General features: G+C 39.2%; 1 long non-coding RNA gene across 1 annotated transcript; it reads right to left on the bottom strand.

The window, feature by feature from the left end:
- Positions 1–23818: 23818 nt before the first annotated feature.
- Positions 23819–46023, bottom strand: LOC124794970. The gene is made up of 3 exons (XR_007016633.1): positions 45830–46023; positions 45591–45700; positions 23819–23922 (listed from the first exon to the last, which is right to left on the bottom strand). It is a non-coding gene; the product is annotated as an uncharacterized LOC124794970 (long non-coding RNA).
- Between the last annotated feature and the right edge of the window lie 26066 nt (positions 46024–72089).

Here is a 72089-nt window from a genome sequence, read left to right as displayed (position 1 = left end):
AAGCATTTTGAAATTTAAAAAATGCATTAATTTCTTTGTAATTTTTTTAATAACCCTAAGCAGGTTCAAAAACATTCAAAATACTTCTGATCTGTTTAGAAAATGTGCTGCATTACCTGATATCAACAAAAAATCTGTAAAACATTTACATTATAAACAGTGCCTGAAAGAAACAGGTGTTGATTTTTACATGATATTGAGCAGAAAAGTACCCTGTATCCTTAAAAGGGTATCAGACATTCTTAGTCATGTAAGATCACATAGCAAGTGACCCTTGGTGCCATATCAGAGGTCCATGTGTGCACCAGGTCAAGGAGATAACCCTGTGGTGTATCTCCATCCATGAGGTAGGTGGGGGAAAGCTACCTGTGCATGTTTTCTACTCTACAACTGTTCTGTTTCCAAGTGGTTCATAAGGAGTCATTTTTGAGTTCAGAAAGAATAGTGAGGATTTTTCCATTTACAGTGAATCTTGACCACGTAATTAAAAGCTGGTCATAGGGTATCTCCAAAAGTGAAGTAGCTGCTTCTGCAAATACATAGGGTGTGTGTGAAAAGCTCCAGTCACAAGGCGAACACTGTTATGCATAGGCTCTTGTAGGCCTAAAACGGATTAGTCTGCTGACTTGAAAACAATATATCCTAGTTTAATCATGTTAAAATCAGTTACTTAAAATTTTACTAGGATCTGCCTGCTCTTCAAGAGTTGTTTTTGTGGAAACTTTCAAATGTGTGTGAATTCCTATGGGACCAGACTGCTAAGGTCATCGGTCCCTAAACTTACACACTACTTAAACTAACTTATAGTAGCAACAACACACCTGCCCCATGCCCGAAAGAGGACTCAAACCTCTGGCGGGAGAGGCCACACAATCCGTGACATGGCGTCTCAAACCGTGCGGCCACACCCCGCGGCTGTGGAAACTTTAGGGACATTAATTTCCACACACAGTTCATTGAGTTGTTTTATGTGCAGTAACCATGTGAGTTTGTGGTCAAATGGCAGTTCCAAAGGTGAACATTATCTACCATTTAACGATATTATCCAAATATAATTCAAGATCTGGACAACTGCATGAGCCCAGATTTTTAGGCAAGGAACAGTACCCCTGGTTTTATGATGTTATAGTAAAATAGAACTATGGCGTAGATACAAATCACGACCATACAGGGCCGATGATTTGATTCTGTGGCAGTACTGTTTCATGGGAATCATGAAGAGGGCAGAGCTTAAGGCTAAACCCTATGGAACCCCCAATCTCCTGCATATTTTCAAAGGGTTATGCCAATTCTAAACTGGAAATGCCTTAATCAAAGTTGGTAAATTGTCTCAGAAGTGACACTCATGTAAAATAGCCAACAAATGTTGAAACTGTTATCAGCTGTCAACAGTATGCAAAAGGCCTCCCTAACAGCAGACTCCAATCATAAAAGATGGTCAGTTGTAGATCTGGATCATTGAAATTTGCACTGGAATAATTAAAGCACATTTCTTGTTTCCAGACACCAATAAAGCTTCTGATTGGGGTTATGTTAAAGCTTACCCAACCGATCAGTCAGTAGCTGTCAATATCATGGGCGTTCTTACCCGATGTCAGTACTGGTACGACAATCCTATGTTTCCTGGGAAGGTGAAACCTCCCTCCTGTCAAATTTTGTTAAGTATCATCAGGAAATTTTATTTGCTGTTGTCATTTGATTGTGTGTGGTATGTCGTCCTGGGATCTTTGTATTGCTCATTGTGCTTGTGAATTCATTGTGCAAGAGGGCTTTGACATATTTGAATGTTTTACAGCCTTGTATTTTATTTTCCTTTTTGTAAAATTGCACTGACAGACGGTGATGGTTCAGGCACTTTTTGCAAGTGCAACCCTCTGCTGAGTTCTGCCACAGTTTCCACACTTGGGTTCTGAAGTACAGCAAGGTGATATATGACTACAACAGACTTATTTATGGATGCAAGATGTAAGCCTTAATGACCTGTCTATATTTATTTATTTTTATTTATTTATTTATTGTTCCGTGGGACCACATTTAGGAGAAGTCTCCATGGTCGTGGAACGAGTCAATACATGAAATTATAACACGATTGTAGAAACACATAAAATGAAACAAGTCGTTAGTTTAAATAAAGAAAATCAAGAATGTAACACTGGAATTTGCTTAATTTTTTATCTCTTCCAGGAGCTCCTCGACAGAATAGAAGGAGTGAGCCATGAGGAAACTCTTCAGTTTAGACTTAAAAGTGTTTGGGCTACTGCTAAGATTTTTGAGTTCTTGTGGTAGCTTATTGAAAATGGATGCAGCAGAATACTGCACTCCTTTCTGCACAAGAGTCAAGGAAGTGCATTCCACATGCAGATTTGATTTCTGCCTAGTATTAACTGAGTGAAAGCTGCTAACTCTTGGGAATAAGCTAATATTGCTAACAACAAACGACATTAAAGAAAATACATACTGTGAGGGCAATGTCAAAATTCCCAGACTATTGAATAGGGGTCGACAAGAGGTTTTCGAACTTACACCATACATAGCTCGAACAGCCCGTTTTTGAGCCAAAAATACCCTTTTTGAATCAGAAGAATTACCCCAAAAAATAATACCATATGACATAAGCGTATGAAAATATGCGAAGTATACTACTTTTCGTGTTGAAATGTCACTTATTTCAGATACTGTTCTAATGGTAAATAAAGCGGCATTTAGTTTCTGAACAAGATCCTGAACATGGGCTTTCCACAACAGCTTACTATCTATCCGTACGCCTAGGAACTTGAACTGTTCCGTCTCGCTTATAACATGCCCATTCTGTCTGATTAAAATGTCAGTTCTTGTTGAATTGTGGGTTAGAAACTGTAAAAACTGAGTCTTACTGTGATTTAGCATCAAATTATTTTCCACAAGCCACGAACTTACTTCATGAACTACATTATTTGATAATGTTTCAATATTACACACAAGATCCTTCACTACCAAGGTGGTGTCATCAGCAAACAGAAATATTTTTGAATCACCTGTAATACTAGAAGGCATATCATTTACATAAATAAGGAACAGCAGTGGCCCCAGCACCGACCCTTGGGGAACGCCCCATTTAACAGTGCCCCATTGGGACTGAACATCATTACCACTCTCAATATTGCGGAGGATTACCTTCTGCTTTCTGTTCTTAAAGTAGGAGGCGAACCAATTGTAAGCTACTCCCCTTACTCCATAATGTTCCAACTTCTGCAGTAATATTTTGTGGTCAACACAGTCAAAAGCCTTCGTTAAATCAAAGAAAACACCTAACGTTCTCAACCTTTTATTTAATCCGTCCAAAACCTCACAGAGAAAAGAGAATATAGCATTTTCAGTTGTTAAGCCATTTCTAAAACCAAACTGTACATTTGACAGCAAATTATGTGAATTTAAATGCTGCAGTAACCTTGTATATACAAGCCTCTCGATAACTTTAGCAAACACCGATGGCATAGAAATAGGTCTATAATTGTCAACATTATCCCTGTCTCCCTTTTTATAAAGTGGCTTCACTACCGAGTACTTTAATCGGTCAGGAAACCGACCACTGCTAAAGGAAAAGTTACAGATATGGCTAAGTACTGAGCTAATATACGTGGAACAATACTTCAGTATTCTGCTAGATACCCCGTCATATCCATGAGAGTTCTTGGTCTTTAGTGATTTAATTATTAACTCAATCTCCCTCTTGTCAGTATCATGGAGGAGCATTTCAGGTAACAGTCTCGGAACACTTTTTTCTAAGAGCGCTATATGATTCCCTGTTGGGACTAGGTTTCTATTTAGTTCACCTGCTATATTCAGAAAGTGATTATTAAGTACTGTACATATATGCGACTTATCAGCAACACGGACATCCCCACTACGCACTGATTCTATATCCTCGACCTGTCTCTGCAGACCAGCCACTTCCTTTACGACTGACCATATGGTTTTAATTTTATCCTGAGACTTAGCTATTCTATCTGCATACCACATACTTTTTGCCTTCCTAATAACTTTTTTAAGCACCTTACAATACTGTTTGTAATGGGCTGCTGCATTTAGATTTTGACTGTTTCTAACGTTTTGATATAATTGCCACTTTGTTCTACAAGATATTCTTATCCCTTTAGTCAGCCACCCAGGCTGCCTGTTTGTGCTAGTACCCTGTTTTAAACGTTCTAACGGAAAGCAACTTTCAAAGAGCACGAGAAAAGTCTTGAGGAAAGCATTATATTTATCGTCTACTGTATCAGCACTATAAACATCTTGCCAATCTTGTTCCTTGATAAGGTTTACAAAAGTCTGTACAGCAACTGGATCAGCTTTCCTAAAAAGTTGATAACTATATTTAACATGTGTTGAAGCACAAAAATCTTTTAGACTTAAAATTTGTGCATCATGATCTGAAAGGCCATTCACCTTTTTGCTAACAGAATGCCCTTCTAATAATGACGAATGAACAAAAATATTGTCTATGGTTGTTCTACTGTTCCCTTGCACTCTCGTTGGAAAGAATACGGTTTGCATAAGATTATATGAATTAAGGAGGTCTACCAGCATCCTTTTCCTTGCACAATCACTTATACAATTAATATTGAAGTCACCACATATAACTAACTTTTTGTATTTCCTATAAAGTGAACCAAGAACCTCCTCTAGCTTTAGCAAAAATGTTGTGAAATCGGAGTCTGGGGATCTATAAATAACAACAGTAAGAAGTTTAGCTCCACTAAATTTAACCACACCTGCACAACATTCAAACACCTTTTCAGTGCAGTACTTTGAAACATCAATTGACTCAAATGGGATACCGTTTCTCACATACATGGCTACTCCCCCACACCGCAAAGAGCTCCTAGAAAAGCTGCCAGCCAACCTGTATCCTGGTAAAGGAAGCCTCTGAATTATCTCCTTATTTAAGAAGTGTTCAGATATACCAATAATTTCAGAGTCAACATCTATAAGCAGTTCACTAACTTTATCTCGAATACCTTGTATATTTTGATGAAATATACTAATTCCCTCATTAATCGGATACCCAAGCTTTGTAGAAAGTGGTTTCTTTGTTAGAGAGACTTCCCTTAAGCAGGAATACCTATCAGCTGACTTCAATCTAAAAAAGGTACAGCTCTAACACCCACAACTACCGGAATTTTCCCATGAGTGACCCCACCACCCCCACCTATGCTGTCACCTATAAGTTTTGCCAACCTCCCCTTCCCATACCTGTTGAGGTGCAGGCCATGTCTAGTGAAACCCGTCCTACTGATAGACTCCACCGACACCACTGAAATGTGACTCATGCCTTCTGTCATCAGCGCACCCCCAAGTCTCATGTTATTACGCCTGACGGCTATATTAAGATGAGGCCGATCGTGACGCTGAAACAGTTCCACGAAATGCACATTCGTGTTGCCAGTCTGAGTGGCTATCTTTTCCAGGTCACCATCTATGTCATACTTCCCATCCCTATCAATACTATTACCAGCCCCACCCACAATCACTACCTGATCCTCTTTAGTAAAATCCCTACATAACCCCCCTATGTTAAAAGTCACCTGAGCCAATCCTGCATTAGGCTTCACAATGCAATTATGATGCATCCTTCAACTGTCAATCTAAAGACACCTGTGTCAACCCAGTTATCCTTTAGGCTCCCCTGTATGTGCCATGCAAAATAAACACCACAACATTCCAGGCTTTATTAGAATTCTTTGTCTGAGTTAGGTGTTATACCTCTGTGACATATGATGCCTTGGGTCATAAGCGCCACTACGCATGTACCTGGAAAAGAGTGTTGAGTCCCCAGTATGAGATTCTGGTTAAAACTGTGTACACTATATTTTTGTTCCTACTATTTGGCCAGTATTCATCCTGCACATGGCTTTCTCCTGGCATTTACTGTGTGCAAAGAACCTAACTTCAGAAAACCCTGTTATAGAAAAACTTTGAGTTATTCTCTTCCACCAATACTGACTTGTTCACAAAGCCACACTTGATCTTATTGCTTTTCCATATGTACTGCTGTTTACCATTACAATTTTAGTAGGTTACCCTTCCTCACATTTATAGCATACCAAACAAGCACTTGACTAACAGTGAATTAGAGTGTCTTAAACTAACACAAATGTCAGATGACATTACAAGCAACCCACTTACTTCCTTACACATTGACCAACTAAAATAAATACCAAAGAGACTAAAAAATAATTTCAAATTCTAGTTATCTAACAAAAGTGTGATTGCAACAGGTTTTCCTTTCTCCTCAGAAGTGAAATTACAATCGTGCAATGCTCATGGTGTTATGACTCTTGTTACACAATGGGTTGGTCACACAATTCCGATAAATTACATGCCAGTGGTTTGTTATCGCAGAGGTGACACCAGCATCAACTCAGGTGTGTTCTATTGGGTTCAGATCATGTGAATTTTGTGACCAAGAGATCAGTGAGAGTTAACTGTATGCTCCTCAAATCACAGTAGCACAATTCTGGTCTTGATAAACAGACTGTTTTCCTGCTGGAACATGCCATGGCTGTCCAGGATGACATCCGGCATGAAGGGATTCAGATAGTCTACAAATGTACAACTGTCTTGGTGCCTTCAATTAGTACCACAGGGAAGTCCCCATAGCATAATACTGCCCCCAAAGGCTCATGTCTGTGGTGTGGTGCACTTTCCAAGCAGCCGTTTGACAGGATGACGGCATGTCTAGCCTTGATCTTTGACCTGGTGTAACAAAAAATATGATTCATCTGACCAGGCATTGCATTTCCATTGATTCACAGTTCAATTCCATGTCCATTACAATTGTCGCTCAGAGCCCCATGTTCATCAATGTGCACTCTACTCTGCAGTGCAAACCAACATCTGTCCCACACATTCTGAGGTGTGTTAATGTCAACCATTTTGTCACTTACTCATGGTTTCGGAGTTCTTCAACCATTTTCCATACATATTCATGACAACAGCATCTGAATACATTCAGCTTCACCAATTTGGAGGTGCTTGATCCCAGGCACCCTTTGTTAAAGTTGCTTATACCTGCGTATTTTCCCATTTACACGCCATATTGTCACTACAGTTATTTCCCATCCTCTGTTCCGCACACATATTTTCCTTACCGTTTCATGTCTGCAACACCACCAGATGGCATACAAGCTAGCGGCAGGCATTTATCTGAATATTGGGGACTGTCTATCTACGTTAATAGACTTTCCAAGACCCCCGTCCCTCTTCTCAGTCTTGGATGAAGACTTTTCATTTCAGAATTCTCTTATTTCTAGAAATGACTATCATTCTGCAAACTGCAGATTTAGAGGAACTGTGTTACATAATTTGGATTTATTTAGTTGCCATACCATTCGTGGTGACAGTAAAGCCAACGAGAAGCAAACTTTCTACAGAACATTGCCTCTGTTGCTTCCTTGTACAGGCTTTATCATGGATTAGAAAAGGACTGAAGTAACTTACACATGGATACCCACCAATTACGAAGCACTCCTCTCCTTCCCCAACAGTACAGAATCATAACCACAGTTGTTTTATGACTAGTCAACCCATCTCCAATTCCTACAATGACACTCTCATCTCCTCATGGCAGAACCTGAACCACAATATTAATTTACCTGTTCAAGGCCAAGTAACATTTATGACGACTTCTTGAGGATATATTTACTTTATAACATAAGTGTGCCCATCTGTGCTTGTTCTATGAGCACTTTTTTCTGCACTAGAAGTCATGGAGAGAATGAAACTGTGAAATTTGATGATTAAAAAGATATTTTGCTTTAGGAAAAGTCACATCTTTGTGCTCTAAAGGGCACTACAAAGCAAAACTTGTAGTCATGTTATAATTTATTACAGCCCAGTTGGCATGACTGCAAAATGTGTCAAAAACTGTGGACAGGAAGACAGTCCTAACTCATGGATCCATAAGAGCCGGTTCTCGTGGTCAGTGTGAAGATAATTTTAAGAGGTTTCCCTACATTCATCTTGCCAAATGTTGGATCCAGATTATAGATATAATTAACCAAAAAATGTTTTCAAAACTCTTTGTTCAGTTTTATTCGAGTCCACATTAAAAAATACAAGACATGAAAACAATGCACCAATTAACTTCATCATCATATATGAAGTCTGTTTTAGATGGCACCAAAGTTGAATTACCATTTTCTTTTGAAGTTTATTTCCCGTTTCGTGGAGACTGTTTTGAGGGACTATTTTACTAACAGGATCCTTTTATTTTTTACCTAATATTATTGGTATACTAATCCTTTGAAACCTCTTCTGGATTTGTTTCTTAACTTATTGGATACATGCTGTGTTTACTAAGATCATTAACTGAAAAAAGATGGCATCCATACAATATTAGTAATGTGAGGTGTATTAATGCATTCATGCTTAAGGGGGGGGGGGGCTTACACAATATTTATTGCATAATAATATTGTCCATCCGAGGGTGATATTGATAGTTTGCACAGTATATTGAAGGAGACTTCAGATCTTTAAAAATATTGCAGCTCGCTCAATACATTGTATTGAGTCAGGGTGATACTGCGCAACAAAATGCAGCTCCTGCTGAAGCTTAGTGATTTGCAGACACGTGAACAACTGATACAAGGATGCCAAATAAATATGAATACATCAGAAAAGACAGTGGAAAGGGAGTAGTTTGATTACATATTTAATACTTACTCAGTAATTAGATGTAGAATTATTTGTCGATAGTTAACTGGAGGGAAATAACTGCAACTACTTAATTGTTCATTTCAGCAGCATTTTATTGCAGAAATATGCAACAGCACTAAAACCCACACAAGATATGGTGGTCGGTGCGCAGTGACCGATTTTCGTCTGAAGTGCTAGCAATTTGCTTGTTCCGAAGAGAGGTCAACGTTGTTTGTTGGCTTTCAGCCAGTTGGCGATGCACTGCTATGACAGGATTGAGGCATAGGCCCTGCAATCTTTTTAAACAATTTTATAGAAATTATTCAGTAAAAAAAAAATGCATACTTACAGCTGCATGTGTAAGCTTCCCTAATAGTTGTAGTTATTATGATATTTGTGTTTAAGTAAGACATAGTACGAAATTCGAAAAACTTTGCAATGCAAAATAGTGGTGACAATGATTTTACATTTTATGCATATTATGTAATATATCGCTGTGTTTGAAATTTAGCTTACATATTGAATTCTTCTTTAGACTTTGGTGGAGCTCTCTGTTACGAGAAAACTGATCTAATGAAGCGCATTCATTTGCGATCATGGGTACCAGCGATAAAGCCAGAATGAAATACCCATAAACTTCCTTGTACCCCATAGTTTGAGATACCTAAACAGGATTTGGGGAAATTATAGAACACAAAAAGGAGAATATTTTGCTGTTTAGTTATTATATGAACATTCTCTACCATCATGTTGAACAATCGAGTTTCTGCCAGTTACTCCCATCTTCCTCGCATAATATCTCAACTGTGTGACTCCCACTCTTCAAGTGCTGTCTGATATTGATTCCAGTGTGGAACAAGTCTATTGTTTATGCCTATGTTGTGATAGGAGCTCCATCTGTGGTACATGGCTGTTCCAAACACTGCACACAAACTTTATGTTTATTAACCATTCTCATTCTTGCTGTATGAAGTTTGGAATGACGTCCAAGTCATGCTAGACGTTTTACATTCTAACTGTCGTCATTTAAGGCCTCCTGTGATCTAGGATGTTCTGCTACCATGGCATGGCATGTCAGGTGTTTCATCCAAGGTCCATGACCACCAGGAGTGGCTGCAGTGTATTTTCATGCCCCTGGTGTTCAGAGTGCTGATCGAGACTCAGTGGAACATTTTCAGGTATTGGGTCTGTTGTCTGAGGGACCTTTCACATGCGTCCTTTGTTCTAGATACTGTACTGTTTTCTCTAATTCTGTCTTCATATATGTGGCAAATACCTGGTTTCTGTAGACCCAGGTCGTCCTTCACACTCCCTAGCACAGCCTTAATATAGGTCGGTGAATGGAACAGCCTCTTATGTTATGTTTGAGGAGAATCCTGCCGATTTTGGCAGACATCGGCCCAACATATGGCAAATAAGTAACCTTCTTCATTTCTTTTTGTACCGCTTCAGGAACTTCTGGCAGGGAAACAGGGCACAGTGCCCTTTGAACATTTCGAGACGAATATGCAGATTATAAATGTTCTATCTCTGTCACCAAATTATCAGAATATGACAGAATTTTTGCCCAGCGAATCACAGATTCGAGTACATTTTCTTGTGCCAGATAATGGCAACTGCTGGCTTACAGGTACAAGTCAATGTGAGTGGGTTTGCGGTACACACTGACTTTAGGTACCATCAACTCTCCTCTTAACTAGTACATCTAGGAAATGGAGTAGTCCATTCTCCTCCAGTTCCATGGTAAATTTCCCACCACCAGTGCAAGAAGGCTGCCCCTTGCCACCCCATCTGTTTGCTCGTAGAATTGTACCCCATACAGGAAGAAAGTCAAGATATATGTGCCTAAGTCCAGGAGAGCACTATCAAACTTTTCTCTAATCCGCTCAAGTGAGTCATTCAGTGGTATGTGAATGAGCGGAAGACCACGTTGAAACTGACCATGATGTCAGAGATTGTGATCTGTAGCTGTATGAGGCATTGTGGGAAATCCTCTGAGTTGCAAATGTGACGGACACACACTTTCCCACATATGGCGAGAGCATTTTCTTAAGATGTTGAGCAGTAAGCTAAGTGGCTGCACCAATGTTGCTGACTATTGGACATAGAGGAACCCTTTCTTGTGTAGCTTAGGCAGGCCGTAAGTCTGGGTGGCACTGATGGTTTTGCCCTCAGCTGCTTAGCGATCTTATATGGAAGGCCAGTTTCCTTTAGAAGAGCCCTGCTCTTCTTCTCCACTTTGTCTGTAGGGTCCCTTTCTTCTGGTCTGTACCCTGGGTCATACAGAAGTTGTCACTCCTTACTGTCATACGGGATGCTACCTAAAATTTTCGGGACTGGTGCTGCCATCTATTGAAAACCTTCCAATTGGACTAATGGTCACCATCACCCTCAAAGTAGTTCCCATCCGCTCATACACACCGGTCCCAGCCCTTCTGCCACTGGTCAAACGTTTTCTGGAAGTCCTGTTCTTTGAGGGTGTTTATCACCGCCAGCAATGCTTCTTGAATCCTCTCTAGAGTGTTGAACCGACGGCCTTTCAACTCGAGTTTCAGTTTTGGGAATAGCGCGAAGTCAAGGTGCCAAATCTGGCGAGTATGCTGAGTGGGGTGCAACCACCATGTTGTTTCTTGCCAAAAAGGTCCTGGTGAGCAAGGACGTGTGACAGGGCGCGTTGTCGTGATGCAGCAGCCCGTTCCCTTGACGCCACAGTTCGGGCCGTCGTTGGCGCACGTTTTCATGGATCCGTCGCAAACCGTCACAGCAGTACACGGAATTCACTGTTTGGTTGGGTGGGACGAATTCTTTGTGCACAATTCCCTTAGTATCTAAGAAAACGACGATCATGCTCTTCACTTTGCTCTTCACCTGCCTCGCTTTTTTTGGGCCTTGGAGAGCCTGGGCTGTTCCCCTGGGACGATTGTTGCTTTGTCTTTGGGTCATAACCGTAAATCCAGCTCTCATCGCCGGTGATAACCCATGACAAGAAGGTTGGATCATCAGATGCGGTCTGACGAAGGTCTGCGGATCCATTGTAAAATTGCCACACACCAAACACAGAGTATTACGGAAATCACTGTGGACACGCAACACGTCCTCCCAGCAGAATGCCAGTCCGCACACTGACTCATCAGATATGCAGCTCTCACCACCTAGTGGTGCAAAGATCTACTACTACTACTACTACTACTACTACTACTACTACTACTGCTTTCCAAATGGCAGCACCAGTCCCGAAAATTTTGGATTCCACCTCGTAATATCCCTTCTGTATGATGACAGTGACATTCCCCCTATCTGCTGGTAGCACCGCAATGCTGTCATCTTTCCGGAATTGTTTGTGGGCCAATCTTCCATCACCAGGTATGTTTGATTTGGAGAGTTTGGTTTCAGTGAGCACCCTAGACTTCTCTCGTCAGACTTCTTCAGTCTCACTGGCAGGAAGTTTCAGAGCTTGCTGCTCCACTGCACTGGCGAAGGCCGCAACAGAAACATTTCTGGGGGTCGAAATTAACTGCTGCTCAGTACTTTCAAGGTGGTTGTATCGAATTCCTCCTTGCTTAGGTGGATGACCATTTGAGCATCCTCGTTCTCCCGGGCACCGGGCTAGTTGACAGGACATCAATTTCTTCCTCAAGCACTTCGCTAGACACAGACCCATACCTGAGGACATTCTAGCAAATGCCAAATGGGGAATCTGAACACCAGGAGCCTGAAAATAATACTGCAGCCACTCCTGGCAGGCATGAACTTCTGACGAACACCTGACATGCCACGCCACTGTAGCAAATGTCCTACATCACAGGAGGCCCTAAATGACGACACACTGAAGATAAAATGTGTAGCACAACTTGGCCGTAGTTCAGAACTTCATACAGCAAGACTGAGAATGGATAATAACCACAATGTTCACACACAGCGTTCAGGACAGCCTTGGTTAGAAGAAAACACTACAGTCGCTGCTACTGATCAATGCATACCACGGACAGAGCACCTGACGCGGTGTGGACTGCAGACGGAGCACCTAGCACAACATAAGCATAAATACTGGACTCGTTCCACACTGGAATCAGTATCAGACAGCACTTGAAGAAGTTTGCAAGTCACACAGTTGAAATATCTTGCAAGAAAGATGTGAATAACTGGCAGAAACCCGATTATTTAACAAGACAATGCCTCACCAGGAAAGTCTGAAGAATTATGTTATCTACTGTTTTATGCCACTAACTACAGACATTGTCAATGAAAAAATGTATTTTTAAGGGCCATTAATAGCTAGTGAAATGAAAGATGATGTGGATTTTGAAGCAACATTAGCGAAGACATTACACATTTAGTCTCGTACTGGGGATGTGCTTTTTTTCGTAAGCTATTAGCCTTACTTGTCCTCAGTTCCTCACTTAATAAACCACTGTTTCAGAATTCTGTCATAAATGTATCTGCACAACATGTTAGTGAGATAGCATTTTGGCAAAACAAGCACATTCCAACATGACAACAAGAGAACTCTATGTTTTGTTCAAAATTTGCCACTTGCAATGCTTCTCTGAAAGCTATAAATGGTTAACAAGTTAGGTGAAAACAAACTGCTGCTTTTGTTGAATTTTCAATAGGATTCTTTTTAGATACTAACCAAACCAGAGGTTTTTGCGTGTTCACCATGCAAGTGTGGTCATGGAGGGGCACCTCTTAATATTTACAAAAAATATGAGCATAGGCTTCAGTTTAGAACATCAATTCCCCTACAGTACACTGATCGCCTGTCCGCAACCCCCACAACTACTGCTTCCCCACACTTGCCCCGCTGACTGCACATCTACTGGCCACATTGTTCGGCATGCACTTTACCTAACAATCCCCTGCAATAATGTATTATTCTTTTCAGGTTTATAGATCGCTTCCACCATTGTGGCAAGTAAATACCAATAAGTATATGAATAGTATGTTCTCTGTGTACACAAGGTGTAACAGACTTCACCGATTAATTCAGGCCGTTCCAGCTCGTCGGCTCCGTTGTGAGCCGTGGAGCGCTCCCTGCTCCAGGGAGCCGTGGCGCTCGCTGTGACCATTCAAGTGGGCCGGCACGTGACACGGCTGGGCGAGGCAGGCGGCAAGGCAAGCGTTTTGATGTGCCAACTGCGTGTCAACGATTAGCTGCCCTTTGCCCTGAAATGACAGATTTAAATTATTCAGGTGCATAGTTATGTCAGCTAGGAACGCCAGGTCTGATATCCATTTTATATCTTTCAGACAATGCATTTCTTCCCCTTTCATTTCGAGAAAACGGGATATTTCCTCACGAATGGCAAAGAAAACATCAAGAACTTTTCCCCGACTCAGCCAATGAACTGTACTGTGGTAAGGTATATCCCCATAGTCTGCTTCCACATCTTTCAGGAATCCTTTGAATTGGCGATGATTCATACCGTGACGCCGCACAAAATTCAAACACTTCATGACATCTTTCATTACGCCACCTAGCTCTACTGTTTCAGCACACAGTGCCTCTTGGTGAGTAAAACAATGAAGAGTCAAAATATCTTTCCTGAATTCGTCCCTGAGTTTATTTTTCAAATGAGAAGCAAAACCTTGGTGACGCCTGATCATTTGTAGTGCACCGTCTGTCGCTACAGAATGGAGCTTATCCCACGGCAAATTCATATTGTCCACTGATTCACAAACAGCTTCAAAAATGTCAAGTTCTGTTGCGGTGTAATCGAGTGGTACCACATCCAAGAGTTTTTCAGTTACTTGCAGCTCCATGTCGACACCACACACAAAGACTGCAAGCTGAGCACAGTCCGATATGTCGGTGCTTTCGTCAAGCGCTAGCGAAAATGCAACAAAGCTCTTCACCTTTTTCCTTAGCTGTGTCTCTAAATCCGCTGCCATGTCCAGGATTCGACGAGACATTGTTTGCTTCGACAGGCAAACCCCTTCAATTGCCTGCACCTCCCTTGGAAAGAAACATTCTGCAACTGCTACCGTGCACGATTATACAAGTGGTCCCACCGAAAACAGCTTGCCACTCGTCGCAATGATGTGAGCGACCCTGTAGCTTGCTCGAATTGCAGATTCAGTAGTGTTTCATCCGCTCTCATTCATCTGAAAATTATAAACGCATTACAGAACACGAACTATGTTGAATGTTTTGATACCCTCTGTATTACGAAACCGTTTTTAAACTTGCGTCTCCTCGTATGTCGTTCTTAAGCCAGGCTACCAGTTCTCTGCGTGCAACGCCTTCTACCTGATCGTAATGCGCTGCGTGAAGATGTATATAATGTCGTCGTATATTGTACCTCTTCGCAGAATTAAATACTTTATGACATAGAAAACACTGTGGACGACCATCCCTCTCAATGAATAGAAAGGTATCCTCCAATAGAGGTATTGAACACGGATTATTGCGTCAGTTGCTGGGCTGCATGCGGCCAGGGCAGTGAGTTCGCTTACCCCCTCCTCGCACATAAGTTCATAGTGTTTTTCCACAAGTTTAATAAATGAAACAATACACATAACAGAGACTTTAGTCATAATAAAATATTCTCCTTCACTATTTACAATAATATGCCAATGACGGGGTAACTTTCAGATTTCACAGCTGTAGAAATCACATGGTTTTGAGGCGAAGAACTCACTGAGTCATGTTCAAATCGCATTTTCATCTGAAAAGGAAGTTCCTTTTTTGTCAGCCTAGCAGAATGCGGATGTGCATTATTGTGGAGTAGCATCAGTTCATGCAGACTTCCTTATCACTGTCCTTGGATTCCACCTGCAAGACATCTCAGTTGTTGACAATAAATGTCAGCAAAAATGTTACACCTTGGGGAAGCAATTAATAGTAAACTGCACTGTCACTGTTCCACCAGATGCATAACATTATCTTTTATGGATGCATGCAGTCTTTGTACGGGGAGTTGCTGCCATGTTTGGGCTCAACTATTCCTTTCTTTTTCTTATGTTAGCATAAAGGCACCATTTCTTGTGACCAGCAGCAATACAGGTTGGGAAGGGTCAGTGGCGTTAATGATCCAATTGATGACAAGCAAGCAAAGATGCACATATGGCCACCCACTGATTTTTGTAACTTTGGCTTTCAGCATGCGGTACCCACCACACCCATTGTTTGAACCTTCCCCATTGAATGCAAATGTCGCATGATGGTGAAATGATCGCAGTTCATCATGTTTTCCAGTTCTCGAGTACACTGATGCGGATGATTGAGGATTAATACTTGAAAACAATCTTCATCAAACCCAAAAGTCTTCCTGAATGTAGGGAGTCACTCATGTCAAAACAATCCTCGTTGAAAAGAGAAAACCACTTTCTTGCCATGCTGCGTCCAATGACATTACCCCTACACACAGCGCAATGTCTTTGGCTGTTGTCACTCCTCTACTGAACTCAAACAGGAAATGTTTCTATTTCTCCATTTGACACTCCATTTTCCAGCATCCGCAGCTCCGCTTATTATCTCCAAATGACAAAATGTAAACTCAAATAGCACCAGTGAACTGCAGATACAAAATGAGAATCAGTAAGTAAAGCTATAGCAACCAGAAGACCACCATGCACAAAAAAAAAAAGCTACAAACTTACACACTAAGCTAATAGTTTGCCCTGTATACACAGCCTCCAGTCACTTTTTGACCCACCACTGCTTTCTCTTGCTTTGTTTTTTGCAACATGTAGCAACTGAGGTGTTTGGCACAAAAACTAGACGAGTCCACTTTCAGCCAAAAATTAATTAGATCATACACCATATATACCAAGTGATTGTGCACCTTTTGGTGTAAGACCCAGACCTGTATGGAATTATCTGAATGAGACAGAGTTGCCATCGAACACTATGTTTGTGATTGGGGGCAAGAATCAGGTTAGTCCCAGATTTCTGTTTCTTGCACAAATAGGTGGTAGCACAAGTGTAGCAGGTCTTTATTGTTTTAAAATGGCCGAATGTGCATGACAGTATTTTGTTTATCTGCTTGTTTGAGGCCTTCAGAGGATGGATTCTGATGCTAGTACTGTAAGTACTAATGAACATTGTAGAAAGTGGAAATTGATCCCAGTAAGGAGAAAAGAAACATATGTACATATAGAAGATTACAAGGCAAATTGTATGTCATGAATGGAAAGGAAAGTTTTGCTTGTGAAACAGGTAGCTCATGTAACTGTAAATGAAAAGTGTTGATGGACGAGATGAAACAGAAAAACCAGGACATTGCTAAATTCAGCACTAATTCATTTAAAGAAGCACATGGTGCCTGTTGGTGTGTATGTCCATTACACCAAGCATAAGCCAACAACGGGTGAAGAATCGGGAGTTCAAAATGCCACATAATATACACGGTATGTATTGATGTAACAAAGTAAGTGCTAATGATGATGAAAATGTTATCTACCAATTAAAACAGTTTCCTGTGCAAAAATCTCATTACTGAATAACAAAAAATGGTTTAACACAAGAACTGAATGTAAAAAATTGTATGAATTGTATTTAGAAGGACATAAATTTGAGGTATTTAGAGCTCTAAAAGCAGGTAATAAAGTGAAAAATTGCAGTGTGTCGTAACTTCTTATAGATGGGTGTGTGAATTCCTACGGGACCAAACTGCTGGGGTAATCGGTCCCAGTGAGACATGTAAATATGTGCCTCTTTAAATAAATCAATAGCAGACATCAATGATAATCCAGAAAAAATTACGTCTGAAACAGAAAATAATCTACACTTGCATAAAGTGATTTATTCTATAAACAATTGCAAGAGGAAACTAAAACAGCAAAAGAAAATACACATGTTGTATGTTTACCACTTGGTCTTCAACAAAATATGCCTCTCCCAATGATTCCCCCATCAATGTTTTTTATTGTACACAAATATGGAAGTACAACTTTACACACAACTGTGCCTCGCAAAATAAGAATCCTATACTTCTTTGGTCTTACACACTAACAGATTTCAGAAAGTTATTCATCATTTCCCTGAATATGAACATTTTCTTCCTCATGACAGGGGCTTTCGCAATATTCAAAAGAACATAGGCTCATAGGTATATCACATTCTTGAAGAGTGGCATTCACTTCTTAAGAAATCCAAATTTTTTACTGTTTTCCCCGTCATTCAGAGCATGTTTAAAAACTTTACAGCCCACTTCAAACCCTACTTTAAAATGAGCACAAAAACAAAGCATAATGATCCACTCATTTCTCACACAAAATATTTCAAACCGTTTGTGATCACAAAGTAGTTGTTAAAGTGAGTGTAAAGACCAGCAGGCAACTATGACAAAGTTTACCCAACTAAAGAAAACCATCAGTGGTGACTTAGGTCTTCCTCAGATCCAACTGGACTGTTGCCTATTAGAAAAGCTAAATACGATGAGTTAATGAATTTGAAAAGAAATATTAACTGGAGTCTTGTGAGAAACTTTCATTCAGAAAGATGTTCCAATGAAGAGAGTGGATCCAATAGAGATGAATAAGAAAGACACTGAAATAAAAAAGGAAACGATACATGTATATCAGTGAACAAAATTTGTAAATTAATATTTTGTATTTCTGTTAAGTTACTCTTGAGTAAAAAAACCCGCATCATTTACGTGTATTAGATGTTAGATAATTAGACTGGCATTATACAATTGATAGTTATCAATAAAATATAGTTCAATATTAGTCAAAATTTATGATTTCCTATACACAAAATAATTATATATTTTTTTTTAAGTTTAAGATCTGGATTTAATTGATTTTGATGTTTGATGCAGAAAGAAGATAAGTGGATATATAGCAGTGGTGGCTCGTGAGTATACATTCTAGGTGTTCACAAATTTTTAGATTCAGATAAATTTGAATGTGTGAAATTAATAGCTTCCGCTGTGTAACAGTTACGCTTATCAACAAATTACTACAGCCACTGCCAATAATAACAACTACATTGATGATGCGTAACTTATCTGACAAAAGAAAGAATTGTTTTGTGGAATTTTGTTGTTTTGTACGTAATTGTGTACAGTTTTGGGCAATAGCAAAATAATGTTTAAGCTTCTGTAACTCTCCATTTCGCATTCTTATGTAAGTGGGTATTTTCGTCTTTTCCATTTTATTTCAGACAAATGTAAAAGATACCTAAGAGATGTATTAGTTCTCAAATTTACTTCCGGGCTGAAAATCAGATATTCGTACACACACACACACACACACACACACACACACACACACACACACACACCATCTTATGCTAACTATACACTTCCTTGTTAAATGTCTGCTTGTAGTCACGCTTATTTGATTTCGTCACTTTCTCAATCAGAGGATCTGTTCTCAGGCAGAGATTTTCACACTGCAGTGGAGTGTGCACCTATATGAAACTTCCTGATAGATTAAAGCTTTGTGCCGGAGCAATACTCGGGACCTTGCCTTTCACAGGCAAGTGCTCTACCAACTGAGCTACCCAAGCACGACTCACGATGCATCCTCACAGCTCTATTTTTCTGTTAGCATTTAAAATAGATTCAACATAGTTTATGTTTACAATGCACATGAAAGCCGTTTCCCTCACAGTAAGCAAACAACTCCAAACACAAAGTGCTGTTTGTGGAAATGATTAAACTCAAGTAGTAATGTCCACCAACATGATGACTTGGCCCTAGACTGTAAATGAGGTGCCAAGATCCATAAAGGCCAAAAGTACACTGCCGTTCAGCCCACATTTAAATGAATATTAGAGAACCAGTGATACAGCTTTTTGTGAATTTTCATATATGCAATGTGGGCCCACATCACGAATAAATCTGACTCACCACAAGATAAACAGGTTCAGGAGCATGCATAAATGCTACAATCTCACAATCAACAGTGATGTCCTTTACGCCCTTACAATTTTCAGCACCTCAAATGGATTATTGTATGATAAAATTCATAACTTATTGTACTATAACTTATTGAGAAACCCACAAAACAGGTTTACTGTCAGTACATATTTAACATATACTGATGTCCAGTCTAATTTTACTACAGTATACAGTGAGTGAATTAGCTTATCTGAGGAGTATGCTATATCTAGCAGGATTTATGCCACATGAACAAGGATAAAAGTCTGCCACAGTGTGCTACCACGTAGTGCGTAGTGGCTCTGATGTAAACTTCTAGTTGGGTGGCAAGGGCTGCAGTGCACATCGTGAATCAGGCAAGTTTATCATATCCATATGTATTTGGCCCGTAAGGCTATTGCATCACACATGAGGTGCAAAAGCTCCTTAAAATGTGCACAACTTATGGTGTGCTCACAGCCCTGTTGCCATGTTTCACAGAGTCTAGCGAAGCAGTAGTACAGTAGATTCAATATACAATTTTGTTTTCCTCCTCTGTTTTAACAGAAAAGTTGTATTTACAGCTTACCAGCTTATGACTAGAATATTACGAAAGGATCTGAATCACCCAAAAACTTGTAATCCTACCTGCTCGCAGAATGCAACAATACAAAATATTGTCTTTGAAGCTACACTCCTCACAGAAGTGACTTCAGTTCCCAATTAAGGTTTCAATTGTAACATCCATAAAGAAGGCTCAAAGTCAGGGGGAGAGGGGCAGAGGGGGGAATCAAATACAAATAGGATTTTATTTTTAAAAAATTCATTTATTGAAAAACAAAATGCAGTTACAATTTATTTTTCTACATAGTTTCCTGCCTTAGATATACATTTTTCGCAGTGAGAAGGAAAATTTTTTTTATTGCAGCATTGTAGAATGAAGCTGATTGCACCAGGAGCTAACTGCGCATAAATTCCTCCATGCCTTCAAATCAGTGCCCTCTTAGAGCTTCTTACAGCAGCCCAAACAAATGACAGTCATAGGATGATAGCTCTGAGCTATAAGAAGGAGCATCAAGTTGGGTCCAGTACATTTGCTGTAGTTTGGAGACTATTACAGCTGCGGTACAGAGCCTGGCATTGTCATGGATGAGGATGACCTGTTGAATCGGTTGGTCTCTTCTTTTGTAGCAATATGCATCCGTCACCTTCAATAGCTCACAGCAGCATGCAGCCTTTATTGATTTTTCACATTAACAATGCACAGTGAGCAAATTGCCTTGCGAATTAAAGAAACAGTTGAGAGAACATGGACAACATAGTGGAGTCTTGGCTTTCAGTGGAGCTCCTTCCCCTTTCTTCCACCACTTCTCATTGGCTTGTTTGGATTCAGGAGTAGTAATGAATCCATGTTTCTTCGCAGCTAATGAGCCAGCTCAAAAATGCATCACCTTCTTTCACAAACCTTTCTGTAAGCCTCTGACAGACCTCCATACATCTCAACTTCTGATTTTCAGTCAAAAGGTGAGGGTCCCATCTGGAACACACTTTACTGATCTGTAGGCAGTTTGTGATCATTGCCTGATAGCTCCCATAACTTATTCTGAACTAGTCTGCAATTTCTGATACTCTTGCTTCAAAAATGTCTTCACCTGTACAAATGTTTTCATCTGTATTGCTGGTTCAAGGACGGTGATTGTGTTGCCAATTTCCACATGTTCTCATCCTTCCTACAACTCTAATCCAGGCTAACACCCATGTCCTTGACAATGTTTGATCAAGGATCTGTGCAGTCAATCTCTGGAAAATTTCAGCAAGAAATTTTATAATTATGCATTATGCAGTGGAGGAGTGCACGTCACTCCGACATTGTGAGCATTATCGATGAAGCTATTTAAAGTATGTAACAGAGAGTTCTCCCCACTCCTAACAGCTCCACACAACAACACGAGAAGCAGAGGTTAAGATCTACCAACTGCTGATGCTAAGGGAAAAACCTTCATTTGGACCCGATTCACCCTACAAAGCACTGCCAGTTTCTCTATTATGATATTCACACGATACATATAAAACTTTGTTTTTGCATCTACTCAAAGTGCCCTTTTATAGACTTTACTGTCGCTATGAAGGCAGTAACTGACATACCCCAGGCATAAATATTGTGCCGCTCTTGGCCTCATACTCTCATGCATTATATTGACATCATTACTGCACAATAAATAATGAGCATGTGAGGACCCGTTTAGCTTTGAGGCGAAATACTGGGTGTGTAAATAAAATATGGATTGTGTAACTACCAATCCTTTGGGGTGTAATAAGTTGTGCGTTTCCCGAAAAATCTGGTTCTGAGAGAATTACGTTTTAAATTCACCCAATTACTTATATTAAAAAAACATTGTGCCCTCCTCCCAGATAAATGCATCAAGTAATTTCATTCTTGATATTCAAACCACAACTCCCAGTAATTGTTTTGGTACATCATCTGTGAAAATATACTTTACATTATTCAATAACTAATTTTTCCTGGTGCCTATGCTGACCTTAAAGTCAAGATGATGTAGAAGTCTTAGCAGAGAAGATGTGTGCAGCAGTATATAATCACGCATCTTAATGATCACTCAGGTCCACCTGTCTTGCATTTTGAATTTATATACTTTGTGTGTCCAAAACTTAAATTTTGTTTAGTAATTTTCTAAGTCCATATTAAGCCATGTCCACATCGGATTCGCTGCACTGTGCAGAACCAAGGAAAGAGACTTGCCACAATGCATTCAATGCATGCTGTTGAGGAACAACAACCAAGTTCAATGCTCTATTTGGATGGCGTGTCTTGCTACAGAGTCAGAATGAGATGGCAGTGCACCGACAGGAGTTGTGAGAAATTGCTCCTTCAAGGAAAAAAAATCACAGGCTTCTTTATCTCTATTGTGGCACTTTCCATGCATTTGTTAATCATTTTATCCACTATGTGTTACTGGTAATAAAGCAAATTTGAAATAAATAATATTTTTCAGTCCATCATTAAGAGCCCTGCATACTTCATGAACAATCACAAAGGTGCTCTGCTTGGATACTTGGAAGACTAATGTATAACTTTTAAACAGATCCAAAGTAAACAATGTTATTGCCATTTTCTCTTTAGAGCATACTGATGCAAAAAAAGTTCAAACTTCACACCACTGTTTTTTTCTGAGGGTCATCTGTTTTGACTGGTTTGGTACTGTCCACCCAGAGTTCCTCTCCTGTACCAATCATGTCTTCTCAGATTAGCACTTTCACCCTGTCTCCCTTTACTTGTTGGATACATTCCAGTCTGTTGTTCCCTACAGTTTTTATCCTCTACAGCCTCCTCTAGTAACATGATGTTACTCCCTTATGTTAAATGTCTTGGCACCCCGTCCACTCTTCTTGTCAATTCTGTAGAGATGATCATTTATTGTAGGTCCACCTAATTTGGAATATCTTTCTACAGCATCACATCTCAAATGCTTTCTTTTCTGGTTTTCTCATAGTTCACTTTCTTAAAATGCTATGCTCCAAATGTACATCCTCAGAAATTTCTTCTTCAAATTAAGGCCAATGTTTGATAGTAGTACACTTCTTTTGAACAATAGTGCCTTTCTCGCTTGTGTTATTCTACTTTTTATGCCTATCTTACTCATCTGTCACATTTTGCATCCATGATACAGTAGCAGAAATCTTTTGCCTCCTCTACTTCACAGTCCCCAATTTTGATGGTAATTTTTTCACTAACCTCATTTCTGCTACTCATTACTTTCTTTAGTTTGCTATGAATCTTATGTCCTGTGAGTCAGACACTGCAGTCATGTTTTACATCTATTAACATTCTGCACCTCACCAGCATGTCATGTCCAGTGAGGATGTGGTTTTGTCTGTTAAAAGTAGTACGCACTTCAGTGATAGAAAAATCTGTTTTTGTCAACAAACTAAAATTGTTGGTTTGGTTTAAGAATAAACATGTTATTTGTTTTTCATAAGAAGCTTTATTAAAAGGCTAAAGCAAGTTATCTTTGTTGTTTACATACAAAAGTTACTTCATATCATTAGAATAAAAGAAGAATATGTAATTTCAACCATGGAGTAAAAATCATGGACTTTAAATGTCTTAACTTGCACTATCCCTGCAGGACAACCAATAATTATTTCCACTTCATTTCAACAAAAACAACAATTCAATACACAGTATACATTTGCAAACAACTACATAGTACATACTAATTATGGCCACGATGGCTTTTCTCCTGGTTTCAGTTCTCGGCCATAAAGAGCACTTTTATCTCTGAACATTGTTAGCCTCTCTGTCTCTTTTCGGTCGAGGTACCAGCCAATGAGAAACCCTGTCAGTGGTACGCCAGCCCAGACATACTGCTTAGTTATGCCAAATATTGCCATTCCTTCTCGTTGAATCTGTGGGCTAACAAAAAAGCCTCATACAAGACCAGTTACAACACACACCAAATGTACATCATCAAACACATATTACACACAAAAGTTCACTCCTTCTGCCCAAGCTACGCAACAGCAATATCAAATCAACAGCAGTAATGGAGTACCTTACTTTTGTGACATACATAGTATAAAGTTTAATTTCTGGAATAATCTTGATGGGCTTCAACAGAAAACACATGAGACATCTGTGCACCTAAAAATCCACATGTAAGGGTAGAACCTCATAAAACAGCTTAGTTAATAATACTGACGCAACAATCAAACAAAATAATTTATTTTTGAATGTTTATCAATGTTTCCATATTTCCTGGTTTTTATATCATTGAAAATATAACTGATCTGTATTATCATTCTGTACATAACCTGTAGAAAAAAATTCAATGCCAGTCTAAATAGGCATGGTGAACAATGCCACAGTCAGTTGGCAAGCTGTTACTATTAGTCCTAGCCACACTGTAAATTTGAAGCACACTGGTATCATTTCAGTGTGGTTGGTAAATGTCTATTTAAGAATTTTAAAATCTGCAGTATCAAATAAGTCATTGAAATTTTCTATTATTATGCAATACAAGATACAGTGTCAATCCATACCAAGTGGTCCATCCCAGAAAAATTTTATATTTGCTGGGTGAATTCCCCAATGTTTAGTAGTCACAAAAGAATTTTTTTTTAATTTGTTTATTATTTTGAAATGGCGGCCATATTTGTTCAAGGCCGCATGCGTTTTTTCGTATTTGCAAGCATCTATATTTTTTACCATTATTCAGTAGTGGATTGTCCTAAGCCTTTCAGATAAAATGCATTTAGTTCAACACACTCTGAGCTACAAATTAACATCATCATCACTTAGCTGAATGTGTTCTTTAATATATTTTTAATAGTTCAAAGTTATCAGCCACAAATTAAAACTCAATTTTTGAACAGTAGTTTTCCAAAGAAAGATTAATTTCTCAGCTTTAATATTTTTTCTGCTATTACACTGTATAGTATAGTTACATTTTATAGAGTATCAATGGTGAGCAGCTTACACTTTTAAAAAATACACTATTTTAAAAAAGGGACTTTAATTTTTCCATTTTGTGGCCAGCAATATCTTTGTTGGTGGAGCAAATAAAAATCTGAAAATTTCACAGTTGACAGACCTTTACGATCTCAAACTTTAGTATAAATTTCAACTTTGAGATTCAATTGGAAATTAAGGAAAAAAAATTACAAACACGAGTCGAAAAATAGGTTTTTTAACATCTGTGATATCTAGGCTTGTGGAATATAATATATCAGTCACAGTATATAGTTTAATCGTATCTATGATTACTTACTTTTTTTATTGAAAATAAGCCTACTAATTACATTATACTGTTCTTTTATTATTTGTTTTTGGTACATCACTCATTGAACATTTGAGAAATTTGTTCACTCAGTTTGGCTTTTAGATTACTAGTTCACCCAGTCACAGTTTTAAATTCCATGGGAGACAGCTTCCTTAGTACATTTTTAAGTGGCATCCAAACTTGATCCTTCTCAATTTTTGATCCGGAGGGTGATAAAATACAACATGTACATCTTGGTTTTGACAGTCAATATTATCAACTTCGCCAATCCACCACTGTTCATCGTAAACACAAGCCACTATCTCTTTATTCTGAAGAACCAGTTGTATAAGTTTTCCACAATGATGAAGTTCACTATCAGGCAAATTTGATGCGATCTTACACTTCAGTAAGTTGCGTGAATGGGGTACAAAACAATGAAAAGAGTGCCTTTAATCTTCTGAGAAGTGTTGTACGTTTCCTTCAAGACACTGTCATAGAATTCTTGTATTTCCTCACATTGTACAAAAACATAGGTAATTTCTTTGATATGTTTTTTTACAGAATTCAAACATTTCTTGAGGTGTTATGTTATGACTGTCATTGGTCCACTGCAGACTTGCTTTTGACAGCTCACTTTGTTGTACCCCCGACACCATCACAAGCATTCTTCCCATGGCATGAAGCGAAAAAGTGCCATTCTACATTAAACCCCAAATCTTCTTTATGAAAGGAGATGTTAATAATTTTTTTTTGTTTTTATATTGACATGCCACCCCATCCGAAAAGTAAATCAGTTTTTTTTAATGAAAGGGTGGCGCTGTTTAATGTAGTTTGTTAATTTTAGTAGAAAAATGTGCACTGCTGTAATGTTGTGTTCAAGGTTGTCACTTATCTCACAAAAGCTATGGCTCATTAGTTTATCTTCATCTTTATAATAGAACACAAATGGATGGACTAAAGCCTGTGTTTACCCAGTGGTGCCCTTTCACTTCATCTTTAACAACAAAGGAATAATTTTCCGAAAAGTCAGCAAGAACTACGCATTCATCAGCTGCCAAGGTTTGCTTTTTGTCTTTCAAAACTTTACTTTGAGCTTTCGCAATAAAATGATGCATTTTAGATTTTCAAGGTTAGCCACCAACACTTCAAAAAACTCTTCGTGATTTTATGACTGTCACCATTTCAGTTCTGTCTTGTGTTACCCATTGTTTATATTTTATATTGTCAGGCATCAAATTGTCGTCTTCAGATTCTTCAAACATGTCAAATAAGGCTTGTTTGCCTGGACAATCTTCACAATTTCTCTTGATCATACAATTGTAACTGTCAATATTGCATACCATAACTTCCAAAAGGTCTTTATAGTCAACTCTAAGATTGGCCCCATGTATCATCAACTTTACGTTCTGATGATACAAACACAAACATTATGGGTGCCAGATGCCCCTGCAACAATACACCATCTTGGTCTCAACTCGCAAAACTTTGATCTTCTAATTTTAATGTCAGGAGTTTCTTTTTTTAAATTCAGTGAATAGTTCATTTAGATTACACAATATTAACCTTTTTTGTCTCTGAATCTTAGAACCATTTTCTTTCATAGACAATGTCATTTTGCCAAACATCAAACGGCTGTTACTGTCATTGTCATAATACTTAATAACTTTATTGATTGTGTTTTCATCTACCAAATCAGATGCACTTTTCTTTTGTAATGACGGTAAAATTCCCTGTTCTCTTTATTGCCTTGTTAACTCAACAAAGATGTTATGACACATTAAATTCATCACTAACTTTTGCTCGACTCCAAGAATTCGGCAGTAAACTGATAATCTTAATTTCATCTGCTTTGTTTGAAGTACTGCATTTAGTTTTTAGTTTATCAAATCATCATATTCGGTTGGTGATGTTTTAGAACTTCCATCTGTTTTAGTATAAATTTTATGTTGAAATTAAACTTCCAAATTCTTTTTGACTGTATCTGCCACTTTTTCAATTTTTGTATTCAAGGCACTTGGTCTTTTCTCTTTACTTAGTTTTCTAATTTTACTAGCAGGCAATATACCCAGGATTTCACAAGCTGTATCTACTTTTTTAATGGTTGCTGATAAGTCACAAAATTCACTTTCTGAGGTTTCACTATCCTTTCTCTTGTGAATTAGAAATATCTTAGAATAACATGTTGGACAATGATTTTCCTGGTATGACATTGACAAAAATGGGCTTTTATTTTTAGAATAATGATCAAATGTTATTTCTCGCAGACCTTTTATTATAGGTTTCTTATGTTTCTCAAAAGGGCCCATGCAAGACTGACCAAAAAGGTGATGAAATTTTCTTTAAAAGTATTTCATTTCATGTTACTTGCATGTTGATTTGACCTCTGGGCTGACTTTCTTCTTCACTGTAATCTTTGATTTAAGTAATCTCTTTGGATACACTCCATACACACTTTTATGACATGCTTCATTAATAACACCACCAACAGAACACAGAGACACCATTTTTCAACCGCACACTTCACACTTCAAGAACTTCTAGCTAAATAAGTGTGAGTAGACAATTGTTGGTGTAAGGGGCAAGACAACAATCAGACTTGTATAGGCTCGCAGATGCAATTGTTAGCCTGCTGAAACAATTACCACCACATTGTTTCGACAAATAATCATTAGCTAGTGTAATGTGGTGCGTTACATTATGCAATTGGTATACTTTATTTGACTAGCCTACCAGATATCGCAGATGTTAAAAAAGTATCTTTGACTCCTGTCTATTCGTTTTTCCATAACTTCCAATTGAATCTCAAAGTTGAAATTTACACTGAAGTTTGATACCATAAAGGTCTATTAACTGTGAAATTTTCAGGTTTTGATCTGGTACACCAACAAGGATATTACAGGCAACAAGACGGAAAAATTTAAAAAATCTATTTTTTAAAATAGTGTATTTTTAAGTGTAAGCTGCTCACCATTGATACTCTATAAAAAGTAATATACTATGCAGTGTAATAGCAAAAAAATATTAAAGCACAGAAATAAATCTTTCTTTGGAAAACTACTGTTCAAAAATTGAGTTTTTAATTTGTGGCTGATAACTTTGAACTATTAAAAATATATTAAAGAATACATTCAGCTAAGTGATAATGGCATTAATTTGTAGCCCAGAGTGCGTTGAACTAAATGCATTTTATCTGAAAGGCTTAGGACAATCCACTACTGAATAATTGTAAAAAATGTAGATGCATGCAAATATGAAAAAACACATGCGGCCAGGAACAAATATGGCCACCATTTCAAAATAATAAACAATAATTTAAAAAAAAAATATTTTTGTGACTTCTAAACATTGGGGAATCCACCCAGCAGATAAATTTTTTTCTGAGATGGTCAAGCAGCCAGTGATGGACCACTTGGTATGGATTGACCCTACAGTGTATTATAACAAGCAATTTATGTAATACATGAAGTGAAGAAAGGGCTTTTAGCTTTACAGCCATCATCACGTCTTACTTTTCCTTTACTGAAGAAAAGGCCTTATTGACTACATCTTTATGACCCTACTCAATTTCTGTCACGATTATAATATAATAATGAATGTATCATGATTTGATGCTGGAAGAGGGCTTCACAAAAGAGCATGTAGATCAGTAATGTTAAATAGTTTCTAAGTCTGACAACATACAACATGTAAGACACTCAAAAATGTGGAAAGGAGCATGGGCACCAATCCTCAGTTGTCAAGATCAAACACTGCCAAGAACTCAGGTAGGTAGGTAGGTAGGTAGGTAGGTAGGTAGGTAGATTTGGGGGTATAAAGGGACCAAACTACAGGGTTGTCAGTCCCTTTTTCCTGACACAAGAGCCAGCCACTCTGCAACCCAATAAAATGTCCACCCTAAAAAGACAGGGCGAGATGAACACACTTAGGGAAAAGACGACCACCATGACAAAAAATGCAAAGAAAGTGCGACAGAGTTAAAATAGAGGGAGTGTGGTGACCTAAGAGAGAAGGCTAAATGCTCACCCTTAGATGGAACAATAAAAACCCACCTCACGAGTAAAACGTAAAACTAAATCTGCTGTTGAGGCACTATCACCCAACACTGAAGGTAGGGCCCCAGAAAGGTTAAAAGTCCGCCGCAGAGTGGCTAAAAGTGGTCAGTCCAGTAAGATGTAGGCGACAGTCATAAGTGAGCAACAGTGACACCGAGGTGGGTCCCCATGACGGAGGAGGTAGCCCTGTGTTAGCCACGTATGGCCAATGCGGAGCCAGCAGAGAACCACAGAGTCCCTGTGAGAGGCCCACATGAAGGTCTTCCACATATTTGTAGTCTCCTTAAGGGCACACAGTTTGTTGTGCATATTGAGATTATGCCATTCCGTCTCCCAAAGCTGAAAAACTTTGCAGGATAAAATGATCGCAGGTCAGTTACAGCGATGCAAATCTCCAGAAACGGTTTCCGTGTAGCTTGTTTGGCCTGCCTGTCGGCAAGTTCATTTCCTGGGATTCCAATGGGCCTGGGGTCCATACAAACACCATGGAACGACTGGACCGTTACGGGGCATAGATGGACTCCTGGGTGGTCGCTACCAAAGGATGGCGGAGGTAGTACAGGTCGAAAGCTTGTAGGCTGCTCAAGGAGTCGGTACAGAGAAGGAACTACTCACCAGGGCATGAGCAGATATGCTCATGAGCATGAGAAATGGCAGCCAACTCTGCAGTGATCTGGCAAGGAATGTTGTTCAATATGTCCTCCATGAACATATACAGAGCCAACATGACCATCAACCATCGAGCTGTCAGTGTAAACCACTTCATGGTCACAGTACATGTCAAGAATCGACAGGAAGTGAGAGAGAGCTGTGGAGTTAACTGAGTACTTAGGAACATGCGAAAGGTCCAGGCAAAGCTTCGGCCTAGGTGTACACCACGGAGGTGTACATGAATGAGCCTCGAGTATAAGTGGTAAACGCAAGGACTCCACTTCAGACAGAAGAGATCGGACGTGAACCACAATCTCAAGCCCTGACCTTGGCCTCCGATGCAGGAGATGAACCACCTTGGATGGGAAAAGGAGATGGTAATTTAGATGCTCAGGAGAACTATGCATGTGTGCAATGTAACTCTTGAGCAGTTATGCACGCCTAACCTTCAATGGAGGGACTCTGGCCTCCACCAGGACGCTGGTCACCTGACTCATCCCAAAAGCTCCTGTTGCCAGTCTAACACCACAGTGGCGCATTGGGTCGAGTAAAAGCAACGCCGAGGGTACCGCCAAACTATAAACCAGACTCCCATTGTCAAGGTGGGATTGAACAAGGGCCCTGTAGAGCTGCAGCAGCATAGAGCAATCTGCACCCCCCATTGGTATTGCAGCGGAAGGCATTGAGGTGCTGCCAGCACTTCCGCTTCAGCTGACTAAGATGAGGAAGCCACATCAATCGGGCACCAAAAATCAGTCCTAAGAATCGATATGTGTCTACCACAATGAGTGGATCGTCATTAAGGTAAAGTTCTGGTTCAGGATGAACGGTATCACGCCGACAGAAGTGCATGACACACGACTTCGGGACTGAAAACTGGAAACCGTGGGCTAGAGCCCATCACTGCGCCTTGTGGATGGCTCATTGTAGGCACCACACGGCAACACTGGTATGAAATGCAGAAGTCGTCTGCATACTGACGGCCCGACAGCTGCTGCTAGACCGTTAATGGCCACTAAAAATAGAGATACACTCCATACAGAGCCCTGTGGGACCCCATTCTCCTGGATATGGGGGGAGGGTGGGGGGGGGGGGGGATATGGGAGGCACCAACTTGGACATGGAAAGTACGGATTGATAGGAAATTTTGGATAAAAATCGGGACCGAGCCCCGGAGACCCCACTCATATGATGTGGCAAAGATATGAAGTCACCAGGTCATGTCACAAGCTTTTTGTAAATAAAAAAAGGTGGCTACCAGATGTTGGCGTATGGAAAAGGCTGTTCGGATGACAGACTTGAGGGAAACTAAATTATCAATGGTAGAGCAACTCTGACGGAAACCGTTCTGGCATGGAGCCAGTAGGCCACATGATTCCAGGACACAGCACAACCGCCGACTTACCATACATTCTAACTGCTTACAAAGAACATTGGTGAGGCTGATGGGTCAGTAGCTATACACAAGTGGGTTTTTACTGGGTTTGAGCACTGGAATGATGGTGCTCTCTCGCCATTGCGATGAAAAGACACCATCGCACCAGAACCGGTTGAAGAGGACGAGGAGATGTCACTTTTAGTCGGACGAGAGATGTACGATCATCTAACTGTGGATCTGATCTGGCCCAGGAGCTGTGACGGGGCAATGTGCAACGACGCTGAGGAGCTCCCACTCCGTAAATAGAGCATTACAGGATTCACTGTGACATTCAGTGAACAAGAGGGCTTCCCTTTCCATCCACCATTTGAGGGTGCGAAATGCTGGGAGATAATTCTCTGATGTGGAGGCTCGAGCATAGTGCTCAGCAAAGTGCTCGGCAATTGTGTCTGCGTCAGTAGATAACACGCCATTGATGTTAATGCCAGTAACAACTGTCAGGGTCTGGTACCCACAAACACGTCTGATCTTCGTCCAGACTCAGGAAAGTGACATATGGCACCCAATGGTCGAGACGTACCTCTCCCAACACACTTGTTTCCGTCTTTTTATAAGCTCGCGAACGCGGGCACGGAGCCGTTTAAAAGTTATTAGATGATCTAGGGAAGGCTGCCGCTTATGTCGCTGTAGAGCTCACAGACGCTCTTTAATGGCCTCAGCCATTTCCAGCGACCACCGAGGTGCTGACTTTCACCGGGGCACCCTAAAGAACAAGGGATCATGTTTTCTGCCACAGAAATGATCGATCTAGTGACCTGCTCAACTACCACACTGATGGTACCATGTGGGGGAGATTCAACGGTGACAGCAGAGGTGAGAGGTTCCCAGTCTGCCTTGTTTAAAGCCCATCTTGTTAGACGTCTGGGGGAATGGTGCTAGGGGAGTGACAGGACGATGGGAAAGTGGTCACTGCCACACAAGTCATCATGGGCTCTCCAGTGGACAGATGGGAGAAGTCCTGGCATGCAGAGAGAGCCACACTGAAATGTGTGTGTGTGTGTGTGGGGGGGGGGGGGGGGGGCAGTAATTAAAGAGGCCAAGGTCAAGTTGAGACAGGAAAGTTTCGTCATCTCTACCTCGGCCAGTAAGCACACTGCCACCGCACAAGGGGTTATGGGTGTTAAAATCTCCCAGAAGTAGGAAAGGTTTAGGGAGTTGATGAATCAGTGCAGCCAATGCGTCCAGGGGTACTGCACCATCTGAAGGAAGATATACATTGCAGACAGTTATTTGCTGTGTCGTCCTTATCCTGACAGCCACAGCTTCAAGAGGGGTTTGAAGGGTACCCAGTTCATTGCATACTGAGTTCAGGACATAGACCCAAACTCCACCTGACACTATTATCCCCTATAGCCGCGAGAGGCAGGGGACCACAGTGTCGGGAACCAGGTTTCCTGGAGGGCAATGCAGAAAGCAGGTGTAAAGCTTAACAGTTGCCATAGCTCAGCCAGGTGGTTGGAAAACCACTGCAATTCCACTGGAGGCTGGGAAGGCATGAAGCATGTTAGCAGGCAGGTTACGCCTCAGGGTCACCTGCTGCCACCAATTGAGTATTTGTATCCATTCCTATTGTGGATGAGGCATAAGTGAGAGCCAGGTCCTCAGGGTATGCCGAGATCTCCACCTCATCCGCAGGTGCAGAACTGGTAGGGAGTGGTGGTGCTGGGGCCACCAGAGGGTCCTTTTTCTTAACAGACTTCTTTGTTTGCTTGCCCTCTTGCTTCTCTTTAGGGGCTTGCTGGGAGGACTTCTCTGAAGCAGCTTCAGGCAAGGAGGAAGACTGAAGCTCTTTGTCCACCAGCTTTTGTCTCCTTTAGCCACTGGTGAGTGTCCACTGTGGCATTAGCAGAGACCTTGGGAGAGAGGGTCCCAAGGGACCCCTTCTGCACGAGAGGAGCTAGAGGCTGTTGCTTCTCCAGCTGGAGGGGGAGGGGGGGTGGACCGATGTACCCTGCATTTGGGAGACCTCGCTCCCAAAGTAGGTACTTTGGGAGCAACTGAAGGAGGTTTCCCCCCTACCACCAAGAGGGCAGATGTATTCTGGAGGCCCGGAGGGCCCACTGTTCATGGCACAGACTGTGGTATGACTGGTACTTGGGATGGTGATGGTAATGTAGCTGCAACGTATGTGGACGTCAACCGAACGGGGTGTAATTGTTCAAATTTAGGTTTAGCCTCTTGGTAGGTCAACTGGTCCAGGGTCTTGTACTCCACGATTTTCCACTTCTTTTTGACTACTGTGTAGTCTGGCGAGCAGGGGGGACTGCTGCTCTCCGCAACTGATACAAATGGGAGGAGCAGCACCACAGGGAGTATCTGGATGCAGTGGACATCCACAGTCTCGACATGTGGAGTTGGAAGTACAGCGGGAAGACATGTGCCCGAATTTCCAGCACTTAAAACACCGCACATGGGGAGGGATGTATGGTTTAACGTCACAGCAATAAACCATCACCTTGATTTTTTCAGGCAATGAATCACCCTCAAACGCCAAGATGAAGGCACCAGTAGCAACCCTGTTGTCTTTGGGCGCCTGTAAACGCGCTGGATGAAATGAACACCCCATCGTTCTACATTGGCACGATCTCGTCGTCAGACTGTTAGAGGAGGTTGCAATGGAAAACAATGCCCTAGACCGTGTTGAGGCTTTTATGGGGAGTGATGGAAACAGGAATATCATCCGGCCGGTCACAAGTGAGTAATGGCTGAGGATGCTGTCTGAATCTAGACTGCACCACTTCTTATCTTTGACAGCGCTGTCACTTCCCCAAAATTATCGTCAAGATGTTCAACAAAGAAACTGAGGATTCACAGGTAGAAAAGAGTCCCTGTCCATTCTGCTACAGACTAAATACTGAGGTGAATATGGCTCTCTTCTTTCAGTAGCCCTACGTTCCTCCTAAGGTGTAGTGAGGGAGGAAAATTATCTAGGGTCATATCTGTCAGCATTTTACTCTATCCTGCCCTTCTTAGAGACTGCTGGCTCTGTACAGTCACCAGCAAGAGATGGCTTAGTCCGCTTCATTGTGGGTCATCCGCCCTGATGCCACCCACTGCAATCAGGGGCTTTCCCCACAGGTGCCACCCAGCCACAGCAAAGGCCACCTGGCATGATGGCCATTGTCGGGCGTCCTGATGCCCCACTGCATCAGCAGTGTGATTCCTGTTTTGTCAGGGGGCTACCACCGAATGGGTACGTGACACCCCCACCACAACGGACTGGCTACTGGGTGCAGAGAAATCCAATACTGTCATGGGGGCGAAAGAGGACACAAGACAACAGAAGAAGATGACATTTCTCGGAAAGTGTCCTTGCCCAAATAGTTGCATTGCAGGTGGAGATGCAAAGCCACAACAAGGGGTTCAGGAGATTGAATCTAAGGGCACTATGGATAACTCATACACCACGTAAAGTGTCCTTCCCCATATGGCCCGCTCTTCTGTAGAATTTGGAAATTGGCAGGTCAAACCATAAGACGGGAGTATAATTGTAGATGTAGACCTGAACTTACATGGCCGAAAAGTGAGAGAATCCTTTCAGTTGCCTCTTACGACCGGCAGGGATTCCACGGGCCTATTCTAAACCCCGGACCCACAGGGGGACAAGAAACTAAGGAGGAGGAAAAAAAAAGGAGAATGTGAAATGTAACAGAACTGTATCGGCATTTCTAATGTTTCTAGAATCAGACTAATTTGAGCAAAACATATAGTGTGCTTTACCCACCAGACACCTGTTTTCAAAACCTCTTATACCCACTAAGAAAGCAATATCACAACCGAAACATCACTGAATCACAACACGAATTACTAGTATAATAATCACAGTAGATACTAACAGTCTGAAAATCCATCATACAACAAACTTCCAACAAATTAGGTTTACATATAGCAGATGGTGGGAAAAAAAAGTCTTCGATTCGACTGCATCACAGAGGTGACTGTAGGATGAAGTGTCAAGTTTTCTTGTCATGGCAAACAGCCAATGGCTAACCTCTGTTGTCACAACATTCATCGTGGAAATAAATGACAACTTTATGACAGGCCAAAGTTGATGCAACATTGCTCGAGCTTATTTGTCAGATACTTCAGCTGCTTTAATAAACTGAAATGAGTTCACTTTGACCTTTCAAAAAGATGGGCAATGCTGGCATCCAAATAAATCCTAGGATTTTTTAAAAGATATCTAGCTACAATGTTGAATAAAAAAGGAATATTTCTATATCGTGACAAGATTAAATGCGATTATATAGGGTGGGTCAGGAGTAAAGGTACATGCTTTGAGATGCGATAGTATTAGTGATTCTGAAGAAAATAACTTCATATGGACATATGCACTATTGCGAATGGTTTCCGAAATAGAACACGTTTAATATCACTTTTGTAAGTTTTTCTTTAATAACTGGAAAACTGCATACTCCAACTAAATTAAATTTGCTACAAAAAGAGGTCCTATTTTTTTTGGCTAGGACTAACAGTTTGCATGGGGAGATCACAGGAATATTGAAAATCTCATGTGACGCGCATGCGAGGTATCTTAGTTACTTTTTGTAGCCCAGTTTGAGGAAGTTTTCCGACTTTATAGACCACAAGTGTCCTGTATCAAAATGTTCATCTCAAATTCCTCTATATTTCTGTGGTATGTTGTAAACGGTGACAATGAATAATACAGAAAATAGCCCAGTTTGAGGTAGTTTTCCGACTTTATAGACCACAAGTGTCCTGTATCAAAATGTTCATCTCAAATTCCTCTATATTTCTGTGGTATGTTGTAAACGGTGACAATGAATAATACAGAAAATAAACAGAAATGTACATTAAAAGTGTTCTATCTCAGAAACAATTCGGAATAGGGAATATGTCCACAACAAGTGTTTTGTTCAGAATCAGTAATGCTTCACATGTCGAAACATTTATGTTTCCTCCGGACTCACTCTGTATATGCAGAAAACTTAAATCAGCAGATAATGAAGAAGATCTGCAGATGGGGGTCTATAAGTTGCAGCAGATATTGCCTCTGACACCCAAAAGTTGATTGTAGATAAAGCAAAAGTGATGGCATTTTAAGACATACAACCAGTAAGATCAAAATAGTATTGAATAATAAAATCATGGAACAAGTTAAACACTTTATGTAGGAAGAAGCATCACATTTGAATACAACCACAACAAAGACCAGATATTTAATAAAATTACTTTTATATGTGGAACAATCAAACTATTTGCAGAACGAAGTAAGAAATCCAGGTAAAGTTTTACAAAATATCAGTGCAGACCCTTACTTATGGAAGTTAAGCTTGGGTAATGACAAGAAACCAAGAAAGGGTATGAAATGAGGTTCCTAAGAATGGAATGATGTAAAAGATAACATTGTAAAAGAAATTGAGGCTGCAGGATTTACAAATATAACCTAAATGAAAAAAGCAAGCCAAAATAGGAGAAAATGGAAGGAACATGTAGACCGTATGTGTAGACAAAGACTTCCAGTAAAGGCTCAATTATAAATGCACCGGATGAAGAAATGTAGGATGGCAATACCAGATACAGCGTATTATAATAAGCAATTTACCTAATACATGAAGTGAAGAAAGGGAAATGTGCTTTCAACTTTCCAGCCATCATCAGGTCTTACTTTTCTTTACTGGAGGAAAGGCCTTTTTGACTACATCTTTATGACCCTCCTCCATTTCAGTGATGTGCACTGGTTGTCCCTTCTAAGTTGATATTCATCCTGAGTGTTCCCTCATTACTTAATTCTGGTTTTCCCTCTTTCTCTCATTCCAACTGTTGTTCCAGCAATTTCTAGTAGTATATTCTCGAACATTCATGCCACACGAGCAGCCCTGCTCAACCTCCTCCTCTTTATTGTTTAGACGATGTTACAGTGTTTTGTGCTACTCAGTGACATGTTGCAGCCTCCATTTAAATATATGCAGTAGTGTCCTATGTGGTCAAAGATATATTTAAATTGCAGCAAGCTAACTAACACACCCTCTGAGATAGGCAGACATGATATGCAATGGATGCAGGGAGGATTAATAAGTACAAGGAGGATGCCTATTTGGTTGTAAACAGGCATGGGTGCAGCTTGTTTTTACAGCTTTGTACAGTTGTTGAATGTCTGCATAATAGGTTAAACAAACTTCCACTCACACTGAGCACATTTATTAAAACATACTAGTTACAACCCATTACAAATACCTTGCCTTTATGGCTGCCAGACATAGCAGGTACATTCCTTGCTCTGCTGAGCCCTTCCATTACCCAATACCACACAGGATGAATTCAGTAACCTATTGCAACATAAAATATATCTATGGCCTCATAATAAACTACTGATTAAATTTAATGGAGATTGTGACAGTGTCAAAACCCCTGTAGAACTTTTTCTTATTCTCCATTTCATGTTATTTTCAGTGTTTACAAGTCCAGAAATTCTTAACATCTTCCTTTCAGATCTTCATTTCTTTCATCTTTTTTTCTATACATTAGAGCTGATCTGTATAATATTATGGGTAAGATGGTTGACTACTATAGGCCAATTTTGAAGTTGGTGATCATTGTCTTAAAATACTGGTACAACTGAAGTGTTATGTTTGCTGCTACTCAAAAAGCATCTATTTCTAGGTCCATTTTGTTGTCTTCACTAAAAGAGATTCCCAAAGTACTTTAAGCAGTCAACTGTGTTGAAAGTGTATCCATCTACAGTGAAATCTGTCTTTTCAGATTTTTACCTATAACCATATACCTATTCTGTCTTATTATTGTGTTTTCATGACTGTTTTGTTATTCTGCCACATTATGATAAATTCCATCTTGGAACAGGTTATTAATGCTTCATCATTCACATACGCAAGTCTGCAGATGGATCCCTTGTGGGTCAGTTTTAGTACATTCCCAACAATCTTCCAATTTACAGTTCAATAATATAGGCGATATGGTGTTTCCTTATCTCGACTCAGTGTACAATTGTAAAAACTTCCAGTTTCTCCTAATGGCCTCTTATACAGCACAATGTCAGTCTGCACACAATTTAACTAAACTGATAATTTTGAGGGTATATAAAATTTCCCCATTGTGGTTAGAAGCATTGGGCCTTTATTTCAAAAAATGTCTGCTATCCACATCATGTTTGTCAGATGTTTTCAAGTTAGTACTGAATGCAAGAAATAGTGGCATGCAGCACAATGAGACATTGTCCAGCACAACTGTTGGCAAGTACATCAGTCAGTCATTTTGCCAACATGTTTTTACCATTTAATGAATCTGGATCCACATTTTTTCCACTGTAAATTCATATGTTTAAGTACATTCAATACTCAGAGATAATGTGCTTCTGTAAAACTACATCACATTTGCATAACAGTTTTGACAAATTTTTACATTTCCTAAATTCAAGACCAATTGATTTTATTAATCTTCCTTGTTTCCTGAAAAGTTATTTTCTTTCTTGCAGAAACCAAGCAATTTTCCTAGTGGCATTATCTCTTTCCAATTTCATGTTAAAATGATAAAATGACATTTTCTGTTTATGGTTGTAGACTATTGCAAATTCCAGATTTATGACTTAAGCAATTACAAATATTTGGGTGCCACATCTGGTTTAGTTGACAGATCATATATTACAATGATATTCAATGTCACACCACAGATCTAAGTTACAAGTAATAATGTCCTTGATGGGTTTTCTCCCACTTTATAACAACGGAGGTAGCAACTGTGCAGCAAATATTTCTAAATATCTGACAGTGCAATAATTCTTAAATCACGATAACAGAATGAAATCTTCTATGCCCGTAAGTAGGAAGTGATACCATGTAAGCCACTCATGTAGGATGCTGACCATGCTATAAGAAGGTAATATCAAATTGAAGTACAGTTCAACAGTTATACAATGAGACCAGAGTCAAGTCTATACTTTCAATAGTTTTGGAGTTAACTATATGCAAACGTATTCTTCAAAATGTTTGAAAATCAGTTTTTCCATCTACTGAAACCCTAAACAAAATTTGACAGTATCAAAAGCTGTTAATTTGTAGCATTTGTTAACTGCAAGTAACTCAAACATTCAAGAAAATCAAGATGCAAAAAATTAATCACAACTGACTTTATATGGACTGACACCTGAAAATATAGCCTTTTGCCAACTCCATTTGTGTGTTGTTGGGTATAGCGGATCCACCTAATTTTTGTTTTCTGTGTAAGTATCTGGAAAAATCTTGTGCCACAGTTCATTAGTTATATGTATATAATTTTTTCAGTGCACTGCCATATACGTAACTACATGAGGGTTAACGGAAATGTCCGATTCCACTCGTTTGCTTTAACCAATGATGTCACCAATTTGGCGAAAACGACCAGTAACAACTCCAATATCGCGACTATGACGTCATAATGTAAACATGACAACAAACACAAAAATAGATCAAAAAACATCAAATACATATTCCTCCCAAAACTATAACCACGTTCACAATCAACACTACCTCAAAAAGCACAAGAAACCAACAAAATTGGAATTTAACACTTCCCCTGACCTATACAGGTCAACAGCAACTACCGATACCACACTATAAGTCTCAAAACTTTCACCACCACCACCACCACCACCACCACCACCACCACACTTAAACCTACCAAAAAACCCCACACCTAGAAAATCAAAATCAGACTCAAACGCTTCCCTTGACCTGTTATCCTTACCACATTTCCACACATAGCCGTCCCTGATCCGAGATGCCGGGAGTTTGGTAAGTTTCATTTCTTCACGACACACTAAACACTTCAGCCTACAGACCGAATAACTGAAGAAATTTTATTAGAGACAACGCACTGTCCCCCATCATCGCCGACAACCAAAAACTGTTGACCTTGTCAGTCGTATCTACACCTACCAAAGACATAAACAAAGAGATTTACCAAAATTCACACACGACGAATGGAAAAAACTACAATAACGTCGACATAACAAAACCAAAATATTCCGCTGAAAGCACAGTCACCACCAATACCACACACATGCAATCCTACCACGCAAATGAACCCCATACGCCAAATAACATGCTAACCATGAACAAACCACCAAGAGAGAACCCCTGACCACAACAATACGCCACCTATAAACATGCCACACATGCAAACGAAACCAAAAACATCACCTAACACACAACCAGAGAGCACCACTGATCACATCAAAATGACACCTACAAACATGCCACTCTTACAAACTAAACTCCATCCCATTGTGATGTCACACACTACAACAGCCTTATGTTACGTGTCAAAGCTGACAGGTGGAATCAGACGCTTCGGTTAACCCAAAATTACATTTCCCAGTAAAAGCTACATATTGGACCTCATTTGCATTTTTCAATATGGTGTGGATGTAAACATTAGAGTGCACAACTGGCAAATTTTTTTATCACACCCAGATTTTCTGCTTTCACTGTCATTGATTTTGCCAACTCAAATCAAATTGTCACCTTCCAACCTAATCTAGACTTCAGACTGTGCTACAGATCAGTCTTACCATGTTTGATTCCATAGACACAGTTGTGCAAAGCTACACAATTCATTTCAAGTTTTAAAGGGTACAGAAAGCATTCACAAATGATGTTTATTGTATATTTAGATTCGGTCATTGTGTGGCCCTTCAGTGCTAAAATATATGTAAAGAACCAGTTACAATAAGGTAATACGCATACCTTACCAAGTATACCGTGAAGCCTTCTATGTAGGCCAATTGTAAAATACGTATCAGTAAATGAAAATTAAAACATAAATGCAAAGAAAACACTAAAAACCACTTCTGCCAGGGTGAGAGTTCACACTACGGCTACTGTTTTCAATTACAACACAGCTGGCTTCAGTGCATGTCATACAAACCTCCAGCACCCTCCTTTCTTGCATGATGCATTGCCAACATGTATTAACTTCATTTTACATTTTGTATATTTTATTATTTTATTTATTTATGCTTTTTACAAACTTATGTACATATAAAGTGGTTGTAAGTAAAACCAGCGACTCAAATTTTACAGTTATAAGTGGTAGTAGCTGTGTGAATCAGCCAGTTGTATCAGTTACTGCTGCATATTTTACAAATGGACAAGACGTTTTGCATTTTTTTAATATAGGTTAATAAAATTGTTACTAAAACCATGCTACATAGTACGTACAGCTAAAGGAACTGGAACAGAAAAAATGTAGTGCTGCAAGTAGTCGTACCACCAACAGTATGTCAGAAGGCCAGGAATCTCTCCGCTTTTAAATGTCCTCTCTTACAAGCAGTCCAGTATCATCGACAGCTTCATTCAGTTTGCGGAACCTGCCACATAGAGGCATCCAACACTGATAGTCAGGATAGCGGCTTTACTTTCAGCAGGTCATACACAGCGAGATGCTGCCGATTGGTTGCATGTCACTTAAAGTGGTGTGTGTATGGTGTGGAGAAAGTACAGAGAGATGGGAAATGTGAATGATAGACCCTGCAGTGGTTGTTGTCTTATGACAACACCACTGCTGGATGTTTCCTCAAACTGTCGGCTCACAGGCGCCCAACATCAACTGCCAGAAATATTGGAAATGACTTCTTCCAGGCAACAGCGATTTGTATCTCTGACCAAATAATGTGCAGGAGACTGCACCAGGGTGGTTATAGCCCTGAAGACCAATGAGAAGTTTTGCAATGGACCAACAGAACCAACAATCTAAGGGCCTGGGTTCTTCCACATAGACATTGGGCCATTGCAAAATGGAGTAATGTAACGTTTGCCAACAAGACCAGGATTAATATGTGCCCACACACTAGACATGTTAGGGTCTGGAGAAGTGCTACACAAAACCAGGAACACCAATACATTCAGGAAGTCAATTCCTTTGCAGGAGGAAGTTAATGTTCTGAGCAGCAATAATTACAGGACGGCAGTCTCCTCTAATTCCCATCTAAAGCAATTTGGCTGGTCCCCAGTACATACAAGAGGTCCTACAAAAGATCGTAAGGCCCTACAGATGTGAAATCTGTGATTAATTTTGTACTAGGCAATGACAATGCAAGACCGCACTTTACTCTACCAGGGTCTCGTTATCTTCAAAGATGCAACATCAATTGAATGCATTGGCCAGCACAGTCCCCAGACATGAATACAATTTAGCACACATGGGACCTATTTAAGGTAGCCACTGCATAGCCTCCAAATCCACCAGATGATCTTCAGGACCTCACAAACTGCCATTGAGAACTGGGACATCATACCCCAAGATAAACGTGATGGTCTTATCCAGAGCATGCCTCACAGAGTAGAAGAACTTATCCATGTGCGGGAAGGACATACTCACTATTAAAGACTTGTAATAATCATTACGAGAGAACAATTTTCACTGCTTTTGTTTTCAAGACCTACACTAAGGAGAGGGCATGTTTTGTTTTGGAATTATTTTGTGTAACTAATAAAATCATTCTTGTTTTAAGGAGGAATTATGTTTATTTTGTTAATTAGGGCATTGTGGCAACTTCTACGGGTGTACTACAATAAGTCATTGTAGTAAACCTTATAACATTCCAAATTTGCGTTGAGGTGTGTATTTTAAACAAGAAGCCTGCTTTTGGGATTTGGGGAAAAAGCATCTGTACTAACATTATCATTTAGGTACAATTCAAAACACCCCAAGTCAGCACAAGAAAGCTTATCCTAACTCCACCATCAATTGGTTGCTAAAAATTCCACTTTCAAATACAGGGCATGAAGTTATGCTGAATAAAGTAAAATATATGGTTAAGGCCAATAACTAGCCGCATAATTACATCAATGATATTGATAACACAGCAAACAAAAGGCAGAAAGAAAAATACCAATAACAAGTACATTTGTATATCATAATATGGTAAAATAGGGACAGGGTGGCCTCAGTTTTTAGTGGACAAAAAACAAATGTGGCATTTTCAACTACAGATAACTTGGGTAGAATTTTAAAAAACTGCATTGAAAAAACCTTTCCCCCATAGGTATCTAACAGAACTGAATGTTCCAACTTCCATGTTTGCTATGTGGAGCAAACTGGTAGACAGCTGGAAGCCAGGTTCAGCAAACATATCTCACTAAATTGTAAAAATGTGGTATAAAAATCTAACTTTGCTGGGCACCTTCTTGAAAGTGGGGCCAGTGCATAGTTTTGTCCTCTCATATGAGGAAGCTCCATCCATGCAAGAAGGGAAGACTTGGGGACCTATCAAAGGAGTTTTACATCTGACATTCTTAATGAACAGGCAGCCGACATGCTCCAAGTTTTGAGAACTTTGAAAATCATCAAGGTTTGGCTACTATGCACAAATCCAACTGATCTGACAATAATGAGCTAGTTATAATTACACTCCTCTTAGACCAGATACGAGTATGAAGTTTCTGGAGAAAAATGTAATGTATCTCTCACATTATTGGTTCAAAATGGTTCAAATGGCTCTGAGCACTATGCGACTTAACTTCTGAGGTCATCAGTCACCTAGAACTTAGAACTAGGCCTAATTAAACCTAACTAACCTAAGGACATCACACACATCCATGCCCAAGGCAGGATTCGAACCTGCGACCGTAGCGGTCACGCGGTTCCAGACTGAAGTGCCTAGAACCGCACGGCCACACTGACAGGCTCTTTCACATTATTACATGACTTAGTTGACATTTTATTACTTTTAACATCAAACTAAATTATAATGGATTTGTAAAAGGAACTCAAAAGAGAGGGCATTTTAAAGCAGAAAGATTCCTGACCTTTCAAGACACTGCTGATGATACGACTTACAGCACCACTCTTCTCTCTCCCAATTTCTTTAATTGTAGTTAGTATGTAGCATAATTTTACTAACCAATTAATTTGAACAAGACATTTAGTATTTTTTTTTAATTATGCTGAATTACGAAATGTGCAGCAGTAACTGACGACATTTGCTAGTTCACACAGTTACCTTAGGTTAGTGGTGTTAAACGTCCCGTCGACAACGAGGTCATTAGAGACGGAGCGCAAGCTCGGGTTAGGGAAGGATGGGGAAGGAAATCGGCCGTGCCCTTTCAAAGGAACCATCCCGGCATTTGCCCGAAACGATTTCGGGAAATCACGGAAAACCTAAATCAGGATGGCTGGAGACGGGATTGAACCGTCGTCCTCCCGAATGTGAGTCCAGTGTGCTAACCACTGCGCCACCTCGCTTGGTCACATAGTTACCACCATGTATAGCTTTAGTTGCTGGTTTTAGTTACAACCACCTTATTTTTGCGTGTGTATAAGTTTTCAAAAAATATACAGTAACAAATAAAACATACTAACTGTAAAATAAAGTTTATACTCTTTGTCAATGCATCTTATATGTAACTAGAGTGTTGTAGATCGCTATGGAATACATATACTGAAGACAGCTTTGTTGTAATTGTGAACACCAGAATCAGTGTGTACTCAGCACTTTAGTATTTGGCTGATAGGTCTGTCACTACAACCACGATTTCTGAAAGGCATGCGGGCGTAACCCTTGTGGCAACTTAAGCCCATTTTTTAATTCTGTGCGTCAAGCCGTTTATATGCTTGCTCTGGCAAGATCAGGGCCACAAGACCCTGTTGTACCTAACTATCTGTGACTTAGTTTACGAGGAGCGTGAGCTATAAAAATATCAAAATTCCAAATGTTGTAAGAAAGCCTTCCAATTTGATTCCGACTATTTTTCATACTGAGCTCGAAATCATGAGATACTGAAGACCAAAAAATCGTGCATGAGGATAAACAACATGCGAGGTACAGTGAAAACTTTATCGTAATAATTTCTCCTCATATAAAAAACAATGACGGCTCACTTGGGTCTCGGTATACAAAACCGATAAAAAAAACTTACGCAAAAATGGTATGAAAACCTACAGACCACCATCCGCTCTTCCGCCAATATATGTTCTCTGTCCTCTAATAGCTGTCATTCAAAACATGTGCAAGCCACCTCCCTCCCCGAAACTATCCATCCTCCCTGTAACTATCCGCTCATCAAAGAGTTCCTTTAGTTAAGTACGAAGATTGGTGTGCTTCGGGTCATTTCCCTGTTGAATACAGCAGTTGCTGCATTCACAAGCTATTCACAGTGCACATTAATTACTCCTATAACTTTAGTACATGTAACCAACAACGGTATTAACATTTGTACCTCACCTTTCGTATCAAACTTCAATTAGTTAACAGTTCCTGTCGCCGTAGCTTTTCTGCCTTAAGCCTTTTCCACTGACGAGTATGGTACAAATCCGCAACAATTGCAGTAGTAACTACCGCAGGGAAAAAAATCACAACACCGTATCTTCTCAAAAATTTTCCAGTGGTATTTAACATTTCAGAAGCCAACCTACAAAGTGTACTGAAAACGTACAATAAATACTAAAACAAACACTACTCACATCACACAAGTAGTATGATTCCAAAAAAAGTCTTAATCCCAAACTTTAAAATGGATGTCACGTCTTATTACAGCAATACAAACTATTAACACCCACCCCCAATAGCACACCACCAACTTATAGTATAACCACCGTCTGACTCTGAAACTTGATCGCTTTGCCAAAGATGTTATTATATTAATATTGGCATCAGAGGCCATGGAGGTAGAATACCTCCATGTCAGAGACACAAACACGGGAAAAGAAAACACAAAATCTTTCTCCAAAAAGAACTAGCAAGCACTAATCTTATTCGCTATCTCCCTCGCCATGTAAAGAATGTTGAAAAAACAAAATATTAGTTATATAAAATTTACTGAAGCTCGAAACTTGGAAGGTGAAACAACAGGTTCGTATGAAAAGTTCCCAGCGGGCTCGTGCGCATGCGCAGAGCTGAATTCGCGTATGAGCAGTGCCTTTCTCCCGCTTCTGGCTACTTGAAGCGTGGCTGTTTGCTGTATGAGCAGTAGCAGCAAGTAGCCAGATGCTACCCGGAAAAATTTTTCCGGCGTGCCCAAGCTGCCAGATTCGCACGTGCGCAGAGCAAGCTGAGTTATAGTGGTTAGTGAGGGAGGGATCCTTCCCCACGTGACCCGTGTATATGTTTCTTGTCTTCATAATATTGCTGGTCTCTTCGTTTAGAGCTCCCACGTCAAATGAAATCAAAACAGATTTCTATAGCCGGGAGCCATTCTCATAACCATGAAAGACCAAAATAAGTTAGTAGTTTCAATTTTCTGATTTTATATTATTTCCACGTTATTAGCAAATCAACTATTAATGTCTTAATGAAGCTATTTCTGTCTGTTTTGTAGAGAAATTTGCTTCTACTAATTTCTTTTTCCGTTGAGGCAGTTAGTTCATTTGAAACGAAGTGTTTCATTTCGCACTGTTGGCTACTTTCAACTTCGTTCAATTTCAAGTGCAAATTTTCATTTTCTGGGACGAATGACAGTATACCATAATAAAGAATCAAACATGAAAATACAGTACTGGACCTCGGAGAAAATTGGTATCACGAAAACCACATGAAAAGCTGAATATCAGGTACTTCAGAGTGCATCTGGACATAGAAATGTGCAATTAGAGCGGAATGAAGCATGTTAGTATGGTTTATGAAATTCCGATGCTGGCCGGAGTGGTCTCTGATGTCCTGTTCCTTTTATGACATTGGAAGCACTCTTAATACTATATACCTACGAATGTACGTAAATATTTACTTGAAGCTGACTAAGTAGGCAAATTTGGTCAGTAGTTTTGAACTAAATGACAGCTGTAGCTGAATTTTACGAATCTGCCTTCTGTGAAAGTGTTTTTCGATCACAAGGTACTTGTCTAGTACTTCCTCTAGGCCGGAAGTTATTTCTTAATTTGTGTTACGTCTTAAATTTATAGAATGCCATTCTATGGTAAATTGTAGACTGGCAGCATAACGTGTTTTATCGTTTTAACTCCGCACATGGCTTCATATTTAATCATAGAATAGAATATGAACTGTCAGTTGTACAGTTTCTTTGTCTCACAGACAACCTTGTTAATTTTTTGCACATTTTGAAATAGTCATGAAATTTAGTGTCCTTTATTCCGGTGTAAACTACACAAGAAACTGTTTCTTTTTGTTTTTGCAAGAAATTTGTATTCCATCTAACTAGCTTTTTGCAGTGCTGTATAGATGTAAACCTGTTGGAAATGCTACATAACAATATTCAGAGTACGAATATTTAAAAAAAAAATTGTCAAATTCACCCCATAGCAAAATGTTACGGTACTTCGAGCCGTGGAGTCTAATTTTGAAATGATATTTTGCTAAGAACTGCTTCCTTATTTGCATCCTTTATCTACGTGGGATATGATAAAACAATTGTTCTGAGTACAACTCTGTATGTCCTCTCAACAAAACGCCACAGGGCTGCACATGGTCATGTGATGCCCCACCACGCACAAAATGCATTCCAGTGTTTCATACGACTGTAAGTGTGGTTTGTATACTGTACAAAATTCACTGAAGAAATTCTTCTACTTATGAAGAAAAGTGTACCTATTGCAACAAATGCTGCCAACAACAAGCGAAAAAAGATGGAATTTCACATGTAAAAAAATTATTTTGTTATGTTTTGGAACTATGAGTGTGAATCCTGAATCGTTCCTTGTCATGCTGACAAAGTTTTATGAATTTATTTTTAAAATTATAGACAGTGAAGTTTTAAATTTCCTGTGGAGGCTCTCCTGCTCCAAGTCGGCCTGTTTGATGTCCTAACCCCCACCCCCCCTTAAATATGTGCTTGTGGCAGGTTTATTCATTATTATGTAGATTTCTGGATTATGTGAGAAACAGTTTTGGAAGTATCTGTGGTCTATATTTATGTGGTTTCAAAATCTGATCCTAGTATAAATACAGCTTGTGAACTATTAATAAATTTACATAGGTAGCTAGTTACAGCTAAGAGATATTTGTAGAAATGCGTTTTTATTTGTCATCTGGTGTATATATAAAATTTATTCTTGACTTGTTTCGGTTAATTCATCCTTATCATCAGCTGGAAGACTGAAGAAACAGAATAAAACCCAATGTAACATACACAGACAAAAATTTCGAAATATAAGAGTTGTTTCTCTAATCCTCAACATCACATACATTACTAACAAAATTATAAGATCCGTTGGTTTAAAATTGCATGTTTCTCATAAAAGATCCTTTCTTCTATCACATGTAACAATCACAAAATGTGGAATGCAACATAACCACATTTTGACAATATCTTGAAAATTTAGACAACTTACATATGCACTCTTGACAGTTAACAGGTGACTGCCATCTCAGTCCTATGTAACCTCAGATGACCAAAGAGTTTAATTTATCAGATTAAAAACATAATCAATTCTTTAAAACAATGGTTGGTGAAGTTAGAGAGAAGACTATTTGCAAAGACTAATTTTAATGTTGGCTTTGTGTGGTTACTATTAACAAAGAACATTCTGTGAGTGTATCATAAAGAAAACAAATGCTAAAAGATGCTAACATTCCTGATGAAGCCAGATTTAGTTCCTTGATGTTACTAATAAACGTACCAGTAAATGAATTTTTTGAATTGACTTGAAGAAACATAATCACATACTGAGGTATGTCCATTTCTATGATTATGGAACTCATAAATGGCCATAATGTCACACTTTCCCAGAACTATTTTGTATTCAGCAAATTATGCTACAAGGAAATACAAGGGTTGGTCGTGGGTTGCTGTTTAGGTGGTACATTGGTTAATATTTTCAGGGATTTTGTATAAAGTAAAATAATGAAGAGTGGTTCAGATACTGCCAAGAAAATATTATATTACAAAAGCTACATAGATGATACAATACTTCTCATACATGAGAATCATACACGAATTATATAGCTTGTTCAATAATACACAGGCAAATTCAAATTTTCAAATAGAAAATTAGAAAGATGGTAACATTAATTTTCTTGCTTTGACAATTTTCAAAGAATAACAAATATTCTTTTAATATTTGTAGAAGACTTGCCACCTCTGATGTAATTATTCATTAATTTACTTGTCGCCCCAATTGTTATAAACGTGCCTACTTCCCATCTAATCTTCAGCATTCTTCTGTAGCACCACATTTCGAAAGCTTCTATTCTCTTCTTGTCCAAACTATTTATCGTTCATGTTTCACTTCCATACATGGCTACACTCCATACAAATACTTTCAGAAACGACTTCCTGACACTTAAATCTATACTCGATGTTAACAAATTTCTCTTCTTCAGAAACGCTTTCCTTGCCATTGCCGGTCTACATTTTATATCCTCTGTACTTCGACCATCATCAGTTATTTTGCTCCCCAAAAAACAAAACTCCTTTACTATTTTAAGTGCCTCATTTCCTAATCTAATTCCCTCAGCATCACAAGACTTAATTCGACTACATTCTTTTATCCTCGTTTTGCTTTTCTTGATGTTCATCTTATATCCTCCTTTCAAGACACTATCCATTCTGTTCAACTGCTCTTCCAAGTCCTTTGCTGTCTCTGACAGAATTACAACATCATCGGCGAACGTCAAAGTTTTTATTTCTTCTCCATGGATTTTAATACCTACTCGGAATTTTTCTTTTGTTTCCTTCACTGCTTGCTCAATATACGGATTGAACAACATCGGGGAGAGACTACAGCCCTGTCTCACTCCCTTCCCAACCACTGCTTCCCTTTCGTATATACCCTTATGTACCTTGCTCCAAGCCGTGCTTGATCAGTTTCAGATTCTGTTTAGTGCACAAATTCATTAAATCTTTGTGTGGTTAGAGTTCTTTTTCCTTACCACTGATTTTCTTTCCCTTGTGAATACGGTCCAGCCGCATCCAAGGAAACCATTTCCAAGGGTCTTTTATGCAATATCGGATCTAGTTCAATTAGTTTTGACTTATTTGTGTGTTTAGCCTTCTGACACACAACACATTGTCGTATTATGTGCAGAAATTTTCGTCCTAAATTTGGATAGTAACAATAAGTGTTCAGCTTACTAAGGCATTTGGAGACGCCATAGTGTCCCCAAACATTGTGAGTGTATAATATAAAGTGATTAACATGATCCTCTGGTGAACAAACACGCCACTGGCCCTGTTCTGGGTGGATTCGGGGAAACAATACGCCTTGGTAAGTCATAAAAAAAATTTCAACTTGTCATCATTGTTCTGCAGCAGCTGTAGCCTCACCTTTTGTCATCTGGGATCCATCTGCCGTACTTGCTCCATGATTCTAAAAATCCTAACTTAGTACGGCTGTTGTGTTTTATCTTTCATCAACAAAACCTTGATTTCTGAATTGTTCTCCACGAATTCGTCTAGAACTTGTGGAAGCCTCGATAAGGCATCAGCAATTACATTTTGATTACCTTTGATATACACAAATTCAAAATCAAGTTCCTGTAAATACATACAACACCTAGCAATCCTCCTGTGTAAGAGTTTAAAAGTAAGAAGGAAGGACAAAGACTGATTGTCACAATACACCTTGGTATGCTTTCCTCACAATTAATATTCGAACTTTTTGAACGCAAATTCGGTGACAGAATAAGCTTGTCCAGCTTCAGACAGAGCCCTACTAGGAAAAATTAATTGCCTTGGGGGTAAGCTCCCCATTCGTGTCAGTAGTGATTTGGAATAAACAAGCTCCAGCCATATGGAGGATGTGTCTATACACAGACAAAAATCCTGGATCATCTTAGGATAATGTAAGATGTTGACATTCAGGAGAGCTTCTTTAATGTTGCCAAAATCAGTTTGGCATTGCTTTGTCCATGACCAGGAGTGGTTCTTCCGTAGAAGATTCAATAGAGCGTCACTATTTCAAAGCTGCTGTAGTATAAATTTTCTGAAGAAAGATACTAATCCAAGTGATCCCTTCAACTGTTTCTTATTTTGAGGTACAGGGCAGTGTCTGATAGCATCAATCTTCTTAGGATCTGAAAGTATGCCTTGAGGTGATATTATGCATTCAAGGAATGTAATCCTTCTTTACCAGAATGCGACTTCATTAGGTTGGCTGTGACTCTGTGTTCTGAAAACCTAAACAAGACATGAGCTAAGAGCCTTAGGTGCCCTGACCACGTGGGTGTAGCAGTCAGTAAATCATCAACATACACTTTGACTCTGATTAACAATTCAGGTCCAAAGACTCGATCTAATGCAGTAATAAATGCGTCTACGCTTTTTTAAACCAGAAGGGAGAACACAGAACAGAGAACACAGAACCACGTGGTTACCTCTTCTTGAAGCTGTGCGTCGTCATCAAAACGCTGCATAGCAAACCTTTCTTCATTGCTGGGAATAAGTGGAAGTCGCTCGGTGCCAGGTCGGGACTGTACGGCGGATGAGGAAACAACTCCCACTTAAAAGATTCGAGAACTTCACGAGTGGCATTTTCCGTGTGGGTCCGGGCGTTGTCGTGAATCAGCAAGATCTTTGAGCCCAAATTTCCCCTGCGCTTTTTTTGTATTGCTCTTCTGAGGTTGTGCAGAGTTTGGCAATACCTTTGAGAGTTTATTGTAGTGCCTCTTTCCAGGAAATCCACAAAAATCACACCTTTTCTGTCCCAAAAGACAGTCATTACGTGGTTGAAGCCACAGGCGGCCGAATTTTACGACGAAGGAATTTCCAAGCTCGTCCATCGCTACGATAAGTGCCTTAATTTAAATGGCAACTATGTATAAAAGTAGTATTTAAGTGCGGCTTTCATCTGTATATAATAAAAAAAATTCCAATACTTTATTTATTTTTAATTCCAAAACGTAATGTACTTCGTGGATAGCCCTCGTATCAGCTATTAAAGCGGCATTGAAAGAAGTTAATTTAGATTTAAAGAAATTTCAGGGAATAAGAACAGATAATGCTATTGTCTGCATTAATAACGGATTGTATGAAGTACTTAAAAGGGAGATTCTGCGTTATGTACTTATAAGGTGTGTCTGTCATTCCATCAGTTGGCAACCTTTGCAGCAACTGCAGAATGTCTTCCAAGAAATTTGGTCTTTTTGATTAGGGAAACTTACAACTAGTTTTCTCGATCTTCTTCACGACAGCTCTTTTACTGCCAGATTTTCTCAGTCCTAAATGTTGGGGACGAGCCACTGAAAATCTCTGTTGGTTGTGACACGAGATGGCTATCTATTGAACCTGCGGTGTGTAGAATAATTGATCAATGGCTCGAGTTAAAAACTCATTTTGAAATTGTTATCCAATGCGAAAAATGCTACACAGTTGGATTGCTCTATTCTATGTTCAGTGGCGAACTTCATTTAGTAGATTTGCTATTTTTGAAACCTAACCTTTCAAGTCTCCAGAGAGTCAATAAGGAATTCGAGTTAGATTGTGTGGACCCATGCAAGTTATTAGATAACCTGATAATTCTTATTCAATCTCTTCTTAAGCAAGTTGTCCCTCCCACCTATTCACTTCAGAGAAAATATCTTGGCAATGATTTCGAAAATCACCTAGATTCAAAGCCGTATCTTGGATACTTGTTTGAAAAAAATTCTGAAATTAGAAACAAAATAACCTAAGGTGAAGAAAAACATACTTGAGAAAGATGTACTAAATTTGTTTCTTCACTTGTCAAACAATTACAGCAAAGATTACCTGATAATATTGAATTATTGAGGAAATTATATCTTCTTGCAGTTTCAAAGGCGCTTGTAATGGTAAAAGAACCCTTAATTCCCCTGTTAGAAATCTCTCACTTGTATAACAATACTATTACAATAATTGAATAACAGTGGCAAAAAATGACTGTCGTCTGATGCGATAACTTTCACAAATCTGTCGATTTCTGGTATGAGGTTGTCAGTTACTGTGACAACAGCGGTGAAAATCCTTTTAAAGAACTTGCAGAGTTTGCATTATCTAGGCTCGTAGTTCCTTGGTCCAACGGCGAGGTAGAAAGAATGTTCAGCCAGTTGAATCTCGTCAAAATAGGATAGGAAACGAATGCCTATAGATATGGTAAACGCCATGTTAGGGCTTCGTGCTGGTGTTCGCAGAAAGAAATGGTACTGCCATAATGACATATTTCCTAAGTCAGCTCTCAGAATAATTGGAACAACTGAAGCATATAAATCGAGACCATCAATTTCTACTGCAGCTTCTCTTTCCCGTGAGGACAATGGCGATAATGATGAAGACGACATTCTTATCTAGTTTGAGGGACGTTTAGTAAAAAATATGTTATTTATGTAGTCTATACCTCGAGTGAGTGGCGTTTCATTGTCATTTCTATGCTTCTGAATAAAAATTTAGAATCTAGTTCTTTTAAGGCATTTTTAGTCTTTTTTTACTCTCAGTCTGGTTGGAAAAAGTTATATACTGTTGGCAACACTGGTTCAGAAGAGTTGGCAGTGGTCGGATGCAGCCTGCGGTGGAGAGAAGCCGCACAATACGAGAGGTCGCAGCCTGCCGTGATCATGCAAGTAGTACTGGAGGAGATCTTGGTATTAATCGAGGATATCTGGTAATTTGCCTTTCTGTTGGACATAGTTATTGCTTGCTTGTGCACTGGAGTGATTTTGTCAGATTTGTGTATGGATAATTGAGAGTAGTATTTGTATTGTTGTTGTGTCTAGAGACGTGTTTATTGAGTATAGACATTATGGAATAACTAAGGTCTGTGAAAAGTTTGTCAGTGTTTAAATAATCTATTCTGCGAACATACTAAATTAATATCTTTATTGGTTTCTTTCATTTTTTACACTGCTTTAGGCTTGTTGAGCAAACCCCTCCTGATCATTCAATTTCTGAATTAAAAAAATATGGCAGTAATTATTGCAATTATTATGATCATGCATTGCACTCTGAATGGATCACAGTATAGCTCTTGAAATAATTTTGGCATATTGCTGGTCACACGGTTGTAGTGGCAAGATGAGGTAAGTTGTTTGTTGTGTATAGAAGCATTGCAGAACAGTTGTTCGGAGTTGTTAGAGAATATGTTAAAACTCGTAGTCTGATACTTGAGAACTGATTCCTTTATGATTTGTAGGAAGAGTAATTAATTTCTGTTTCTTTTTGTTATCAGTCAGAATTCTGTTACTGTGAGAGATGCAACCTCACATATTTCCGCACATGTTTCAGCAGATCAGACAATAATTACACATACACATGGGTTTAGAAATAATTGTGAACCAGTTTCACCTGCTGACCTCTCTGCCATGATGTAGTTTCATTGGACGTTTTCACAATTAGAGATGCTTCGTATTGCTACTGAATTGACGAAATTTTATGCAATAGTACTTGGACAATAGTTATTGCATAGCATTTTTGGTGGTTGCGCGCTTATTTGCATCAGTTCAAAACTTTTTATTTCAGAAATTTTCTTGTTCGGAAGCTATTTTGCAAAAGTGAAGTTAACAGTTTTGTATAATATAGTTGTTCTGCATTTTGTGTTATTTTCTTTATTGCTGCAACGACAATGAAAGCTAAAGCACAGGCAGGAATGGTCAAGACAGTAAAAGTAGCTGCAAATGAAGTGTCGGAAAATTTGAGTCATGTAGAAAATTCTTCTCAGCATAATGAAGTCAGGGAACTTTGTAACAACACTGTGAATAATACTAGTGCAGGCTATTATTTGCCAGTCATGCTTAATGAACTGCAGGGAACTACACACATTTAGGAGATCAAAATACCGTGACACAATCACGAGTGGTTGAGTCAGGTATGGCTTCTACCTCTACAGAGCAAAATAATTTTGCTTTCCCCTCTTTCAGTAGTAATGTTACACAATTAATACCAGCTCAATTCAATGAAATTAGAAAATACAATAATGAACTTCATGGCGAGATCAAAAAATCTAATAGCAAATAGGAACAAAATTTCAATCTGTGTGAAGAGAACTTCGGATTGTTTCATGACGAGATAAATGACAATTTAAATCGTAAATTCGAGTAAATCTTAGAATGTGCATTTTCAAAATTTCGCAGCATAATGAACAGTCCATTAAATTTCGAACATGCAGCCACTCCAATAAAATTTCTTCCACTGATATTCTGCCGGACAATAAGCAGCCGAAATATCAGTGGAAGAAATTTTATTTGCGTGGCTGCATGCCCGAAATTTAATGGACTATTCATTAAGCTGCGAAAAGTTGAAAATGCACATTAAGCACCTCCTTGATGACGAGATGGTTTCATGGGTCCATAGTTTGGACAAGTTACGACACTAGAGAGCAAGACTGTTGACCTTCTTGAGTTTCTTACTGAAGTGCCGGGTCCATGAAGTTGTTCCAAAATTTGCAAGATTGGTTCACTTTGTCAAGAACGCTGCAGTAAATAGAATTTTACATAGGGCTGATTCTGTTACTGTTAGAGAAAGAATTCGTTTTACTTATCGGAAGTATCACCTGCATTTGAAGATAGCAGCTGTTTTATCTCCTGACTCAAGGGACTGGATTGATGGCACTACATGGGTTAAGTCTGACTGGGTTCGTGAAGTGGCTACAAAAAGACACATTGCGAAGTATAGCCGATTAGACACGCCTTCTCATGTCGACTCTGTTATTCGAGGCCCTGTCATAAATTTAACTGCGTTATCTGTCCCAAGTAAAGGGCTAAATTGTGCCCCTACTCCAATGACTTTGTCGATATCATTTTTCATCAGTGCCATTGACGAAGCTGTCCGATTGCTATCAAATGATTCAGCTGAAGAAATTAGATGTGAAATCTGCCGAGCAGTTACGAAACATCGTCCACGAAAATATAATTTTTCCAAGGAAGAGAGATTTGCGATACTGCGTGAGGATACTGACACAGTTGTCTTGCGTGTTGATAAAGGTAATGCTACCGTCCTTTTGCATCAGGAAGTCTCCAAGGAAAATATATTTGTTTTACTTAGTTCTGGTGCATACAGGAAGATTAACAAAGATCTTACCAACAAGGTGACAATAAGCGCTGCTACCTTGTTGAACGCTTCATCACTACCATAGGAAGTCATAAGAAGTTTAAAAGTACAAGACGCAGTACCACCGAGATTTTATGGGCTTCCTGAAGCTCACAAGATGGGTAAGGATGAGTGTCTGGAGGATCTGTCTATGAGGCCTATAACGAGCATTATTCTTTCACCAACGTATCTTTATTCCAAAATTTAGTTTCCTTATTAAAACCATTGGTAGGGAAATATATTCACCACATTCATAATTCTATGTATTTTATTCAGAGACTCAACAATGTCAGGCTGAATAGTACAGGTGTGCTAGTTAGTTTTGGCATGGTATCATTATACCAAGGTCCCTTTAAAGGACTCTATATCTCTTATCAGCCAACATTTTGATAAGAACATTACCGTCATATTTCAACATGTGCTTTTGTCATCATATTTTCAGCTTAATGGTGAATTTTTAAGCAGATTGATGGAGTTATTATCAAAAGCCCCCTCTCCCATCAGGTAGCTAATCTATTCATGGAAGACGTCGAGGACAAGGCACTGGACTCAGCAAGTTTTAAATCAACGGTCTTCTCAAGGCATGTGCACGACGCATTTGTAGCAAGGCCACACGTAATGGATGAATTACATCGATTTCTTGCGCATTTGAATTCTATCTATGGTAGTTTCAAATTTATTATGGAAATAGAAAAAGACTACTGCCTCCCCTTATTGGATGTTGTCATCGCCGTAAAGTTGATGGTAGATTAGGACATGTCGTATACTATAAACCTACACATACAAATTATATCTACATACCAGTAGCTGCCATCATCCTTCACAGACCTTCCTTAAGACCTTAGTGCATAGGGCGCGTTGTATGTCCGATAAAGATAATTTGCAAGAAGACCTCACATACCTCAAGAGTATTTTTAAAGTGAATGGATTTTCTTTGCAATAAGTTCGTAGAGCACTCAGTGTAAAACCCAGAATGCAGGTACGTGAAAGAAGATAGTAATTCCTTCAGATCAACTGCGTTTATGCCCTATGTGGGTGCTCTTTCCTAGGAGATAGGCCGTATTCTCTAGAAACACTGTGTTAAGGTGGTCTTTCGGCCTCCCACAGATTTATTGCTTCGTAAGGCGGGTGTGTATCAGATTCTTTGCGGAAATTGTAAGAAGTCATATATAGGTCAAACAAGACGCACCGTTTATTTGAGATGTATGGAGCATCGAAGATACACACGCTTATCACAGCCAGACAAGTCAGTTGTGGCCACACACTGTATTTGATACGGGGCATTCTATGAACTAGAGTTATCTGAAGATTCTAACATCCACCTCACCCTTTTGGGATTCTGTCTTCAAGGAAGGTATAGCGATTAGATTAGCTAATAATTTAATAAATAGAGATAGTGGTTTTAATATGGACAATGCATTGAACCCGACTATTGGAATAATGAAACTGCAGAGAAGTAGTCATGGTGTCATCGCCGCTGAACATACATCGATAAGCGAATCGAAAGTCTGTACGCCTTCGCCACTGGCGGCGCCTGTGTAAGAGTATCACTTTGCTGTCGACCAGCATCTGTAACTCTCAGGTGCGTACCGCCACGGTGCAGCATGTAAGGCCGCGCTTGGCACTTTGTAGCCCGTGTTGCACTTACTCTGAGAATGGCTCGCTGATTCGCGGCCAAATTATCAGTGGAAGAAATTTTATTTGCGTGGCTGCATGCCCGAAGTTTAATGGAATAATATTAGAATGGTTGAAAACTCAGGTACCCGATGAACTAAAGGCTGTTATTAATACTTAATTGAGTAAATATTATAATGACTGAAAACTCAGGTACCTGAGGAACTAAACTCTGTTATTAATAATCGTGAGTTCAGACCTGACCATATATAGTCTACTGCTGATGCTGAGTTGAGGTAACGGACTCCAACAAGAATTGCAGATAGAGGAATTAGCACAAAAATTCGAATCATTACAGTTACAGACCAAGGCGCAAAATCAGTTGATTATTGTTACAAAACGTGTGGAAGAATTATCCGAGAGAGTGATGCAAACGAGCAATGATTCAGATAAAAGTTCAGACGACACTCAGCCGGTTCCATTCGCTGATACCGAAAAATTTCAGTCTCTGCAACGTTTTAAAGAAGGGCAAATGACGATTAATCTGCAAAATAAACTTGAAGTAAATAAGATACAGGAACAGCTTGCCAATATCAGATAAAAGATCGGTTGCGTTAACGATACCAGTAGGTTCAATAAATATCACAATGAACGTACAAATTTTGGAAATGCTAATCACGTGATATGTCCGCAGGGCACAATGACTGGAATACGAATTGTGGTATTAGACAAATCACATCTGTTCAGTAAAACGGTGGCTTTGAGTACAAACATTTTCTCACAATAAGGAAATTTAAAATCTTTCGCGATGTCAATAATAAAATACATCCTAGGGAGTGGTTACAATAATTTGACTATTCTTTATCACCAATTGGCCACAAACTTGTATTCATATGCAGTTATTTAGGAGGAGAACCTGGGACAAGAACGAGATCGACTGCGCATGAGTGTCGCACGTACGGTGATCTTTATCACGCATTATTGTCCGCTTATTGGTCTGAAACAACTCAAGATCGCGTGAAACATAACATTATTATGATGCAAAATTGTGAACAATCGAATTTTTCAGCTCCTGTGGAATACTTTGAAAACATGGTGCGCATGAACAGATATGTAACTAATCCGTACACTCAGAGGGAACTAATTCAGCTATATTACCTATGAGATTACGCCACATGGTTTTGTCAGGACATTGTAAGGATGACTTGGAAGCTTTCCAAGCTCTTTTGCAGGAACCTCGATATGAAAATGATTACCACAAACAAAGAGACAATAATAATAAGTACTGGGAAAATTACCGTCAGCAACGTAACCGAAAACATAGATGAAATTCGCGTGAACGATGAGATACGCGACGAAAACAGGCGTTACATGAGACATAAGCCCTAGAGCGTAAATTATAGACGCCCCAGAAATGATTCCCGTGACCGTCGGAATTATCAGTACAGGAATAGAGATTGCGAATCGCGTGAACATAGATGTTATGGTGATGAACACAATTTCAGATGTTATAGTAATGACAGAGTAAATCGAAATTGGCGTGACTGCACAAATTTTGATTCAGAGCGTGGTGCTCAGTTGGTAGAAATCAGGGCATCGAGCCAAAATTGCAGTGATTGTAGAAATTCAAATTCTGAGCGTGGTGCGAGTGCAGAAGTCAGACCGCCGAACCACGCAACCCACAAACAAACCGTTTGCAGTTGTCGACAAACTGCATACGAATTGTATTAACTTTGTAGGTTTTTATAACATTAGAGGCACATTGTTACAAGAAAATGACGACTGTGAAAATACACTTGTACATCCTGTTGTAAATATTTCCACAGGAAACGTTTCACTTTCTGCTGTACTCGATTCTGGTAGCCCAGTTAATGTGATTAGAGGGACAGTGTTTAGTAAATATGCTCAATCATCTGGTTGTCCAACTTTGTCTGTATTAAGAACTAAACTGAAGGGAGTGATTCAAGGAAGGAATGTAGATGTACATAATCAAACTTCGTACGTTTTCATGTGTCAAGGACACAACTGTTCTGTGACTTTTCTGATAGATCCGCTTTTGTCAACAGAAGAAATTTTGGGTGTAAACTTCTTACAGTGAGTCCAAAAAAGTATTCGTCTAGCTGCATATCTTTTGGAAAACAAAGTCTGTGTAACATCAAAAGAAAGGTACACAATTCTAAAGAGCCAGTCATGTAAGAAGTACCTCAGTGAGTCATTTTTGTTGAAAAGCAAGGAAAGAAATACATCCAAATCGACAGCAAGGTTAACAAAATAGAAAATGGCGTGGCGTAAGAAGAATGCAGAGATGTTAAACACACAATCTTGTGCCAATGGTTAAACACAGTGGTGGTTTCCTGAGAGTGTGGGGCTGTATGACTGCTGCAGGTGTTGGAAAATTACATTTCATGTAAGGTACAATGGATTACCATATGTATATCAACATTTTAAAGGACAATCTGAATCCTAGCACTCCTGTACAATACCCCAAAACAAATTAAAAACCCTCCTCAGAGCCCAGACATTCATCCTATTGAACACCTTTGGAAAGTACTCGAAGATAGCAACAGGAGAAGACACATTTATAACAAGAGAGACCTAATAGAAGCACTTCAAGACGAATGGGACAAAATTCTAGCCTCTCTGGGTCAGATCGATGCCCAGACGACTACAAGCAGCAATTGCTGCAAAGATCAAACCCATTAAATATTAATTTTTGTGATTGAAATCATATTTTCAGATTGTCAATTTAAAAGAAGAGTGGACGAATACTTTTTGATGTAGCCCTTGAATAAATTTTCCATTCTGTCAAATTTATTATCGCTATGAATGTATTTATTTCCTTGTCCATCAATGAAAATGACTTACCAAGGTTCATGCATATGACTGGATGTTCGCATTTTATGTTCCCTTCCTATCATGTCACATATACTTAGTTTTTTTTAAAAAAAATTACAACTAGACGAATACTTTTTGGACTCACTGTAGGTGAATATAAAGCGTTGTTAAATTTTTGCGATGCTGAAGTAACGTTACAAATAAATCAGGAACCAGTAACGTTTAAATCTCAAGGTTAGTTGGCAAAGGAAGATGATGATGTGAACTGCTTATGTTTTCTCTTTCCACTCGAGGCACAACACTCACTGAATTTGTCTGACGATTACTTGAACGACATAACAATATTTCATTGTGAAGCAGAACATTCTATTACCACAGAACAAAGCACCCAGAGATGAAGTAGATTTTGAAACAGACAAGCGTTAATAATAAGAAATTTTATAGTCACATTTTGAAGTTTTTTCTGCAAGAAAGGACCTATACGGAATTTTGTTTATGAATTCAAGGTTGAAGTAGATAACAATAAGATTTACCACCTTATATTATTTTATTGGGATACAGGGAAAAAGTTAAAGAGGAGGCACAACCAACGCTAGATCAGGGAATAATTGAGCATGCCGTGAGTTCATGCAACAGCCAGTTACACGTTGTTGGAGAGAAAGGTGATTCTATTAGACTTGTATTAGATTCTAGACAGATCACATTACAATACAACCAGAAACAGATCGACCACAAACATCAGACGAATTATTACAGAAATTTCGTGGTGTAAATGTTATGTCTTCTCTTGATATACAATGTAATTTTTGGCAAATTGAATTACATCCTGAATGTAGGAAATATATGGCCTTTCTCTATTTTGGAAACTGCTACCAATTTCGAAAATTACCATTTGGTCTCAGTGTTTCATCTGCTGCATTTATCTGAGGATTGAATGCTAACCTACCTAAGCTTTTAAACGACAGGATCACCACTAAATGTTGACGACATTTTGGTTGTGGACAGAACACAACCAGGTACTGAGCCAACAATGACAGACATTTCTTGAGCATGCATTACAGTCAAGAGAAAAATCAGAATTTGGTAAAACTCAAATTGAATTTCTTGGCCACATTGTCTCTACAAAAAACTGAAAGCAATTGAAGATATGCCTGTACCTATAAACAAACAACAACTTAGAGGATTCTTAGGTCTTGTGAATTTTTATCGACGTTTCATCAGCGTAGAGGACTTATCTATATCTAGACTGTGTCAACTCACAGGAAAGCATACAGTTTGGGACTGGGGTGATGTCACCCACAGCAGACATGATGATCTGAAAACTGCACTGCTTAATGCACCCATATTATCACATCCTGATTTATTTCTTGATTTTTGCTTTTCAACGAACAGTTCAAGATCTGGTCTTGCTTACACCTGTTTCAAGAAATTATAGAAAAGGAAATTCTTACACAGAAAATTGCAGCTTTTGCCGTTCGAGTCTTAAACAAAGCCGAATGTAACTGTTCTGTCACTGAGCTCGAAGCATTACCCATAGATTGAGCATTTGGTAAACACACTCAGGTATATACCGATCATCGGTGACTGCAGTTTCTTATGATACCTAAACTAAATCACAACTGTTTAAAATGTTAGACTTTGTTCCTTTAGAAATTAAGTTTCACTGTTATTTACATTCTGGGTTCACAAAACATTATTGCAGATGCACTTTCACGTGGACCTGTTGATTTAGTCCATAGTAATGACGACGATTGCAAAAAAAAATTTTTAGTTTGTTGTGTAGGCAAAAAGAAAGCTTTGAAAACTTTGTTTCATCTTCATTATGTGATATTGCTCATGAACAGCAGAAGCATCCAATCTGGAAAGACCTAGAGTAGAAATGGCAAAAGAAATAAAATACTGGAATAAGACAGTTCTGCCTTGTATGAAAGAACATTTTATTGAGATGTAGATGTCCTGACAGTCCTATTTGGGTATTGTGCATCCCAGACGAACTCGTCAACAAACTCATTTGGTACACACGTTTCAGTTACACACACTTTGGTGCCAAGCAATGTTTGTAGCAGTTATGAGGTACATGATAATTCAAATAATGTGGAAAACCGAATTCGTACCATCTTGGAAAAATGCAAATTGCGCCAAAAGGCAAAACCATCTACCGTTTTGCACAGAACACCAATATTTTCGACAATTCCCGTGAAACTAGGAGAATTAGCTGCTGTTGACATTCTTGGTCCTGTTAAGAATTCTAAAAATGGTTATTCATTTGTTTTTTGTAGCTGTGGAAATTACCTCTAAATTTGTGTCATTCACACCTTTACAGAAAGCTATTGCAAAATCTGTTTCTATAGCACCCAAAAAGAATTTTCTGAAACAGGTAGGGCATGTTGACAAATGGCCAACAATTTCGTTATAATACATGTCTAAAAGCTTTCAGACATCGAAAAATTAAACCAATATTTATATAACTTTTTATGCCATCTTGCAATCCTTCAGGAAGCACTAAGAAAGAACTATGTAAACTTTGCAGATTGTATTGCTATCATCAACACAGAAACTGGGATTTACACTTATCTGATTTTCAAAATATCATTAATGAACTACCGAATCATTCTATAATTTTTCCTCTGCTCCTTGTATTAAAGAATAAACAACTACAAGATCATATAAAACCGTTAGTAGCCTCCTCTACACAGCGACGTTTAAGACACCGTGAAATAATTAATTTACTATTGGAAAACATAAAGAAAGCCGCAGAGAAGGAGGAGAAGTTAAAATATCCACGAGTGAACAGCAAAAGTTTAAAGATAGGTCAGAAAGTATTGCTCAAATCGCATGGTTTATCTCATAAAGGAAAGTCCTCAAGTAGGAAGTTTTTCTTGGTGTGCGAAGGTCCTTGTTACATACAGCAAATCGTACATGCAAATACCGTGGAACATGAAACCAAACACACACACAAATCATGAAGTCTTCATCATGTATCGAACATTAAAGTGTACAAAGAATATTATCCTAGAGGGTTTGGTAAACAGATGCAGTGGCGAGCATAGGTGCCCCAACTGTTGCGGTGCATTTTCTTACTTTAGTTTTCAGCACTGTTTCATACTCTTCAACTAATCTGTATATCTGTTATGTATCTCTTAAGCCTGGTTCACACCTGCAACAAAAGTGTCGCCAGAGCTAGTAGTATACTACAGTTAGTTACATGTGTGAACTCCTAGGTTGTAGTTGCGCAATATACGTGATACAACTTTAGTATTGCGAAACATAAGCATTCTGAACCATGGACCTTGCCGTTGGTGGGGAGGCTTGCGTGCCTCAGCGATACAGACAGCTGTACCGTAGGTGCAACCACAATGGAGGGGTATCTGTTGAGAGGCCAGACAAACGTGTGGTTCCTGAAGAGGGGCAGCAGCCTTTTCAGTAGTTGCAAGGGCAACAGTCTGGATGATTGACTGATCTGGCCTTGTAACAATAACCAAAACAGCCTTGCTGTGCTGGTACTGCGACTGGCTGAAAGCAAGGGGAAACTACGGCCGTAATTTTTACCAAGGGCATGCAGCTTTACTGTATGATTAAATGATGATGGCGTCCTCTTGGGTAAAATATTCTGGAGGTAAAATAGTCCCCCATTCGGATCTCCGGGCGGGGACTATTCAAGAGGATGTCGTTATCAGGAGAAAGAAAACTAGCATTCTATGGATTGGAGCGTGGAATGTCAGATCCCTTAATCGGGCAGGTGTTGTTGTTGTTGTGGTCTTCAGTCCTGAGACTGGTTTGATGCAGCTCTCCATGCTACTCTATCCTGTGCAAGCTTTTTCATCTCCCAGTACCTACTGCAACCTACATCCTTCTGAATCTGCTTAGTGTATTCATCTCTTGGTCTCCCTCTACGATTTTTACCCTCCACGCTGCCCTCCAATACTAAATTGGTGATCCCTTGATGCCTCAGAACATGTCCTACCAACCGATCCCTTCTTCTGGTCAAGTTGTGCCACAAACTTCTCTTCTCCCCAATCCTATTCAATACTTCCTCATTAGTTATGTGATCTACCCATCTAATCTTCAGCATTCTTCTGTAGCACCACATTTCGAAAGCTTCTATTCTGTTCTTGTCCAAACTGGTTATCGTCCATGTTTCACTTCTATACATGGCTACACTCCATACGAATACTTTCAGAAATGACTTCCTGACACTTAAATCAATACTCGATGTTAACAAATTTCTCTTCTTCAGAAACGCTTTCCTTGCCATTGCCAGCCTACATTTTATATCCTCTCTACTTCGACCATCATCAGTTATTTTGCTCCCCAAATAGCAAAACTCCTTTACTACTTTAAGTGCCTCATTTCCTAATCTAATTCCCTCAGCATCACCCGACTTAAATAGACTACATTCCATTATCCTTGTTTTGCTTTTGTTGATGTTCATCTTATATCCTCCTTTCAAGACACTGTCCATTCCATTCAACTGCTCTTCCAAGTCCTTTGCTGTCTCTGACAGAATTACAATGTCATCGGCGAACCTCAAAGTTTTTATTTCTTCTCCATGAATTTTAATACCTACTCCGAATTTTTCTTTTGTTTCCTTTACTGCTTGCTCAATATACAGATTGAACAACATCGGGGAGAGGCTACAACCCTGTCTTACTCCCTTCCCAACCACTGCTTCGCTTTCATGTCCCTCGACTCTTATAACTGCCATCTGGTTTCTGTACAAATTGTAAATAGCCTTTCGCTCCCTGTATTTTACCTCTGCCACCTTTAGAATTTGAAAGAGAGTATTCCTGTCAACATTGTCAAAAGCTTTCTCTGAGTCTACAAATGCTAGAAACGTAGGTTTGCCTTTCCTTAATCTTTCTTCTAAGATAAGTCGTAAGGTCAGTATTGCCTCGCGTGTTCCAGTGTTTCTACGGAATCCAAACTGATCTTCCCCGAGGTTGGCTTCTACTAGTTTTTCCATTCGTCTGTAAAGAATTCGTGTTAGTATTTTGCAGCTGTGACTTATTAAGCTGATAGTTCGGTAATTTTCACATCTGTCAACACCTGCTTTCTTTGGGATTGGAATTATTATATTCTTCTTGAAGTCTGAGGGTATTTCGCCTGTTTCATACATCTTGCTCACCAGATGGTAGAGTTTTGTCAGGACTGGCTCTCCCACGGCCGTCAGTAGTTCCAATGGAATATTGTCTACTCCGGGGGCCTTGTTTCGACTCAGGTCTTTCAGTGCTCTGTCAAACTCTTCACGCAGTATCACATCTCCCATTTCATCTTCATCTACATCCTCTTCCATTTCCATAATATTGTCCTCAAGTACATCGCCCTTGTATAGACCCTCTATATACTCCTTCCACCTTTCTGCTTTCCCTTCTTTGTTTAGAACTGGGTTTCCATCTGAGCTCTTGATATTCATACAAGTTGTTCTCTTATCTCCAAAGGTCTCTTTAATTTTCCTGTAGGCGGTATCTATCTTACCCCTAGTGAGATAGGCTTCTACATCCTTACATTTGTCCTCTAGCCATCCCTGCTTAGCCATTTTGCACTTCCTGTCGATCTCATTTTTGAGACGTTTGTATTCCTTTTTCCCTGTTTCACTTACTGCATTTTTATATTTTCTCCTTTCATCAATTAAATTCAATATTTCTTCTGTTACCCAAGGATTTCTACTAGCCCTCGTCTTTTTACCTACTTGATCCTCTGCTGCCTTCACTACTTCATCCCTCAAAGCTACCCATTCTTCTTCTACTGTATTTATTTCCCCCATTCCTGTCAATTGCTCCCTTATGCTCTCCCTAAATCTCTGTACAATCTCTGATTCTTTTAGTTTATCCAGGTCCCATCTCCTTAAATTCCCACCTTTTTGCAGTTTCTTCAGTTTTAATCTACAGGTCATAACCAATAGATTGTGGTCAGAGTCCACATCTGCCCCTGGAAATGTCTTACAATTTAAAACCTGGTTCCTAAATCTCTGTCTTACCATTATATAATCTATCTGATACCTTTTAGTATCTCCAGGGTTCTTCCATGTATACAACCTTCTTTCATGATTCTTAAACCAAGTGTTAGTTATGATTATGTTGTGCTCTGTGCAAAATTCGACCAGGCGGCTTCCTCTTTCATTTCTGTCCCCCAATCCATATTCACCTACTATGTTTCCTTCTCTCCCTTTTCCTACTACCGAATTCCAGTCACCCATGACTATTAAATTTTCATCATCCTTCACTGTCTGAATAATTTCTTTTATTTCATCATACATTTCTTCAATTTCTTCGTCATCTGCAGAGCTAGTTGGCATATAAACTTGACTACTGTAGTAGGTGTGGGCTTCGTATCTATCTTGGCAACAATAATGCATTCACTACGCTGTTTGTAGTAGCTTACCCGAATTCCTATTTTCCTATTCATTATTAAACCTACTCCTGCATTACCCCTATTTGATTTAGTGTTTATAACCCTGTAGTCACCTGACCAGAAGTCTTGTTCCTCCTGCCACCGAACTTCACTAATTCCCACTATATCTAACTTTAACCTATCCATTTCCCTTTTTAAATTTTCTAACCTACCTGGAGGTAGGTTCCTCCTGCCACCGAACTTCACTAATTCCCACTATATCTAACTTTAACCTATCCATTTCCCTTTTTAAATTTTCTAACCTACCTGGAGGAACAAGACTTCTGGTCAGGTGACTACAGGGTTATAAACACTAAATCAAATAGGGGTAATGCAAGAGTAGGTTTAATAATGAATAGGAAAATAGGAATGCGGGTAAGCTACTACAAACAGCATAGTGAACACATTATTGTGGCCAAGATAGATACGAAGCCCACACCTACTACAGTAGTACAAGTTTATATGCCAACTAGCTCTGCAGATGACGAAGAAATTGAAGAAATGTATGATGAAATAAAAGAAATTATTCAGATTGTGAAGGGAGACGAAAATTTAATAGTCATGGGTGACTGGAATTCGAGTGTAGGAAAAGGGAGAGAAGGAAACATAGTAGGTGAATATGGATTGGGGCTAAGAAATGAAAGAGGAAGTCGCCTGGTAGAATTTTGCACAGAGCATAACTTAATCATTGCTAACACTTGGTTCAAGAATCATAAAAGAAGGTTGTATACATGGAAGAACCCTGGAGGTACTAAAAGGTATCACATAGATTATATAATGGTAAGACAGAGATTTAGGAACCAGGTTTTAAATTGTAAGACATTTCCAGGGGCAGATGTGGACTCTGACCACAATCTATTGGTTATGACCTGTAGAATAAAACTGAAAAAACTGCAAAAAGGTGGGAATTTAAGAGGATGGGACCTGGATAAACTGAAAGAACCAGAGGTTGTACAGAGTTTCAGGGAGAGCATAAGGGAACAATTGACAGGAATGGGGGAAAGAAATACAGTAGAAGAAGAATGGGTAGCTTTGAGGGATGAAGTAGTGAAGGCAGCAGAGGATCAAGTAGGTAAAAAGACGAGGGCTAGTAGAAATCCTTGGGCAACAGAAGAAATATTGAATTTAATTGATGAAAGGAGAAAATATAAAAATGCAGTAAATGAAGCAGGCAAAAAGGAATACAAACGTCTCAAAAATGAGATCAACAGGAAGTGCAAAATGGCTAAGCAGGGATGGCTAGAGGACAAATGTAAGGATGTAGAGGCTTATCTCACTAAGGGTAAGATAGATACTGCCTACAGGAAAATTAAAGAGACCTTTGGAGATAAGAGAACCACTTGCATGAACATCAAGAGCTCAGATGGAAACCCAGTTCTAAGTAAAGAAGGGAAAGCAGAAAGGTGGAAGGAGTGTATAGAGGGTCTATACAAGCGCAATGTACTTGAGGACAGTATTATGGAAATGGAAGAGGATGTAGATGAAGATGAAATGGGAGATACGTTACTGCATGAAGAGTTAGACAGAGCTCTGAAAGACCTGAGTCGAAACAAGGCCCCCGGAGTAGACAACATTCCATTGGAACTACTGGCGGCCTTGGGAGAGCCAGTCCTGACAAAACTCTACCATCTGGTGAGCAAGATGTATGAAACAGGCGAAATACCCTCAGACTTCAAGAAGAATCCAATCCCAAAGAAATCAGGTGTTGACAGATGTGAAAATTTCCGAACAATCAGTTTAATAAGCCACAGCTGCAAAATACTAACACGAATTCTTTACAGACGAATGGAAAAACTACTAGAAGCCGACCTCGGGGAAGATCAGTTTGGATTCCGTAGAAACACTGGAACACGTGAGGCAATACTGACCTTACGACTTATCTTAGAAGAAAGATTAAGGAAAGGCAAACCTACATTTCTAGCATTTGTAGACTCAGAGAAAGCTTTTGACAATGTTGACTGGAATACTCTCTTTCAAATTCTAAAGGTGGCAGGGGTAACATACAGGGAGCGAAAGGCTATTTACAATTTGTACAGAAACCAGATGGCAGTTATAAGAGTCGAGGGACATGAAAGGGAAGCAGTGGTTGGGAAGGGAGTAAGACAGGGTTGTAGCCTCTCCCCAATGTTATTCAATCTGTATATTGAGCAAGCAGTAAAGGAGACAAAAGAAAAATTCGGAGTAGGTATTAAAATCCATGGAGAAGAAATAAAAACTTTGACGTTCGCCGATGACATTGTAATTCTGTCAGAGACAGCAAAGGACTTGGAAGAGCAGTTGAATGGAATGGACAGTGTCTTGAAAGGAGGATATAAGATGAACATCAACAAAAGCAAAACGAGGATAATGGAATGTAGTCGAATTAAGTCGAGTGATGCTGAGGGAATTAGATTAGGAAATGAGACACTTAAAATAGTAAAGAAGTTTTGCTATTTGGGGAGCAAAAAACTGATGATGGTCGAAGTAGAGAGGATATAAAATGTAGACTGGCAATGACAAGGAAAGCGTTTCTGAAGAAGAGAAATTTGTTAACATCGAGTATAGATTTAAGTGTTAGGAAGTCATTTCTGAAAGTATTTGTATGGAATGTAGCCACGTTTGGAAGTGAAACATGGACGATAAATAGTTTGGACAAGAAGAGAATAGAAGCTTTTGAAATGTTATGCTACAGAATAATGCAGAAGATTAGATGGGTAGATCACATAACTAATGAGGAAGTATTGAATAGGATTGGGGAGAAGGGAAGGTTGTGGCACAACTTGACCAGAAGAAGGGATCGGTTGGTAGGACATGTTCTGAGGCATCAAGGGATCACCAATTTAGTATTGGAGGGCAGCGTAGAGGGTAAAAATCGTAGAGGGAGACCAAGAGATGAATACACTAAGCAGATTCAGAAGGATGTAGGCTGCAGTAGGTACTGGGAGAGGAAGAAGCTTGCACAGGATAGAGTAGCATGGAGAGCTGCATCAAACCAGTCTCAGGACTGAAGACCACAACAACAACAAGCATTCTGTCACAGTTATCATGCAACAATTTCTGCTGTACTCCATTAGATCTCAGTGTGTTTTTATTTTATTTCTGAAAAAAGTGAAAACAGTAGTCGGCAGGTACATTTTCGTAACTTCTAGAACTACAAAAACAGCAACCTATGTTTGACTTTCTTCAGCAGTGTGTGTGTGTGTGTGTGTGTGGGTGCGTGTGGGTGTGTGTGTGGGTGGGTGTGTGCATGTGAGTGTTCGTGTGTGTGTGTGTTCACAAATCAATGACATTTCCCACGAAGGAATAAATAAATGAACTTGATATATATAACAAAAGAAGCCCATCATATAAAGTTCATAATCTGTGAGAGCAAGCATTGTGTAAATTTTGTATTATATGCAGCAAAATAACTCCAGAGTGTGACGTGGCAGCTGTTAAAATTAGCTATTCGAAATGCCTATATCAACGAATACAATAAGATTGTAAAACGTTGAAAGAGTGACATGTCTCCAGATGATATTTACATGCCAGTTGTTGGTTAGTTTGCCACTGCAGACAGCATTTTTCGTCAATGAGTGTTATTTCTTTTATAAATGTGTTTCTTTCTCTTGATTTATCCCTGTGTGGAACCTATTTTCGGATCCAGCATTTGGGTTTCGTCTTTCCCGTATTTAACTCTTATCACAGCTCTAAGGCCATAACCTGCACTCAGACATTCATACCCGCCCATTTGATTTCAACTGATGCCATATTGGAAGCTGTGAAATACACAGAATTTGTGGCATCCTGTGTGAATGGTAGCTCACTATGAAACTACAGCAAACCACAAGCCGTGGTGCCACGTAAGATATGTGTGTGAGCCCAGTTTTACTGTCAGTGTACTTAATAGGGAATTTTTATGAATAGTGCTGGTCTATGATTTGTGGCGTGTGAAAAAAGTACTTTGAATTTTCTACGCATAGTCTGACAAGTGGAAATAGTTTTCTTTTGCATCTATATTTGCCTAACACAATATGGAATGGTAAGCAATCTGTAAACAATTTTGCATTCCGCTATTATTATTCTGAGTTTACTGGTGAAGTATCTGATTGAAATGTAATACTTTATCTCATTTAATGAGTTTGAGATCTTAGTGTAACAGAGTAGACTTGATTTTGAGGTTTTAAGATAATCATTTTTTCTGCAGGAAGATAGTCTGCACATAAAATGAAGTATAATGAAGTTTCTTGTGTCCTGTGGTAATCTGTGATGTACATTTTGCCTTACCTTTACCAGGCAGAATACTGTGTTATTTTTGAGGGTTGTGCATGTTTTCCTGTAGGTATGTATTTTGTGTAGTAGGTCATCAATTCTACATATATAACTGCTGACCTTACTTTGAATGAAAGGCTACATGTGAGTGGTTCTGAACTGAGAAAGGTATTTCTGATGAGCAGTGGTTTAACTAGGAACCTTTCTGACTGATGCTTGTTCTGCTATTTAGGAAATATTTTGATAAGTGATAATTTCAGAGTTGTATACATACACATGATGAATATAGGGAATATGTGCGATATAGATACGAAATATGATGAGGAATTTTGCTTTAGTATTGCCTTGTGAGGCTTATGGTGTTATTGTGGTTTATTACAGTGCAGCAATGGTATATTATGGAGCAGTTATGGTATATTATGTGAAGTGCATTATGATTTATGGGATTTTATGCTGAATGTTAATAAAATATGTTGTTCTGGGGAAGACAGACGAGGCTTTATATACAATTTAGTGAGAAAGCATTTTTGCAGCTGTTTAATTTAACAAGACAAGGTAAGGGAAATACACTCTTTAAATGAAACAACACACAATTGTACTACATATGTGGAAGTTCTGTTTCTGCACACTTTATTTGAAGTTATCATAGTGACATCTTCAAAAGAGATTTACTTTGTCATGAAAGGTTTTCTGAGATGAGAACAGTACTGTTGAAGTTATGTTATTAC

Source organism: Schistocerca piceifrons, chromosome 4 (assembly GCF_021461385.2).
Source record: "Schistocerca piceifrons isolate TAMUIC-IGC-003096 chromosome 4, iqSchPice1.1, whole genome shotgun sequence".
In the NCBI taxonomy this organism is placed as follows: Eukaryota; Metazoa; Arthropoda; class Insecta; order Orthoptera; family Acrididae; genus Schistocerca; species Schistocerca piceifrons.
The sequence above is the reverse complement of the archived record's forward strand: the minus strand, read 5'-3'. Positions and strand labels throughout refer to the sequence as shown.